Genomic DNA, 72,089 nt, shown 5'->3' on the forward strand with positions numbered 1-72,089 from the left:
CCCAACCCAACCTAACCTAACCTAACCTAACCTAAACTAACCTAACCCAACCTAACCTAACCTAACCTAACCCAACCTAACCCAACCCAACCCAACCTAACCTAACCTAAGCTAACCTAACCTAACCTAACCAAACCTAACCTAACCTAACTTAACCTAACCTAACGTAACCTAACCTATTCTAACGTAACCTAACCTTACCTGACCTAACCTAACCTAACGCAACCTAACCTAACCTAACATAACCTAACCTAACCTAACCTAACCTAACCTAACGTAACCTAACCTAACCTAACCCAACCTAACCCAACCCAACCCAACCTAACAACACCCAACCCAACCTAACCTAACCTAACCTAACCTTACCTAACCTAACCAAATTATCCTTACCTAACCTAACCTAACCTAACGTAACCTAACCTAACGTAACCTAACCTAACCTAACGTAACCTAACCTAACCTAACCTAACCCAACCTAACCTAACCTAACCTAACCTAACCCAACTCAACCACACCTAACCTAATCTAACCTAAGCTAACCTAACCTAACCAAACCTAACCTAACCTAACCTAACCTAACCTAACCTAACCTAACGACGGTTGCAAGCGCTTTCACATTAGATATCGCAGTTCCCCACTTTTAATGGTGAAAAACACTGCATCTCACTAATTGACCATGTTTAATGCGGTTTTACGACGGTTCATATCTTAACCTAACCTAACATTCGCACTTGTATCTAAAAACGCTCTATTACACTGTTTTGTTCACAATTACGATATTTGCATAACCTCCCAGTTTTTCACCAACTTATTGCAGTACAGAACGCTGTATCTCGCTAAATGACATTGTTCTTTAAGGTTTCACGATGCTTGCATGCGCTTTAACGAGAATATCACAATATAGCAGTTTCGCACTTGTAACGGTAGAACACGCAGTATTTGGCTTGTTCATTCAGTTTTGTGTGCTTTCACATACATCTCACTAAGTGAGATTGTTTAATGCGGTTTTACGACGGTTGATATGTCAACCTAACCTAACATTCGCACTTGTATCTAAAGACGCTCAATTACACTGTTTCGTTCACAATTACGATATTTGTTTCACCTCACAGTTTCTCACCAACTTATTACAGTACAGAACGCTGTATCTCGCTAAAGGACATCGTTCTTTAAGGTTTCATGATACTTGCATGCGCTTTACCGAGAATGTCACAACATAGCAGTTTCGCACTTGTAACGGTACAACACGCAGTATTTGGCTTGTTCATGCCGTTTTGTGTGCTTTCACAACATTTTACCTATCGCAGTTTCGTACTCGCAATAAAACAACACTATCTCGTTAAATGACGTCGTTTTTGGTGGTTTCACGACGCTACCTAGCTTAAACTAACATAACTCAACCTAACATAACCTTCGCACTTCTATCGTTAGAAAACGTTTTACTCGCTACTTTACAATGCTTTCTATAACATTACGACGGTTTCAAGCGCTTTCACATTAGATATCGCAGTTCTCATCTTGTAAAGGTGAAAAACACTGCATCTCACTAAGTGACATTGTTTAATGCGGTTTTAGCGCGGTTCATATCTTAACCTAACCTAACCTAACCTAACCTAACCCAACCTAACCTAACATAACCTAACCTAACCTAACCTAACCTAACCAAACCAAACCTAACCTAACGTAACCTAACCTAACCTAACCTAACCTAACCTAACGACGTTTGCAAGCGCTTTCACATTAGATATCGCAGTTCCCGACTTGTAATGGTGAAAAACACTGCATCTCACTAAGTGACATTGTTTAATGCGGTTTTACGACGGTTCATATCTTAACCTAACCTAACATTCGTACTTGTATTGAAAAACGCTCTATTACACTGTTTCGTTCACAATTACGATATTTGCATAACCTCACAGTTTTTCACCAACTTATTGCAGTACAGAACGCTGTATCTCGCTAAATGACATTGTTCTTTAAGGTTTCACGATGCTTGCATGCGCTTTAACGAGAAGATCACAATATAGCAGTTTCGCACTTGTAACGGTAGAACACGCAGTATTTGGCTTGTTCATGCCGTTTTGTGTGCTTTCACAACTTTTCACCTATCGCAGTTTAATACTCGCAATAAAAAACACTATCTCGTTAGATGACGTCGTTTTTGGTAGTTTCACGACGTTACCTAGCTTAAACTAACCTAACCTAACCTAACCTTCGCACTTCTATCGTTACAAAACGTTTTACTCGCCACTTTACAATGTTTTCTACAAGATTACGACGGTTTCATGCGCTTTCACATTAGATATCGTAGTTCCCGACTTGTAATGTTGAAAAAACACTACATCTCACTAAGTGACATTGTTTAATGCGGTTTTACGACGGTTGATTTGTCAACCTAACCTAACATTCGCACTTGTATCTAAATACGCTCAATTACACTGTTTCGTTCACAATTACGATATTTGCTTGACCTCACAGTTTCTCACCAACTTATTACAGTACAGAACGCTGTATCTCGCTAAATGACATCGTTCTTTAAGGTTTCACGATGCTTGCATGCGCTTTAACGAGAATATCACAACATAGCAGTTTCGCACTTGTAACGGTACAACACGCTGTATTTGGCTTGTTCATGCTGTTTTGTGTGCTTTCACAACATTTACCTATCGCAGTTTCGAAATCGCAATAAAACAACACTATCTCGTTAGATGACGTTGTTTTTGGTAGTTTCACGACGCTACCTAGCTTAAACTAACATAACTCAACCTAACATAACTTTCGCACTTCTATCGTTAGAAAACGTTTTACTCGCTACTTTACATTGCTTTCTACAACATTACGACGGTTTCAAGCGCTTTCACATTAGATATCACAGTTCCCAACTTGTAAAGGTGAAAAACACTGCATCTCACTAAGTGACATTGTTTAATGCGGTTTTACGACGGTTCATACCTTAACCTAACGTAACCTAACCTAACCTAACCTAACCTTACCACCCTAACCTAACCTAAGCCTACCCAACCCAACCTAACCTAACCTAACTTAACCTAAACTAACCTAACCCAACCTAACCTAACCTAACCTAACCTAACCCAACCTAACCTAACCCAACCCAACCCAACCCAACCTAACCTAACCTAAGCTAACCTAACCTAACCTAACCAAACCTAACCTAACCTAACTTAACCTAACCTAACGTAACCTAACCTAACCTAAGCTATTCTAACGTAACCTAACCTTACCTGACCTAACCTAACCTAACGCAACCTAACCTAACCTAACATAACCTAACGTAACCTAACCTAACCTAACCTAACCTAACGTAACCTAACCTAACCTAACCCAACCCAACCCAACCCAACAACACCCAACCCAACCTAACCTAACCTAACCTTACCTAACCTAACCAAATTATCCTTACCTAACCTAACCTAACGTAACCTAACCTAACGTAACCTAACCTAACCTAACCCAACCTAACCCAACCCAACCCAACCTAACAACACCCAACCCAACCTAACCTAACCTAACCTATTCTTACCTAACCTAACCAAATTATCCTTACCTAACCTAACCTAACCTAACGTAACCTAACCTAACGTAACCTAACCTAACCTAACGTAACCTAACCTAACCTAACCTAACCCAACCTAACCTAACCTAACCTAACCTAACCCAACTCAACCACACCTAACCTAATCTAACCTAAGCTAACCTAACCTAACCAAACCTAACCTAACCTAACCTAACCTAACCTAACCTAACCTAACGACGGTTGCAAGCGCTTTCACATTAGATATCGCAGTTCCCCACTTTTAATGGTGAAAAACACTGCATCTCACTAATTGACCATGTTTAATGCGGTTTTACGACGGTTCATATCTTAACCTAACCTAACATTCGCACTTGTATCTAAAAACGCTCTATTACACTGTTTTGTTCACAATTACGATATTTGCATAACCTCCCAGTTTTTCACCAACTTATTGCAGTACAGAACGCTGTATCTCGCTAAATGACATTGTTCTTTAAGGTTTCACGATGCTTGCATGCGCTTTAACGAGAATATCACAATATAGCAGTTTCGCACTTGTAACGGTAGAACACGCAGTATTTGGCTTGTTCATTCAGTTTTGTGTGCTTTCACATACATCTCACTAAGTGAGATTGTTTAATGCGGTTTTACGACGGTTGATATGTCAACCTAACCTAACATTCGCACTTGTATCTAAAGACGCTCAATTACACTGTTTCGTTCACAATTACGATATTTGTTTCACCTCACAGTTTCTCACCAACTTATTACAGTACAGAACGCTGTATCTCGCTAAAGGACATCGTTCTTTAAGGTTTCATGATACTTGCATGCGCTTTACCGAGAATGTCACAACATAGCAGTTTCGCACTTGTAACGGTACAACACGCAGTATTTGGCTTGTTCATGCCGTTTTGTGTGCTTTCACAACATTTTACCTATCGCAGTTTCGTACTCGCAATAAAACAACACTATCTCGTTAAATGACGTCGTTTTTGGTGGTTTCACGACGCTACCTAGCTTAAACTAACATAACTCAACCTAACATAACCTTCGCACTTCTATCGTTAGAAAACGTTTTACTCGCTACTTTACAATGCTTTCTATAACATTACGACGGTTTCAAGCGCTTTCACATTAGATATCGCAGTTCTCATCTTGTAAAGGTGAAAAACACTGCATCTCACTAAGTGACATTGTTTAATGCGGTTTTAGCGCGGTTCATATCTTAACCTAACCTAACCTAACCTAACCTAACCCAACCTAACCTAACATAACCTAACCTAACCTAACCTAACCTAACCAAACCAAACCTAACCTAACGTAACCTAACCTAACCTAACCTAACCTAACCTAACGACGTTTGCAAGCGCTTTCACATTAGATATCGCAGTTCCCGACTTGTAATGGTGAAAAACACTGCATCTCACTAAGTGACATTGTTTAATGCGGTTTTACGACGGTTCATATCTTAACCTAACCTAACATTCGTACTTGTATTGAAAAACGCTCTATTACACTGTTTCGTTCACAATTACGATATTTGCATAACCTCACAGTTTTTCACCAACTTATTGCAGTACAGAACGCTGTATCTCGCTAAATGACATTGTTCTTTAAGGTTTCACGATGCTTGCATGCGCTTTAACGAGAAGATCACAATATAGCAGTTTCGCACTTGTAACGGTAGAACACGCAGTATTTGGCTTGTTCATGCCGTTTTGTGTGCTTTCACAACTTTTCACCTATCGCAGTTTAATACTCGCAATAAAAAACACTATCTCGTTAGATGACGTCGTTTTTGGTAGTTTCACGACGTTACCTAGCTTAAACTAACCTAACCTAACCTAACCTTCGCACTTCTATCGTTACAAAACGTTTTACTCGCCACTTTACAATGTTTTCTACAAGATTACGACGGTTTCATGCGCTTTCACATTAGATATCGTAGTTCCCGACTTGTAATGTTGAAAAAACACTACATCTCACTAAGTGACATTGTTTAATGCGGTTTTACGACGGTTGATTTGTCAACCTAACCTAACATTCGCACTTGTATCTAAATACGCTCAATTACACTGTTTCGTTCACAATTACGATATTTGCTTGACCTCACAGTTTCTCACCAACTTATTACAGTACAGAACGCTGTATCTCGCTAAATGACATCGTTCTTTAAGGTTTCACGATGCTTGCATGCGCTTTAACGAGAATATCACAACATAGCAGTTTCGCACTTGTAACGGTACAACACGCTGTATTTGGCTTGTTCATGCTGTTTTGTGTGCTTTCACAACATTTACCTATCGCAGTTTCGAAATCGCAATAAAACAACACTATCTCGTTAGATGACGTTGTTTTTGGTAGTTTCACGACGCTACCTAGCTTAAACTAACATAACTCAACCTAACATAACTTTCGCACTTCTATCGTTAGAAAACGTTTTACTCGCTACTTTACATTGCTTTCTACAACATTACGACGGTTTCAAGCGCTTTCACATTAGATATCACAGTTCCCAACTTGTAAAGGTGAAAAACACTGCATCTCACTAAGTGACATTGTTTAATGCGGTTTTACGACGGTTCATACCTTAACCTAACGTAACCTAACCTAACCTAACCTAACCTTACCACCCTAATCTAACCTAAGCCTACCCAACCCAACCTAACCTAACCTAACTTAACCTAAACTAACCTAACCCAACCTAACCTAACCTAACCTAACCTAACCCAACCTAACCTAACCCAACCCAACCCAACCCAACCTAACCTAACCTAAGCTAACCTAACCTAACCTAACCAAACCTAACCTAACCTAACTTAACCTAACCTAACGTAACCTAACCTAACCTAAGCTATTCTAACGTAACCTAACCTTACCTGACCTAACCTAACCTAACGCAACCTAACCTAACCTAACATAACCTAACGTAACCTAACCTAACCTAACCTAACCTAACGTAACCTAACCTAACCTAACCCAACCCAACCCAACCCAACAACACCCAACCCAACCTAACCTAACCTAACCTTACCTAACCTAACCAAATTATCCTTACCTAACCTAACCTAACGTAACCTAACCTAACCTAACCTAACGTAACCTAACCTAACCTAACATAACCTAACCTAACCTAACCTAACCCAACCTAACCTAACCTAACCTAACCTAACCTAACCCAACTCAACCCAACCTAACCTAATCTAACCTAACCTAACCTAACCTAACCTAACCAAACCTAACCTAACCTAACCTAACCTAACCTAACCTAACGACGGTTGCAAGCGCTTTCACATTAGATATCGCAGTTCCCCACTTTTAATGGTGAAAAACACTGCATCTCACTAATTGACCATGTTTAATGCGGTTTTACGACGGTTCATATCTTAACCTAACCTAACATTCGCACTTGTATCTAAAAACGCTCTATTACACTGTTTTGTTCACAATTACGATATTTGCATAACCTCCCAGTTTTTCACCAACTTATTGCAGTACAGAACGCTGTATCTCGCTAAATGACATTGTTCTTTAAGGTTTCACGATGCTTGCATGCGCTTTAACGAGAATATCACAATATAGCAGTTTCGCACTTGTAACGGTAGAACACGCAGTATTTGGCTTGTTCATTCAGTTTTGTGTGCTTTCACATACATCTCACTAAGTGAGATTGTTTAATGCGGTTTTACGACGGTTGATATGTCAACCTAACCTAACATTCGCACTTGTATCTAAAGACGCTCAATTACACTGTTTCGTTCACAATTACGATATTTGCTTGACCTCACAGTTTCTCACCAACTTATTACAGTACAGAACGCTGTATCTCGCTAAAGGACATCGTTCTTTAACGTTTCATGATACTTGCATGCGCTTTACCGAGAATGTCACAACATACAGTTTCGCACTTGTAACGGTACAACACGCAGTATTTGGCTTGTTCATGCCGTTTTGTGTGCTTTCACAACATTTTACCTATCGCAGTTTCGTACTCACAATAAAACAACACTATCTCGTTAGATGACGTCGTTTTTGGTAGTTTCACGACGCTACATAACTTAAACTAACATAACTCAAGCTAACCTTCGCACTTCTATCGTTAGAAAACGTTTTACTCGCAACTTTACAATGTTTTCTACAAGATTACGACGGTTTCATGCGCTTTCACATTAGATATCGCAGTTCCCGACTTGTAATGGTGAAAAACACTGCATCTCACTAAGTGACATTGTTTAATGCGGTTTTACGACGGTTCATATCTTAACCTAACCTAACATTCGTACTTGTATTGAAAAACGCTCTATTACACTGTTTCGTTCACAATTACGATATTTGCATAACCTCACAGTTTTTCACCAACTTATTGCAGTACAGAACGCTGTATCTCGCTAAATGACATCGTTCTTTAAGGTTTCACGATGCTTGCATGCGCTTTAACAAGAATATCACATTATAGCAGTTTCGCACTTGTAACGGTACAACACGCAGTATCTGGCTTGTTCAAGCCGTTTTGTGTACTTTCACAACATTTCACCTATTGCAGTTTCGTACATGCAAGAAAACAACACTATCTCGTTAGATGACGTCCTTTTTGGTGGTCTCACGACGCTACATAGCTTAAACTAACATAACTCAAGCTAACCTTCGCACTTCTATCGTTAGAAAACGTTTTACTCGCAACTTTACAATGTTTTCTACAAGATTACGACGGTTTCATGCGCTTTCACATTAGATATCGTAGTTCCCGATTGGTAATGTTGAAAAACACTACATCTCACTAAGTGACTTTGTTTAATGCGGTTTTACGACGGTTGATATCTCAACCTAACCTAACATTCGCACTTGTATCTAAATACGCTCAATTACACTGTTTCGTTCACACTTACGATATTTGCTTGACCTCACAGTTTCTCACCAACTTATTACAGTACAGAACGCTGTATCTCGCTAAATGACATCGTTCTTTAAGGTTTCACGATACTTGCATGCGCTTTACCGAGAATGTCACAACATTTCGCACTTGTAACGGTACAACACGCAGTATTTGGCTTGTTCATGCCATTTTGTGTGCTTTCACAACATTTTACCTATCGCAGTTTCGTACTCGCAATAAAACAACACTATCTCGTTAGATGACGTCGTTTTTGGTGGTTTCACGACGCTACCTAGCTTAAACTAACATAACTCAACCTAACATAACCTTCGCACTTCTATCGTTAGAAAACGTTTTACTCGCTACTTTACATTGCTTTCTACAACATTATGACGGTTTCAAGCGCTTTCACATTAGATATCGCAGTTCCCTACTTGTAATGGTGAGAAACACTGCATCTCACTAAGTGACATTGTTTAATGCGGTTTTACGACGGTTCATATCTTAACCTAACCTAACATTCGCACTTGTAATAAAAAACGCTCTATTACACTGTTTCGTTCACAATTACGATATTTGCTTGACCTCACAGTTTCTCACCAACTTATTACAGTACAGAACGCTGTATCTCGCTAAATGACATCGTTCTTTAAGGTTTCACGATGCTTGCATGCGCTTTAACGAGAATATCACAACATAGCAGTTTCGCACTTGTAACGGTACAACACGCTGTATTTGGCTTGTTCATGCTGTTTTGTGTGCTTTCACAACATTTACCTATCGCAGTTTCGAAATCGCAATAAAACAACACTATCTCGTTAGATGACGTTGTTTTTGGTAGTTTCACGACGCTACCTAGCTTAAACTAACATAACTCAACCTAACATAACTTTCGCACTTCTATCGTTAGAAAACGTTTTACTCGCTACTTTACATTGCTTTCTACAACATTACGACGGTTTCAAGCGCTTTCACATTAGATATCACAGTTCCCAACTTGTAAAGGTGAAAAACACTGCATCTCACTAAGTGACATTGTTTAATGCGGTTTTACGACGGTTCATACCTTAACCTAACGTAACCTAACCTAACCTAACCTAACCTTACCACCCTAATCTAACCTAAGCCTACCCAACCCAACCTAACCTAACCTAACTTAACCTAAACTAACCTAACCCAACCTAACCTAACCTAACCTAACCTAACCCAACCTAACCTAACCCAACCCAACCCAACCCAACCTAACCTAACCTAAGCTAACCTAACCTAACCTAACCAAACCTAACCTAACCTAACTTAACCTAACCTAACGTAACCTAACCTAACCTAAGCTATTCTAACGTAACCTAACCTTACCTGACCTAACCTAACCTAACGCAACCTAACCTAACCTAACATAACCTAACGTAACCTAACCTAACCTAACCTAACCTAACGTAACCTAACCTAACCTAACCCAACCCAACCCAACCCAACAACACCCAACCCAACCTAACCTAACCTAACCTTACCTAACCTAACCAAATTATCCTTACCTAACCTAACCTAACGTAACCTAACCTAACCTAACCTAACGTAACCTAACCTAACCTAACATAACCTAACCTAACCTAACCTAACCCAACCTAACCTAACCTAACCTAACCTAACCTAACCCAACTCAACCCAACCTAACCTAATCTAACCTAACCTAACCTAACCTAACCTAACCAAACCTAACCTAACCTAACCTAACCTAACCTAACCTAACGACGGTTGCAAGCGCTTTCACATTAGATATCGCAGTTCCCCACTTTTAATGGTGAAAAACACTGCATCTCACTAATTGACCATGTTTAATGCGGTTTTACGACGGTTCATATCTTAACCTAACCTAACATTCGCACTTGTATCTAAAAACGCTCTATTACACTGTTTTGTTCACAATTACGATATTTGCATAACCTCCCAGTTTTTCACCAACTTATTGCAGTACAGAACGCTGTATCTCGCTAAATGACATTGTTCTTTAAGGTTTCACGATGCTTGCATGCGCTTTAACGAGAATATCACAATATAGCAGTTTCGCACTTGTAACGGTAGAACACGCAGTATTTGGCTTGTTCATTCAGTTTTGTGTGCTTTCACATACATCTCACTAAGTGAGATTGTTTAATGCGGTTTTACGACGGTTGATATGTCAACCTAACCTAACATTCGCACTTGTATCTAAAGACGCTCAATTACACTGTTTCGTTCACAATTACGATATTTGCTTGACCTCACAGTTTCTCACCAACTTATTACAGTACAGAACGCTGTATCTCGCTAAAGGACATCGTTCTTTAACGTTTCATGATACTTGCATGCGCTTTACCGAGAATGTCACAACATACAGTTTCGCACTTGTAACGGTACAACACGCAGTATTTGGCTTGTTCATGCCGTTTTGTGTGCTTTCACAACATTTTACCTATCGCAGTTTCGTACTCACAATAAAACAACACTATCTCGTTAGATGACGTCGTTTTTGGTAGTTTCACGACGCTACATAACTTAAACTAACATAACTCAAGCTAACCTTCGCACTTCTATCGTTAGAAAACGTTTTACTCGCAACTTTACAATGTTTTCTACAAGATTACGACGGTTTCATGCGCTTTCACATTAGATATCGCAGTTCCCGACTTGTAATGGTGAAAAACACTGCATCTCACTAAGTGACATTGTTTAATGCGGTTTTACGACGGTTCATATCTTAACCTAACCTAACATTCGTACTTGTATTGAAAAACGCTCTATTACACTGTTTCGTTCACAATTACGATATTTGCATAACCTCACAGTTTTTCACCAACTTATTGCAGTACAGAACGCTGTATCTCGCTAAATGACATCGTTCTTTAAGGTTTCACGATGCTTGCATGCGCTTTAACAAGAATATCACATTATAGCAGTTTCGCACTTGTAACGGTACAACACGCAGTATCTGGCTTGTTCAAGCCGTTTTGTGTACTTTCACAACATTTCACCTATTGCAGTTTCGTACATGCAAGAAAACAACACTATCTCGTTAGATGACGTCCTTTTTGGTGGTCTCACGACGCTACATAGCTTAAACTAACATAACTCAAGCTAACCTTCGCACTTCTATCGTTAGAAAACGTTTTACTCGCAACTTTACAATGTTTTCTACAAGATTACGACGGTTTCATGCGCTTTCACATTAGATATCGTAGTTCCCGATTGGTAATGTTGAAAAACACTACATCTCACTAAGTGACTTTGTTTAATGCGGTTTTACGACGGTTGATATCTCAACCTAACCTAACATTCGCACTTGTATCTAAATACGCTCAATTACACTGTTTCGTTCACACTTACGATATTTGCTTGACCTCACAGTTTCTCACCAACTTATTACAGTACAGAACGCTGTATCTCGCTAAATGACATCGTTCTTTAAGGTTTCACGATACTTGCATGCGCTTTACCGAGAATGTCACAACATTTCGCACTTGTAACGGTACAACACGCAGTATTTGGCTTGTTCATGCCATTTTGTGTGCTTTCACAACATTTTACCTATCGCAGTTTCGTACTCGCAATAAAACAACACTATCTCGTTAGATGACGTCGTTTTTGGTGGTTTCACGACGCTACCTAGCTTAAACTAACATAACTCAACCTAACATAACCTTCGCACTTCTATCGTTAGAAAACGTTTTACTCGCTACTTTACATTGCTTTCTACAACATTATGACGGTTTCAAGCGCTTTCACATTAGATATCGCAGTTCCCTACTTGTAATGGTGAGAAACACTGCATCTCACTAAGTGACATTGTTTAATGCGGTTTTACGACGGTTCATATCTTAACCTAACCTAACATTCGCACTTGTAATAAAAAACGCTCTATTACACTGTTTCGTTCACAATTAGGATATTTGCATAACCTCACAGTTTTTCACCAACTTATTGCAGTACAGAACGCTGTATCTCGCTAAATGACATCGTTCTTTAAGGTTTCACGATGCTTGCATGCGCTTTAACGAGAATATCACAACATAGCAGTTTCGCACTTGTAACGGTAGAACACGCAGTATTTGGCTTGTTCATGCCGTTTTGTGTGCTTTCACAACTTTTCACCTATCGCAGTTTAATACTCGCAATAAAAAACACTATCTCGTTAGATGACGTCGTTTTTGGTAGTTTCACGACGTTACCTAGCTTAAACTAACCTAACCTAACCTAACCTTCGCACTTCTATCGTTACAAAACGTTTTACTCGCCACTTTACAATGTTTTCTACAAGATTACGACGGTTTCATGCGCTTTCACATTAGATATCGTAGTTCCCGACTTGTAATGTTGAAAAAACACTACATCTCACTAAGTGACATTGTTTAATGCGGTTTTACGACGGTTGATTTGTCAACCTAACCTAACATTCGCACTTGTATCTAAATACGCTCAATTACACTGTTTCGTTCACAATTACGATATTTGCTTGACCTCACAGTTTCTCACCAACTTATTACAGTACAGAACGCTGTATCTCGCTAAATGACATCGTTCTTTAAGGTTTCACGATGCTTGCATGCGCTTTAACGAGAATATCACAACATAGCAGTTTCGCACTTGTAACGGTACAACACGCTGTATTTGGCTTGTTCATGCTGTTTTGTGTGCTTTCACAACATTTACCTATCGCAGTTTCGAAATCGCAATAAAACAACACTATCTCGTTAGATGACGTTGTTTTTGGTAGTTTCACGACGCTACCTAGCTTAAACTAACATAACTCAACCTAACATAACTTTCGCACTTCTATCGTTAGAAAACGTTTTACTCGCTACTTTACATTGCTTTCTACAACATTACGACGGTTTCAAGCGCTTTCACATTAGATATCACAGTTCCCAACTTGTAAAGGTGAAAAACACTGCATCTCACTAAGTGACATTGTTTAATGCGGTTTTACGACGGTTCATACCTTAACCTAACGTAACCTAACCTAACCTAACCTAACCTTACCACCCTAACCTAACCTAAGCCTACCCAACCCAACCTAACCTAACCTAACTTAACCTAAACTAACCTAACCCAACCTAACCTAACCTAACCTAACCTAACCCAACCTAACCTAACCCAACCCAACCCAACCCAACCTAACCTAACCTAAGCTAACCTAACCTAACCTAACCAAACCTAACCTAACCTAACTTAACCTAACCTAACGTAACCTAACCTAACCTAAGCTATTCTAACGTAACCTAACCTTACCTGACCTAACCTAACCTAACGCAACCTAACCTAACCTAACATAACCTAACGTAACCTAACCTAACCTAACCTAACCTAACGTAACCTAACCTAACCTAACCCAACCCAACCCAACCCAACAACACCCAACCCAACCTAACCTAACCTAACCTTACCTAACCTAACCAAATTATCCTTACCTAACCTAACCTAACGTAACCTAACCTAACGTAACCTAACCTAACCTAACCCAACCTAACCCAACCCAACCCAACCTAACAACACCCAACCCAACCTAACCTAACCTAACCTATTCTTACCTAACCTAACCAAATTATCCTTACCTAACCTAACCTAACCTAACGTAACCTAACCTAACGTAACCTAACCTAACCTAACGTAACCTAACCTAACCTAACCTAACCCAACCTAACCTAACCTAACCTAACCTAACCCAACTCAACCACACCTAACCTAATCTAACCTAAGCTAACCTAACCTAACCAAACCTAACCTAACCTAACCTAACCTAACCTAACCTAACCTAACGACGGTTGCAAGCGCTTTCACATTAGATATCGCAGTTCCCCACTTTTAATGGTGAAAAACACTGCATCTCACTAATTGACCATGTTTAATGCGGTTTTACGACGGTTCATATCTTAACCTAACCTAACATTCGCACTTGTATCTAAAAACGCTCTATTACACTGTTTTGTTCACAATTACGATATTTGCATAACCTCCCAGTTTTTCACCAACTTATTGCAGTACAGAACGCTGTATCTCGCTAAATGACATTGTTCTTTAAGGTTTCACGATGCTTGCATGCGCTTTAACGAGAATATCACAATATAGCAGTTTCGCACTTGTAACGGTAGAACACGCAGTATTTGGCTTGTTCATTCAGTTTTGTGTGCTTTCACATACATCTCACTAAGTGAGATTGTTTAATGCGGTTTTACGACGGTTGATATGTCAACCTAACCTAACATTCGCACTTGTATCTAAAGACGCTCAATTACACTGTTTCGTTCACAATTACGATATTTGTTTCACCTCACAGTTTCTCACCAACTTATTACAGTACAGAACGCTGTATCTCGCTAAAGGACATCGTTCTTTAAGGTTTCATGATACTTGCATGCGCTTTACCGAGAATGTCACAACATAGCAGTTTCGCACTTGTAACGGTACAACACGCAGTATTTGGCTTGTTCATGCCGTTTTGTGTGCTTTCACAACATTTTACCTATCGCAGTTTCGTACTCGCAATAAAACAACACTATCTCGTTAAATGACGTCGTTTTTGGTGGTTTCACGACGCTACCTAGCTTAAACTAACATAACTCAACCTAACATAACCTTCGCACTTCTATCGTTAGAAAACGTTTTACTCGCTACTTTACAATGCTTTCTATAACATTACGACGGTTTCAAGCGCTTTCACATTAGATATCGCAGTTCTCATCTTGTAAAGGTGAAAAACACTGCATCTCACTAAGTGACATTGTTTAATGCGGTTTTAGCGCGGTTCATATCTTAACCTAACCTAACCTAACCTAACCTAACCCAACCTAACCTAACATAACCTAACCTAACCTAACCTAACCTAACCAAACCAAACCTAACCTAACGTAACCTAACCTAACCTAACCTAACCTAACCTAACGACGTTTGCAAGCGCTTTCACATTAGATATCGCAGTTCCCGACTTGTAATGGTGAAAAACACTGCATCTCACTAAGTGACATTGTTTAATGCGGTTTTACGACGGTTCATATCTTAACCTAACCTAACATTCGTACTTGTATTGAAAAACGCTCTATTACACTGTTTCGTTCACAATTACGATATTTGCATAACCTCACAGTTTTTCACCAACTTATTGCAGTACAGAACGCTGTATCTCGCTAAATGACATTGTTCTTTAAGGTTTCACGATGCTTGCATGCGCTTTAACGAGAAGATCACAATATAGCAGTTTCGCACTTGTAACGGTAGAACACGCAGTATTTGGCTTGTTCATGCCGTTTTGTGTGCTTTCACAACTTTTCACCTATCGCAGTTTAATACTCGCAATAAAAAACACTATCTCGTTAGATGACGTCGTTTTTGGTAGTTTCACGACGTTACCTAGCTTAAACTAACCTAACCTAACCTAACCTTCGCACTTCTATCGTTACAAAACGTTTTACTCGCCACTTTACAATGTTTTCTACAAGATTACGACGGTTTCATGCGCTTTCACATCAGATATCGTAGTTCCCGACTTGTAATGTTGAAAAAACACTACATCTCACTAAGTGACATTGTTTAATGCGGTTTTACGACGGTTGATTTGTCAACCTAACCTAACATTCGCACTTGTATCTAAATACGCTCAATTACACTGTTTCGTTCACAATTACGATATTTGCTTGACCTCACAGTTTCTCACCAACTTATTACAGTACAGAACGCTGTATCTCGCTAAATGACATCGTTCTTTAAGGTTTCACGATGCTTGCATGCGCTTTAACGAGAATATCACAACATAGCAGTTTCGCACTTGTAACGGTACAACACGCTGTATTTGGCTTGTTCATGCTGTTTTGTGTGCTTTCACAACATTTACCTATCGCAGTTTCGAAATCGCAATAAAACAACACTATCTCGTTAGATGACGTTGTTTTTGGTAGTTTCACGACGCTACCTAGCTTAAACTAACATAACTCAACCTAACATAACTTTCGCACTTCTATCGTTAGAAAACGTTTTACTCGCTACTTTACATTGCTTTCTACAACATTACGACGGTTTCAAGCGCTTTCACATTAGATATCACAGTTCCCAACTTGTAAAGGTGAAAAACACTGCATCTCACTAAGTGACATTGTTTAATGCGGTTTTACGACGGTTCATACCTTAACCTAACGTAACCTAACCTAACCTAACCTAACCTTACCACCCTAATCTAACCTAAGCCTACCCAACCCAACCTAACCTAACCTAACTTAACCTAAACTAACCTAACCCAACCTAACCTAACCTAACCTAACCTAACCCAACCTAACCTAACCCAACCCAACCCAACCCAACCTAACCTAACCTAAGCTAACCTAACCTAACCTAACCTAACCAAACCTAACCTAACCTAACTTAACCTAACCTAACGTAACCTAACCTAACCTAAGCTATTCTAACGTAACCTAACCTTACCTGACCTAACCTAACCTAACGCAACCTAACCTAACCTAACATAACATAACGTAACCTAACCTAACCTAACCTAACCTAACGTAACCTAACCTAACCTAACCCAACCCAACCCAACCCAACAACACCCAACCCAACCTAACCTAACCTAACCTTACCTAACCTAACCAAATTATCCTTACCTAACCTAACCTAACGTAACCTAACCTAACCTAACCTAACGTAACCTAACCTAACCTAACATAACCTAACCTAACCTAACCTAACCCAACCTAACCTAACCTAACCTAACCTAACCTAACCCAACTCAACCCAACCTAACCTAATCTAACCTAACCTAACCTAACCTAACCTAACCAAACCTAACCTAACCTAACCTAACCTAACCTAACCTAACGACGGTTGCAAGCGCTTTCACATTAGATATCGCAGTTCCCCACTTTTAATGGTGAAAAACACTGCATCTCACTAATTGACCATGTTTAATGCGGTTTTACGACGGTTCATATCTTAACCTAACCTAACATTCGCACTTGTATCTAAAAACGCTCTATTACACTGTTTTGTTCACAATTACGATATTTGCATAACCTCCCAGTTTTTCACCAACTTATTGCAGTACAGAACGCTGTATCTCGCTAAATGACATTGTTCTTTAAGGTTTCACGATGCTTGCATGCGCTTTAACGAGAATATCACAATATAGCAGTTTCGCACTTGTAACGGTAGAACACGCAGTATTTGGCTTGTTCATTCAGTTTTGTGTGCTTTCACATACATCTCACTAAGTGAGATTGTTTAATGCGGTTTTACGACGGTTGATATGTCAACCTAACCTAACATTCGCACTTGTATCTAAAGACGCTCAATTACACTGTTTCGTTCACAATTACGATATTTGCTTGACCTCACAGTTTCTCACCAACTTATTACAGTACAGAACGCTGTATCTCGCTAAAGGACATCGTTCTTTAACGTTTCATGATACTTGCATGCGCTTTACCGAGAATGTCACAACATACAGTTTCGCACTTGTAACGGTACAACACGCAGTATTTGGCTTGTTCATGCCGTTTTGTGTGCTTTCACAACATTTTACCTATCGCAGTTTCGTACTCACAATAAAACAACACTATCTCGTTAGATGACGTCGTTTTTGGTAGTTTCACGACGCTACATAACTTAAACTAACATAACTCAAGCTAACCTTCGCACTTCTATCGTTAGAAAACGTTTTACTCGCAACTTTACAATGTTTTCTACAAGATTACGACGGTTTCATGCGCTTTCACATTAGATATCGCAGTTCCCGACTTGTAATGGTGAAAAACACTGCATCTCACTAAGTGACATTGTTTAATGCGGTTTTACGACGGTTCATATCTTAACCTAACCTAACATTCGTACTTGTATTGAAAAACGCTCTATTACACTGTTTCGTTCACAATTACGATATTTGCATAACCTCACAGTTTTTCACCAACTTATTGCAGTACAGAACGCTGTATCTCGCTAAATGACATCGTTCTTTAAGGTTTCACGATGCTTGCATGCGCTTTAACAAGAATATCACATTATAGCAGTTTCGCACTTGTAACGGTACAACACGCAGTATCTGGCTTGTTCAAGCCGTTTTGTGTACTTTCACAACATTTCACCTATTGCAGTTTCGTACATGCAAGAAAACAACACTATCTCGTTAGATGACGTCCTTTTTGGTGGTCTCACGACGCTACATAGCTTAAACTAACATAACTCAAGCTAACCTTCGCACTTCTATCGTTAGAAAACGTTTTACTCGCAACTTTACAATGTTTTCTACAAGATTACGACGGTTTCATGCGCTTTCACATTAGATATCGTAGTTCCCGATTTGTAATGTTGAAAAACACTACATCTCACTAAGTGACTTTGTTTAATGCGGTTTTACGACGGTTGATATCTCAACCTAACCTAACATTCGCACTTGTATCTAAATACGCTCAATTACACTGTTTCGTTCACACTTACGATATTTGCTTGACCTCACAGTTTCTCACCAACTTATTACAGTACAGAACGCTGTATCTCGCTAAATGACATCGTTCTTTAAGGTTTCACGATACTTGCATGCGCTTTACCGAGAATGTCACAACATTTCGCACTTGTAACGGTACAACACGCAGTATTTGGCTTGTTCATGCCATTTTGTGTGCTTTCACAACATTTTACCTATCGCAGTTTCGTACTCGCAATAAAACAACACTATCTCGTTAGATGACGTCGTTTTTGGTGGTTTCACGACGCTACCTAGCTTAAACTAACATAACTCAACCTAACATAACCTTCGCACTTCTATCGTTAGAAAACGTTTTACTCGCTACTTTACATTGCTTTCTACAACATTATGACGGTTTCAAGCGCTTTCACATTAGATATCGCAGTTCCCTACTTGTAATGGTGAGAAACACTGCATCTCACTAAGTGACATTGTTTAATGCGGTTTTACGACGGTTCATATCTTAACCTAACCTAACATTCGCACTTGTAATAAAAAACGCTCTATTACACTGTTTCGTTCACAATTAGGATATTTGCATAACCTCACAGTTTTTCACCAACTTATTGCAGTACAGAACGCTGTATCTCGCTAAATGACATCGTTCTTTAAGGTTTCACGATGCTTGCATGCGCTTTAACGAGAATATCACAACATAGCAGTTTCGCACTTGTAACGGTACAACACGCAGTATTTGGCTTGTTCATGCCGTTTTGTGTGCTTTCACAACATTTCGCCTATCGCAGTTTCGTACTCGCAATAAAACAACACTATCTCGTTAGATGACGTTGTTTTTGGTAGTTGCACGACGCTACCTAGCTTAAAATAACATAACTCAACCTAACATAACCTTCGCACTTCTATCGTTAGAAAACGTTTTACTCGCTACTTTACATTGCTTTCTACAACATTATGACGGTTTCAAGTGCTTTCACATTAGATACCACAGTTCCCAACTTGTAAAGGTGAAAAACACTGCATCTCACTAAGTGACATTGTTTAATGCGGTTTTACGACGGTTCATACCTTAACCTAACGTAACCTAACCTAACCTAACCTTACCAACCCTAACCTAACCTAACCTAACCTAACCCAACCCAAACCAACCTAACCTAACCTAACCTAAACTAACCTAACCCAACCTAACCTAACCTAACCTAACCCAACCTAACCCAACCCAACCCAACCTAACCTAACCAAAGCTAACCTAACCTAAGGTAACCAAACCTAACCTAACCTAACTTAACCTAACCTAACGTAACCTAACTTAACCTAACCTATTCTAACGTAACCTAACCTTACCTGACCTAACCTAACCTAACGTAACCTAACCTAACCTAACATAGCCTAACGTAACCTAACCTAACCTAACCTAACCTAACGTAACCTAACCTAACCTAACCCAACCTAACCCAACCCAACCCAACCCAACACCCAACCCAACCTAACCTAACCTAACCTAACCTTACCTTACCAAACCAAATTATCCTTACCTAACCTAACCTAACCTAACGTTACCTAACCTAACCTAACCTAACCTAACCTAACGTAACCTAACCTAACCTAACCTAACCTAACCCAACCTAACCTAACCTAACCCAACTCAACCCAACCTAACCTAATCTACCCTAACCTAACCAAACCTAACCTAACCTAACCTAACCTAACCTAACCTAACGACGGTTGCAAGCGCTTTCACATTAAATATCGCAGTTCCCCACTTTTAATGGTGAAAAACACTGCATCTCAGTAATTGACATTGTTTAATGCGGTTTTACGACGGTTCATATCTTAACCTAACCTAACATTCGCACTTGTATCTAAGAACGCTCTATTACACTGTTTTGTTCACAATTACGATATTTGCATAACCTCACAGTTTTTCACCAACTTATTGCAGTACAGAACGCTGTATCTCGCTAAATGACATTGTTCTTTAAGGTTTCACGATGCTTGCATGCGCTTTAACGAGAATATCACAATATAGCAGTTTCGCACTTTTAACGGTAGAACACGCAGTATTTGGCTTGTTCATGCCGTTTTGTGTGCTTTCACAACATTTCACCTATCGCAGTTTAATACTCGCAATAAAACAACACTATCTCGTTAGATGACGTCGTTTTTGGTAGTTTCACGACGCTACCTAGCTTAAACTAACCTAACCTAACCTAACCTTCGCACTTCTATCGTTAGAAAACGTTTTACTCGCAACTTTACAATGTTTTCTACAAGATTACGACGGTTTCATGCGCTTTCACATTACATATCGTAGTTCCCGACTTGTAATGTTGAAAAACACTACATCTCATTAAGTGACATTGTTTAATGCGGTTTTACGACGGTTGATATCTCAACCTAACCTAACATTCGCACTTGTAACTAAATACGCTCAATTAATTTGTTTCGTTCACAATTACGATATTTGCTTGACCTCACAGTTTCTCACCAACTTATTACAGTACAGAACGCTGTATCTCGCTAAATGACATCGTTCTTTAAGGTTTCACGATACTTGCATGCGCTTTAACGAGAATATCACAATAAAGCAGTTTCGCACTTGTAACGGCACAAGACGCAGTATCTGGCTAGTTCATGCCATTTTGTGTGCTTTCCCAATATTTCACCTATCGCAGTTTCGTACTCGCAATAAAACAACACTATCTCGTTAGATGACATCGTTTTTGGTGGTTTCACGACGCTACCTAGCTCAAACTAACCGAACCTTCGCACTTCTATCGTTAGAAAACGTTTTACTCGCAACTTTACAATGTTTTCTACAAGATTACGACGGTTTCATGCGCTTTCACATTAGATATCGTAGTTCCCGACTTGTAATGTTGAAAAACACTACATCTCACTAAGTGACATTGTTTAATGCGGTTTTACGACGGTTGATAAGTCAACCTAACCTAACATTCGCACTTGTATCTAAAGACGCTCAATTACACTGTTTCGTTCACAATTACGATATTTGCTTGACCTCACAGTTTCTCACCAACTTATTACAGTACAGAACGCTGTATCTCGCTAAATGACATCGTTCTTTAGGGTTTCACGATACTTGCATGCGCTTTAACGAGAATATCACAATATAGCAGTTTCGCACTTGTGATGGTAGAACACGCAGTATTTGGCTTGTTCATGCCGTTTTGTGTGCTTTCACAACATTTCACCTATCGCAGTTTAATACTCGCAATAAAACAACAGTATCTCGTTAGATGACGTCGTTTTTGGTAGTTTCACGACGCTACCTAGCTTAAACTAACCTAACCTAACCTAACCTTCGCACTTCTATCGTTAGAAAACGTTTTACTCGCAACTTTAGAATGTTTTCTACAAGATTACAACGGTTTCATGCGCTTTCACATTACATATCGTAGTTCCCGACTTGTAATGTTGAAAAACACTACATCTCATTAAGTGACATTGTTTAATGCGGTTTTACGACGGTTGATATCTCAACCTAACCTAACATTCGCACTTGTAACTAAATACGCTCAATTAATTTGTTTCGTTCACAATTACGATATTTGCTTGACCTCACAGTTTCTCACCAACTTATTACAGTACAGAACGCTGTAGCTCGCTAAATGACATCGTTCTTTAAGGTTTCACGATACTTGCATGCGCTTTAACGAGAATATCACAATAAAGCAGTTTCGCACTTGTAACGGCACAAGACGCAGTATCTGGCTAGTTCATGCCATTTTGTGTGCTTTCCCAATATTTCACCTATCGCAGTTTCGTACTCGCAATAAAACAACACTATCTCGTTAGATGACATCGTTTTTGGTGGTTTCACGACGCTACCTAGCTCAAACTAACCGAACCTTCGCACTTCTATTGTTAGAAAACGTTTTATTCGCTACTTTACAATGTTTTCTACAATAATACGACGGTTTCATGCGCTTTCACATTAGATATCGCAGTTCCCGACTTGTAATGGTGAAAAACACAGCATCTCACTAAGTGACATATTTTAATGTGGTTTTAGCGCGGTTCATATCTTAACCTAACCTAACCCAACCTAACCTAACCTAACCTAACCAAACCTTACCTAACATACCCTAACCTAACCTAACCTAACCTAACCAAACCTAACCTAACCTAACCTAACGTAACCTAACCTAACCTAACCTAACCAAACCTAACCTAACCTAACGACGTGTGCAAGCGCTTTCACATTAGATATCGCAGTTCTCGACTTGTAATGGTGAAAAACACTGCATCTCACTAAGTGACATTGTTTAATGCGGTTGTACGACGGTTCATATCTTAACCTAACCTAACATTCGCACTTGTATTAAAAAACGCTCTATTACACTGTTTCGTTCACAATTAGGATATTTGCATAACCTCACAGTTTTTCACCAACTTATTGCAGTACAGAACGCTGTATCTCGCTAAATGACATCGTTCTTTAAGGTTTCACGATGCTTGCATGCGCTTTAACGAGAATATCACAACATAGCAGTTTCGCACTTGTAACGGTACAACACGCAGTATTTGGCTTGTTCATGCCGTTTTGTGTGCTTTCACAACATTTCACCTATCGCAGTTTCGTACTCGCAATAAAACAACATTATCTCGTTAGATGACGTTGTTTTTGGTAGTTTCACGACGCTACCTAGCTTAAACTAACATAACTCAACCTAACATAACTTTCGCACTTCTATCGTTAGAAAACGTTTCACTCGCTACTTTACATTGCTTTCTACAACATTACGACGGTTTCAAGCGCTTTCACATTAGATATCACAGTTCCCAACTTGTAAAGGTGAAAAACACTGCATCTCACTAAGTGACATTGTTTAATGCGGTTTTACGACAGTTCATACCTTAACCTAACGTAACCTAACCTAACCTAACCTAACCTTACCACCCTAACCTAACCTAAGCCAACCCAACCCAACCTAACCAAACCTAACCTAACCTAACTTAACCTAACCTAACGTAACCTAACCTAACCTAACCTAACCCAACCTAACCCAACCCAACCCAACCTAACCTAACCTAAGCTAACCTAACCTAACCTAACCAAACCTAACCTAACCTAACTTAACCTAACCTAACGTAACCTAACCTAACCTAACCTATTCTAACGTAACCTAACCTTACCTGACCTAACCTAACCTAACGCAACCTAACCTAACCTAACATAACCTAATGTAACTTAACCTAACCTAACCTAACCTAACGTAACCTAACCTAACCTAACCCAACCTAACCCAACCCAACCCAACAACACCCAACCCAACCTAACCTAACCTAACCTAACCTTACCTAACCTAACCAAATTATCCTTACCTAACCTAACCTAACCTAACGTAACCTAACGTAACCTAACCTAACCTAACATAACCTAACCTAACCTAACCTAACCCAACCTAACCTAACCTAACCTAACCTAACCTAACCCAACTCAACCCAACCTAACCTAATCTAACCTAACCTAACCTAACCTAACCTAACCAAACCTAACCTAACCTAACCTAACCTAACCTAACGACGGTTGCAAGCGCTTTCACATTAGATATCGCAGTTCCCCACTTTTAATGGTGAAAAACACTGCATCTCACTAATTGACCATGTTTAATGCGGTTTTACGACGGTTCATATCTTAACCTAACCTAACATTCGCACTTGTATCTAAAAACGCTCTATTACACTGTTTTGTTCACAATTACGATATTTGCATAAGCTCCCAGTTTTTCACCAACTTATTGCAGTACAGAACGCTGTATCTCGCTAAATGACATTGTTCTTTAAGGTTTCACGATGCTTGCATGCGCTTTAACGAGAATATCACAATATAGCAGTTTCGCACTTGTAACGGTAGAACACGCAGTATTTGGCTTGTTCATTCAGTTTTGTGTGCTTTCACATACATCTCACTAAGTGAGATTGTTTAATGCGGTTTTACGACGGTTGATATGTCAACCTAACCTAACATTCGCACTTGTATCTAAAGACGCTCAATTACACTGTTTCGTTCACAATTACGATATTTGCTTGACCTCACAGTTTCTCAACAACTTATTACAGCACAGAACGCTGTATCTCGCTAAAGGACATCGTTCTTTAAGGTTTCACGATGCTTGCATGCGCTTTAACAAGAATATCACATTATAGCAGTTTCGCACTTGTAACGGTACAACACGCAGTATCTGGCTTGTTCAAGCCGTTTTGTGTACTTTCACAACATTTCACCTATTGCAGTTTCGTACATGCAAGAAAACAACACTATCTCGTTAGATGACGTCCTTTTTGGTGGTCTCACGACGCTACATAGCTTAAACTAACATAACTCAAGCTAACCTTCGCACTTCTATCGTTAGAAAACGTTTTACTCGCAACTTTACAATGTTTTCTACAAGATTACGACGGTTTCATGCGCTTTCACATTAGATATCGTAGTTCCCGATTTGTAATGTTGAAAAACACTACATCTCACTAAGTGACTTTGTTTAATGCGGTTTTACGACGGTTGATATCTCAACCTAACCTAACATTCGCACTTGTATCTAAATACGCTCAATTACACTGTTTCGTTCACACTTACGATATTTGCTTGACCTCACAGTTTCTCACCAACTTATTACAGTACAGAACGCTGTATCTCGCTAAATGACATCGTTCTTTAAGGTTTCACGATACTTGCATGCGCTTTACCGAGAATGTCACAACATTTCGCACTTGTAACGGTACAACACGCAGTATTTGGCTTGTTCATGCCATTTTGTGTGCTTTCACAACATTTTACCTATCGCAGTTTCGTACTCGCAATAAAACAACACTATCTCGTTAGATGACGTCGTTTTTGGTGGTTTCACGACGCTACCTAGCTTAAACTAACATAACTCAACCTAACATAACCTTCGCACTTCTATCGTTAGAAAACGTTTTACTCGCTACTTTACATTGCTTTCTACAACATTATGACGGTTTCAAGCGCTTTCACATTAGATATCGCAGTTCCCGACTTGTAATGGTGAGAAACACTGCATCTCACTAAGTGACATTGTTTAATGCGGTTTTACGACGGTTCATATCTTAACCTAACCTAACATTCGCACTTGTAATAAAAAACGCTCTATTACACTGTTTCGTTCACAATTAGGATATTTGCATAACCTCACAGTTTTTCACCAACTTATTGCAGTACAGAACGCTGTATCTCGCTAAATGACATCGTTCTTTAAGGTTTCACGATGCTTGCATGCGCTTTAACGAGAATATCACAACATAGCAGTTTCGCACTTGTAACGGTACAACACGCAGTATTTGGCTTGTTCATGCCGTTTTGTGTGCTTTCACAACATTTCGCCTATCGCAGTTTCGTACTCGCAATAAAACAACACTATCTCGTTAGATGACGTTGTTTTTGGTAGTTGCACGACGCTACCTAGCTTAAACTAACATAACTCAACCTAACATAACCTTCGCACTTCTATCGTTAGAAAACGTTTTACTCGCTACTTTACATTGCTTTCTACAACATTATGACGGTTTCAAGTGCTTTCACATTAGATATCACAGTTCCCAACTTGTAAAGGTGAAAAACACTGCATCTCACTAAGTGACATTGTTTAATGCGGTTTTACGACGGTTCATACCTTAACCTAACGTAACCTAACCTAACCTAACCTAACCTTACCAACCCTAACCTAACCTAACCTAACCTAACCCAACCCAACCCAACCTAACCTAACCTAACCTAAACTAACCTAACCCAACCTAACCTAACCTAACCTAACCTAACCCAACCTAACCCAACCCAACCCAACCTAACCTAACCAAAGCTAACCTAACCTAAGGTAACCAAACCTAACCTAACCTAACTTAACCTAACCTAACGTAACCTAACCTAACCTAACCTATTCTAACGTAACCTAACCTTACCTGACCTAACCTAACCTAACGTAACCTAACCTAACCTAACATAGCCTAACGTAACCTAACCTAACCTAACCTAACCTAACCTAACCTAACCTAACCCAACCTAACCCAACCCAACCCAACCCAACACCCAACCCAACCTAACCTAACCTAACCTAACCTTACCTTACCAAATCAAATTATCCTTACCTAACCTAACCTAACCTAACGTTACCTAACCTAACCTAACCTAACGTAACCTAACCTAACCTAACCTAACCCAACCTAACCTAACCTAACCTAACCTAACCCAACTCAACCCAACCTAACCTAATCTACCCTAACCTAACCAAACCTAACCTAACCTAACCTAACCTAACCTAACCTAACGACGGTTGCAAGCGCTTTCACATTAAATATCGCAGTTCCCCACTTTTAATGGTGAAAAACACTGCATCTCAGTAATTGACATTGTTTAATGCGGTTTTACGACGGTTCATATCTTAACCTAACCTAACATTCGCACTTGTATCTAAGAACGCTCTATTACACTGTTTTGTTCACAATTACGATATTTGCATAACCTCACAGTTTTTCACCAACTTATTGCAGTACAGAACGCTGTATCTCGCTAAATGACATTGTTCTTTAAGGTTTCACGATGCTTGCATGCGCTTTAACGAGAATATCACAATATAGCAGTTTCGCACTTTTAACGGTAGAACACGCAGTATTTGGCTTGTTCATGCCGTTTTGTGTGCTTTCACAACATTTCACCTATCGCAGTTTAATACTCGCAATAAAACAACACTATCTCGTTAGATGACGTCGTTTTTGGTAGTTTCACGACGCTACCTAGCTTAAACTAACCTAACCTAACCTAACCTTCGCACTTCTATCGTTAGAAAACGTTTTACTCGCAACTTTACAATGTTTTCTACAAGATTACGACGGTTTCATGCGCTTTCACATTACATATCGTAGTTCCCGACTTGTAATGTTGAAAAACACTACATCTCATTAAGTGACATTGTTTAATGCGGTTTTACGACGGTTCATATCTTAATCTAACCTAACATTCGCACTTGTAATAAAAAACGCTCTATTACACTGTTTCGTTCACAATTAGGATATTTGCATAACCTCACAGTTTTTCACCAACTTATTGCAGTACAGAACGCTGTATCTCGCTAAATGACATCGTTCTTTAAGGTTTCACGATGCTTGCATGCGCTTTAACGAGAATATCACAACATAGCAGTTTCGCACTTGTAACGGTACAACACGCAGTATTTGGCTTGTTCATGCCGTTTTGTGTGCTTTCACAACATTTCGCCTATCGCAGTTTCGTACTCGCAATAAAACAACACTATCTCGTTAGATGACGTTGTTTTTGGTAGTTGCACGACGCTACCTAGCTTAAACTAACATAACTCAACCTAACATAACCTTCGCACTTCTATCGTTAGAAAACGTTTTACTCGCTACTTTACATTGCTTTCTACAACATTATGACGGTTTCAAGTGCTTTCACGTTAGATATCACAGTTCCCAACTTGTAAAGGTGAAAAACACTGCATCTCACTAAGTGACATTGTTTAATGCGGTTTTACGACGGTTCATACCTTAACCTAACGTAACCTAACCTAACCTAACCTAACCTTACCAACCCTAACCTAACCTAACCTAACCTAACCCAACCCAACCCAACCTAACCTAACCTAACCTAAACTAACCTAACCCAACCTAACCTAACCTAACCTAACCTAACCCAACCTAACCCAACCCAACCCAACCTAACCTAACCAAAGCTAACCTAACCTAAGGTAACCAAACCTAACCTAACCTAACTTAACCTAACCTAACGTAACCTAACCTAACCTAACCTATTCTAACGTACCCTAACCTTACCTGACCTAACCTAACCTAACGTAACCTAACCTAACCTAACATAGCCTAACGTAACCTAACCTAACCTAACCTAACCTAACGTAAGCTAACCTAACCTAACCCAACCTAACCCAACCCAACCCAACCCAACACCCAACCCAACCTAACCTAACCTAACCTTACCTTACCTTACCAAACCAAATTATCCTTACCTAACCTAACCTAACCTAACGTTACCTAACCTAACCTAACCTAACCTAATGTAACCTAACCTAACCTAACCTAACCTAACCCAACCTAACCTAACCTAACCTAACCTAACCCAACTCAACCCAACCTAACCTAATCTACCCTAACCTAACCAAACCTAACCTAACCTAACCTAACCTAACCTAACCTAACGACGGTTGCAAGCGCTTTCACATTAAATATCGCAGTTCCCCACTTTTAATGGTGAAAAACACTGCATCTCAGTAATTGACATTGTTTAATGCGGTTTTACGACGGTTCATATCTTAACCTAACCTAACATTCGCACTTGTATCTAAGAACGCTCTATTACACTGTTTTGTTCACAATTACGATATTTGCATAACCTCACAGTTTTTCACCAACTTATTGCAGTACAGAACGCTGTATCTCGCTAAATGACATTGTTCTTTAAGGTTTCACGATGCTTGCATGCGCTTTAACGAGAATATCACAATATAGCAGTTTCGCACTTTTAACGGTAGAACACGCAGTATTTGGCTTGTTCATGCCGTTTTGTGTGCTTTCACAACATTTCACCTATCGCAGTTTAATACTCGCAATAAAACAACACTATCTCGTTAGATGACGTCGTTTTTGGTAGTTTCACGACGCTACCTAGCTTAAACTAACCTAACCTAACCTAACCTTCGCACTTCTATCGTTAGAAAACGTTTTACTCGCAACTTTACAATGTTTTCTACAAGATTACGACGGTTTCATGCGCTTTCACATTACATATCGTAGTTCCCGACTTGTAATGTTGAAAAACACTACATCTCATTAAGTGACATTGTTTAATGCGGTTTTACGACGGTTGATATCTCAACCTAACCTAACATTCGCACTTGTAACTAAATACGCTCAATTAATTTGTTTCGTTCACAATTACGATATTTGCTTGACCTCACAGTTTCTCACCAACTTATTACAGTACAGAACGCTGTATCTCGCTAAATGACATCGTTCTTTAAGGTTTCACGATACTTGCATGCGCTTTAACGAGAATATCACAATAAAGCAGTTTCGCACTTGTAACGGCACAAGACGCAGTATCTGGCTAGTTCATGCCATTTTGTGTGCTTTCCCAATATTTCACCTATCGCAGTTTCGTACTCGCAATAAAACAACACTATCTCGTTAGATGACATCGTTTTTAGTGGTTTCACGACGCTACCTAGCTCAAACTAACCGAACCTTCGCACTTCTATCGTTAGAAAACGTTTTACTCGCAACTTTACAATGTTTTCTACAAGATTACGACGGTTTCATGCGCTTTCACATTAGATATCGTAGTTCCCGACTTGTAATGTTGAAAAACACTACATCTCACTAAGTGACATTGTTTAATGCGGTTTTACGACGGTTGATAAGTCAACCTAACCTAACATTCGCACTTGTATCTAAAGACGCTCAATTACACTGTTTCGTTCACAATTACGATATTTGCTTGACCTCACAGTTTCTCACCAACTTATTACAGTACAGAACGCTGTATCTCGCTAAATGACATCGTTCTTTAGGGTTTCACGATACTTGCATGCGCTTTAACGAGAATATCACAATATAGCAGTTTCGCACTTGTGATGGTAGAACACGCAGTATTTGGCTTGTTCATGCCGTTTTGTGTGCTTTCACAACATTTCACCTATCGCAGTTTAATACTCGCAATAAAACAACACTATCTCGTTAGATGACGTCGTTTTTGGTAGTTTCACGACGCTACCTAGCTTAAACTAACCTAACCTAACCTAACCTTCGCACTTCTATCGTTAGAAAACGTTTTACTCGCAACTTTACAATGTTTTCTACAAGATTACGACGGTTTCATGCGCTTTCACATTACATATCGTAGTTCCCGACTTGTAATGTTGAAAAACACTACATCTCATTAAGTGACATTGTTTAATGCGGTTTTACGACGGTTCATATCTTAATCTAACCTAACATTCGCACTTGTAATAAAAAACGCTCTATTACACTGTTTCGTTCACAATTAGGATATTTGCATAACCTCACAGTTTTTCACCAACTTATTGCAGTACAGAACGCTGTATCTCGCTAAATGACATCGTTCTTTAAGGTTTCACGATGCTTGCATGCGCTTTAACGAGAATATCACAACATAGCAGTTTCGCACTTGTAACGGTACAACACGCAGTATTTGGCTTGTTCATGCCGTTTTGTGTGCTTTCACAACATTTCGCCTATCGCAGTTTCGTACTCGCAATAAAACAACACTATCTCGTTAGATGACGTTGTTTTTGGTAGTTGCACGACGCTACCTAGCTTAAACTAACATAACTCAACCTAACATAACCTTCGCACTTCTATCGTTAGAAAACGTTTTACTCGCTACTTTACATTGCTTTCTACAACATTATGACGGTTTCAAGTGCTTTCACGTTAGATATCACAGTTCCCAACTTGTAAAGGTGAAAAACACTGCATCTCACTAAGTGACATTGTTTAATGCGGTTTTACGACGGTTCATACCTTAACCTAACGTAACCTAACCTAACCTAACCTAACCTTACCAACCCTAACCTAACCTAACCTAACCTAACCCAACCCAACCCAACCTAACCTAACCTAACCTAAACTAACCTAACCCAACCTAACCTAACCTAACCTAACCTAACCCAACCTAACCCAACCCAACCCAACCTAACCTAACCAAAGCTAACCTAACCTAAGGTAACCAAACCTAACCTAACCTAACTTAACCTAACCTAACGTAACCTAACCTAACCTAACCTATTCTAACGTACCCTAACCTTACCTGACCTAACCTAACCTAACGTAACCTAACCTAACCTAACATAGCCTAACGTAACCTAACCTAACCTAACCTAACCTAACGTAAGCTAACCTAACCTAACCCAACCTAACCCAACCCAACCCAACCCAACACCCAACCCAACCTAACCTAACCTAACCTTACCTTACCTTACCAAACCAAATTATCCTTACCTAACCTAACCTAACCTAACGTTACCTAACCTAACCTAACCTAACCTAACCTAATGTAACCTAACCTAACCTAACCTAACCTAACCCAACCTAACCTAACCTAACCTAACCTAACCCAACTCAACCCAACCTAACCTAATCTACCCTAACCTAACCAAACCTAACCTAACCTAACCTAACCTAACCTAACCTAACGACGGTTGCAAGCGCTTTCACATTAAATATCGCAGTTCCCCACTTTTAATGGTGAAAAACACTGCATCTCAGTAATTGACATTGTTTAATGCGGTTTTACGACGGTTCATATCTTAACCTAACCTAACATTCGCACTTGTATCTAAGAACGCTCTATTACACTGTTTTGTTCACAATTACGATATTTGCATAACCTCACAGTTTTTCACCAACTTATTGCAGTACAGAACGCTGTATCTCGCTAAATGACATTGTTCTTTAAGGTTTCACGATGCTTGCATGCGCTTTAACGAGAATATCACAATATAGCAGTTTCGCACTTTTAACGGTAGAACACGCAGTATTTGGCTTGTTCATGCCGTTTTGTGTGCTTTCACAACATTTCACCTATCGCAGTTTAATACTCGCAATAAAACAACACTATCTCGTTAGATGACGTCGTTTTTGGTAGTTTCACGACGCTACCTAGCTTAAACTAACCTAACCTAACCTAACCTTCGCACTTCTATCGTTAGAAAACGTTTTACTCGCAACTTTACAATGTTTTCTACAAGATTACGACGGTTTCATGCGCTTTCACATTACATATCGTAGTTCCCGACTTGTAATGTTGAAAAACACTACATCTCATTAAGTGACATTGTTTAATGCGGTTTTACGACGGTTGATATCTCAACCTAACCTAACATTCGCACTTGTAACTAAATACGCTCAATTAATTTGTTTCGTTCACAATTACGATATTTGCTTGACCTCACAGTTTCTCACCAACTTATTACAGTACAGAACGCTGTATCTCGCTAAATGACATCGTTCTTTAAGGTTTCACGATACTTGCATGCGCTTTAACGAGAATATCACAATAAAGCAGTTTCGCACTTGTAACGGCACAAGACGCAGTACCTGGCTAGTTCATGCCATTTTGTGTGCTTTCCCAATATTTCACCTATCGCAGTTTCGTACTCGCAATAAAACAACACTATCTCGTTAGATGACATCGTTTTTGGTGGTTTCACGACGCTACCTAGCTCAAACTAACCGAACCTTCGCACTTCTATCGTTAGAAAACGTTTTACTCGCAACTTTACAATGTTTTCTACAAGATTACGACGGTTTCATGCGCTTTCACATTAGATATCGTAGTTCCCGACTTGTAATGTTGAAAAACACTACATCTCACTAAGCGACATTGTTTAATGCGGTTTTACGACGGTTGATAAGTCAACCTAACCTAACATTCGCACTTGTATCTAAAGACGCTCAATTACACTGTTTCGTTCACAATTACGATATTTGCTTGACCTCACAGTTTCTCACCAACTTATTACAGTACAGAACGCTGTATCTCGCTAAATGACATCGTTCTTTAGGGTTTCACGATACTTGCATGCGCTTTAACGAGAATATCACAATATAGCAGTTTCGCACTTGTGATGGTAGAACACGCAGTATTTGGCTTGTTCATGCCGTTTTGTGTGCTTTCACAACATTTCACCTATCGCAGTTTAATACTCGCAATAAAACAACACTATCTCGTTAGATGACGTCGTTTTTGGTAGTTTCACGACGCTACCTAGCTTAAACTAACCTAACCTAACCTAACCTTCGCACTTCTATCGTTAGAAAACGTTTTACTCGCAACTTTAGAATGTTTTCTACAAGATTACAACGGTTTCATGCGCTTTCACATTACATATCGTAGTTCCCGACTTGTAATGTTGAAAAACACTACATCTCATTAAGTGACATTGTTTAATGCGGTTTTACGACGGTTGATATCTCAACCTAACCTAACATTCGCACTTGTAACTAAATACGCTCAATTAATTTGTTTCGTTCACAATTACGATATTTGCTTGACCTCACAGTTTCTCACCAACTTATTACAGTACAGAACGCTGTAGCTCGCTAAATGACATCGTTCTTTAAGGTTTCACGATACTTGCATGCGCTTTAACGAGAATATCACAATAAAGCAGTTTCGCACTTGTAACGGCACAAGACGCAGTATCTGGCTAGTTCATGCCATTTTGTGTGCTTTCCCAATATTTCACCTATCGCAGTTTCGTACTCGCAATAAAACAACACTATCTCGTTAGATGACATCGTTTTTGGTGGTTTCACGACGCTACCTAGCTCAAACTAACCGAACCTTCGCACTTCTATTGTTAGAAAACGTTTTATTCGCTACTTTACAATGTTTTCTACAATAATACGACGGTTTCATGCGCTTTCACATTAGATATCGCAGTTCCCGACTTGTAATGGTGAAAAACACAGCATCTCACTAAGTGACATATTTTAATGTGGTTTTAGCGCGGTTCATATCTTAACCTAACCTAACCCAACCTAACCTAACCTAACCTAACCAAACCTTACCTAACATACCCTAACCTAACCTAACCTAACCAAACCTAACCTAACCTAACCTAACGTAACCTAACCTAACCTAACCTAACCTAACCAAACCTAACCTAACCTAACGACGTGTGCAAGCGCTTTCACATTAGATATCGCAGTTCCCGACTTGTAATGGTGAAAAACACTGCATCTCACTAAGTGACATTGTTTAATGCGGTTGTACGACGGTTCATATCTTAACCTAACCTAACATTCGCACTTGTATTAAAAAACGCTCTATTACACTGTTTCGTTCACAATTAGGATATTTGCATAACCTCACAGTTTTTCACCAACTTATTGCAGTACAGAACGCTGTATCTCGCTAAATGACATCGTTCTTTAAGGTTTCACGATGCTTGCATGCGCTTTAACGAGAATATCACAACATAGCAGTTTCGCACTTGTAACGGTACAACACGCAGTATTTGGCTTGTTCATGCCGTTTTGTGTGCTTTCACAACATTTCACCTATCGCAGTTTCGTACTCGCAATAAAACAACATTATCTCGTTAGATGACGTTGTTTTTGGTAGTTTCACGACGCTACCTAGCTTAAACTAACATAACTCAACCTAACATAACTTTCGCACTTCTATCGTTAGAAAACGTTTCACTCGCTACTTTACATTGCTTTCTACAACATTACGACGGTTTCAAGCGCTTTCACATTAGATATCACAGTTCCCAACTTGTAAAGGTGAAAAACACTGCATCTCACTAAGTGACATTGTTTAATGCGGTTTTACGACAGTTCATACCTTAACCTAACGTAACCTAACCTAACCTAACCTAACCTTACCACCCTAACCTAACCTAAGCCAACCCAACCCAACCTAACCAAACCTAACCTAACCTAACTTAACCTAACCTAACGTAACCTAACCTAACCTAACCCAACCTAACCCAACCCAACCCAACCTAACCTAACCTAAGCTAACCTAACCTAACCTAACCAAACCTAACCTAACCTAACTTAACCTAACCTAACGTAACCTAACCTAACCTAACCTATTCTAACGTAACCTAACCTTACCTGACCTAACCTAACCTAACGCAACCTAACCTAACCTAACATAACCTAATGTAACTTAACCTAACCTAACCTAACCTAACGTAACCTAACCTAACCTAACCCAACCTAACCCAACCCAACCCAACCCAACAACACCCAACCCAACCTAACCTAACCTAACCTAACCTTACCTAACCTAACCAAATTATCCTTACCTAACCTAACCTAACCTAACGTAACCTAACCTAACCTAACCTAACGTAACCTAACCTAACCTAACATAACCTAACCTAACCTAACCTAACCCAACCTAACCTAACCTAACCTAACCTAACCTAACCCAACTCAACCCAACCTAACCTAATCTAACCTAACCTAACCTAACCTAACCTAACCAAACCTAACCTAACCTAACCTAACCTAACCTAACGACGGTTGCAAGCGCTTTCACATTAGATATCGCAGTTCCCCACTTTTAATGGTGAAAAACACTGCATCTCACTAATTGACCATGTTTAATGCGGTTTTACGACGGTTCATATCTTAACCTAACCTAACATTCGCACTTGTATCTAAAAACGCTCTATTACACTGTTTTGTTCACAATTACGATATTTGCATAAGCTCCCAGTTTTTCACCAACTTATTGCAGTACAGAACGCTGTATCTCGCTAAATGACATTGTTCTTTAAGGTTTCACGATGCTTGCATGCGCTTTAACGAGAATATCACAATATAGCAGTTTCGCACTTGTAACGGTAGAACACGCAGTATTTGGCTTGTTCATTCAGTTTTGTGTGCTTTCACATACATCTCACTAAGTGAGATTGTTTAATGCGGTTTTACGACGGTTGATATGTCAACCTAACCTAACATTCGCACTTGTATCTAAAGACGCTCAATTACACTGTTTCGTTCACAATTACGATATTTGCTTGACCTCACAGTTTCTCAACAACTTATTACAGCACAGAACGCTGTATCTCGCTAAAGGACATCGTTCTTTAAGGTTTCACGATGCTTGCATGCGCTTTAACAAGAATATCACATTATAGCAGTTTCGCACTTGTAACGGTACAACACGCAGTATCTGGCTTGTTCAAGCCGTTTTGTGTACTTTCACAACATTTCACCTATTGCAGTTTCGTACATGCAAGAAAACAACACTATCTCGTTAGATGACGTCCTTTTTGGTGGTCTCACGACGCTACATAGCTTAAACTAACATAACTCAAGCTAACCTTCGCACTTCTATCGTTAGAAAACGTTTTACTCGCAACTTTACAATGTTTTCTACAAGATTACGACGGTTTCATGCGCTTTCACATTAGATATCGTAGTTCCCGATTTGTAATGTTGAAAAACACTACATCTCACTAAGTGACTTTGTTTAATGCGGTTTTACGACGGTTGATATCTCAACCTAACCTAACATTCGCACTTGTATCTAAATACGCTCAATTACACTGTTTCGTTCACACTTACGATATTTGCTTGACCTCACAGTTTCTCACCAACTTATTACAGTACAGAACGCTGTATCTCGCTAAATGACATCGTTCTTTAAGGTTTCACGATACTTGCATGCGCTTTACCGAGAATGTCACAACATTTCGCACTTGTAACGGTACAACACGCAGTATTTGGCTTGTTCATGCCATTTTGTGTGCTTTCACAACATTTTACCTATCGCAGTTTCGTACTCGCAATAAAACAACACTATCTCGTTAGATGACGTCGTTTTTGGTGGTTTCACGACGCTACCTAGCTTAAACTAACATAACTCAACCTAACATAACCTTCGCACTTCTATCGTTAGAAAACGTTTTACTCGCTACTTTACATTGCTTTCTACAACATTATGACGGTTTCAAGCGCTTTCACATTAGATATCGCAGTTCCCGACTTGTAATGGTGAGAAACACTGCATCTCACTAAGTGACATTGTTTAATGCGGTTTTACGACGGTTCATATCTTAACCTAACCTAACATTCGCACTTGTAATAAAAAACGCTCTATTACACTGTTTCGTTCACAATTAGGATATTTGCATAACCTCACAGTTTTTCACCAACTTATTGCAGTACAGAACGCTGTATCTCGCTAAATGACATCGTTCTTTAAGGTTTCACGATGCTTGCATGCGCTTTAACGAGAATATCACAACATAGCAGTTTCGCACTTGTAACGGTACAACACGCAGTATTTGGCTTGTTCATGCCGTTTTGTGTGCTTTCACAACATTTCGCCTATCGCAGTTTCGTACTCGCAATAAAACAACACTATCTCGTTAGATGACGTTGTTTTTGGTAGTTGCACGACGCTACCTAGCTTAAACTAACATAACTCAACCTAACATAACCTTCGCACTTCTATCGTTAGAAAACGTTTTACTCGCTACTTTACATTGCTTTCTACAACATTATGACGGTTTCAAGTGCTTTCACATTAGATATCACAGTTCCCAACTTGTAAAGGTGAAAAACACTGCATCTCACTAAGTGACATTGTTTAATGCGGTTTTACGACGGTTCATACCTTAACCTAACGTAACCTAACCTAACCTAACCTAACCTTACCAACCCTAACCTAACCTAACCTAACCTAACCCAACCCAACCCAACCTAACCTAACCTAACCTAAACTAACCTAACCCAACCTAACCTAACCTAACCTAACCTAACCCAACCTAACCCAACCCAACCCAACCTAACCTAACCAAAGCTAACCTAACCTAAGGTAACCAAACCTAACCTAACCTAACTTAACCTAACCTAACGTAACCTAACCTAACCTAACCTATTCTAACGTAACCTAACCTTACCTGACCTAACCTAACCTAACGTAACCTAACCTAACCTAACATAGCCTAACGTAACCTAACCTAACCTAACCTAACCTAACCTAACCTAACCTAACCCAACCTAACCCAACCCAACCCAACCCAACACCCAACCCAACCTAACCTAACCTAACCTAACCTTACCTTACCAAATCAAATTATCCTTACCTAGCCTAACCTAACCTAACGTTACCTAACCTAACCTAACCTAACGTAACCTAACCTAACCTAACCTAACCTAACCCAACCTAACCTAACCTAACCTAACCTAACCCAACTCAACCCAACCTAACCTAATCTACCCTAACCTAACCAAACCTAACCTAACCTAACCTAACCTAACCTAACCTAACGACGGTTGCAAGCGCTTTCACATTAAATATCGCAGTTCCCCACTTTTAATGGTGAAAAACACTGCATCTCAGTAATTGACATTGTTTAATGCGGTTTTACGACGGTTCATATCTTAACCTAACCTAACATTCGCACTTGTATCTAAGAACGCTCTATTACACTGTTTTGTTCACAATTACGATATTTGCATAACCTCACAGTTTTTCACCAACTTATTGCAGTACAGAACGCTGTATCTCGCTAAATGACATTGTTCTTTAAGGTTTCACGATGCTTGCATGCGCTTTAACGAGAATATCACAATATAGCAGTTTCGCACTTTTAACGGTAGAACACGCAGTATTTGGCTTGTTCATGCCGTTTTGTGTGCTTTCACAACATTTCACCTATCGCAGTTTAATACTCGCAATAAAACAACACTATCTCGTTAGATGACGTCGTTTTTGGTAGTTTCACGACGCTACCTAGCTTAAACTAACCTAACCTAACCTAACCTTCGCACTTCTATCGTTAGAAAACGTTTTACTCGCAACTTTACAATGTTTTCTACAAGATTACGACGGTTTCATGCGCTTTCACATTACATATCGTAGTTCCCGACTTGTAATGTTGAAAAACACTACATCTCATTAAGTGACATTGTTTAATGCGGTTTTACGACGGTTCATATCTTAACCTAACCTAACATTCGCACTTGTAATAAAAAACGCTCTATTACACTGTTTCGTTCACAATTAGGATATTTGCATAACCTCACAGTTTTTCACCAACTTATTGCAGTACAGAACGCTGTATCTCGCTAAATGACATCGTTCTTTAAGGTTTCACGATGCTTGCATGCGCTTTAACGAGAATATCACAACATAGCAGTTTCGCACTTGTAACGGTACAACACGCAGTATTTGGCTTGTTCATTCCGTTTTGTGTGCTTTCACAACATTTCGCCTATCGCAGTTTCGTACTCGCAATAAAACAACACTATCTCGTTAGATGACGTTGTTTTTGGTAGTTGCACGACGCTACCTAGCTTAAACTAACATAACTCAACCTAACATAACCTTCGCACTTCTATCGTTAGAAAACGTTTTACTCGCTACTATACATTGCTTTCTACAACATTATGACGGTTTCAAGTGCTTTCACGTTAGATATCACAGTTCCCAACTTGTAAAGGTGAAAAACACTGCATCTCACTAAGTGACATTGTTTAATGCGGTTTTACGACGGTTCATACCTTAACCTAACGTAACCTAACCTAACCTAACCTAACCTTACCAACCCTAACCTAACCTAACCTAACCTAACCCAACCCAACCCAACCTAACCTAACCTAACCTAAACTAACCTAACCCAACCTAACCTAACCTAACCTAACCTAACCCAACCTAACCCAACCCAACCCAACCTAACCTAACCAAAGCTAACCTAACCTAAGGTAACCAAACCTAACCTAACCTAACTTAACCTAACCTAACGTAACCTAACCTAACCTAACCTATTCTAACGTACCCTAACCTTACCTGACCTAACCTAACCTAACGTAACCTAACCTAACCTAACATAGCCTAACGTAACCTAACCTAACCTAACCTAACCTAACGTAAGCTAACCTAACCTAACCCAACCTAACCCAACCCAACCCAACCCAACACCCAACCCAACCTAACCTAACCTAACCTTACCTTACCTTACCAAACCAAATTATCCTTACCTAACCTAACCTAACCTAACGTTACCTAACCTAACCTAACCTAACCTAACCTAATGTAACCTAACCTAACCTAACCTAACCCAACCTAACCTAACCTAACCTAACCTAACCCAACTCAACCCAACCTAACCTAATCTACCCTAACCTAACCAAACCTAACCTAACCTAACCTAACCTAACCTAACCTAACGACGGTTGCAAGCGCTTTCACATTAAATATCGCAGTTCCCCACTTTTAATGGTGAAAAACACTGCATCTCAGTAATTGACATTGTTTAATGCGGTTTTACGACGGTTCATATCTTAACCTAACCTAACATTCGCACTTGTATCTAAGAACGCTCTATTACACTGTTTTGTTCACAATTACGATATTTGCATAACCTCACAGTTTTTCACCAACTTATTGCAGTACAGAACGCTGTATCTCGCTAAATGACATTGTTCTTTAAGGTTTCACGATGCTTGCATGCGCTTTAACGAGAATATCACAATATAGCAGTTTCGCACTTTTAACGGTAGAACACGCAGTATTTGGCTTGTTCATGCCGTTTTGTGTGCTTTCACAACATTTCACCTATCGCAGTTTAATACTCGCAATAAAACAACACTATCTCGTTAGATGACGTCGTTTTTGGTAGTTTCACGACGCTACCTAGCTTAAACTAACCTAACCTAACCTAACCTTCGCACTTCTACCGTTAGAAAACGTTTTACTCGCAACTTTACAATGTTTTCTACAAGATTACGACGGTTTCATGCGCTTTCACATTACATATCGTAGTTCCCGACTTGTAATGTTGAAAAACACTACATCTCATTAAGTGACATTGTTTAATGCGGTTTTACGACGGTTGATATCTCAACCTAACCTAACATTCGCACTTGTAACTAAATACGCTCAATTAATTTGTTTCGTTCACAATTACGACATTTGCTTGACCTCACAGTTTCTCACCAACTTATTACAGTACAGAACGCTGTATCTCGCTAAATGACATCGTTCTTTAAGGTTTCACGATACTTGCATGCGCTTTAACGAGAATATCACAATAAAGCAGTTTCGCACTTGTAACGGCACAAGACGCAGTATCTGGCTAGTTCATGCCATTTTGTGTGCTTTCCATATATTTCACCTATCGCAGTTTCGTACTCGCAATAAAACAACACTATCTCGTTAGATGACATCGTTTTTGGTGGTTTCACGACGCTACCTAGCTCAAACTAACCGAACCTTCGCACTTCTATCGTTAGAAAACGTTTTACTCGCAACTTTACAATGTTTTCTACAAGATTACGACGGTTTCATGCGCTTTCACATTAGATATCGTAGTTCCCGACTTGTAATGTTGAAAAACACTACATCTCACTAAGTGACATTGTTTAATGCGGTTTTACGACGGTTGATATCTCAACCTAACCTAACATTCGCACTTGTATCTAAATACGCTCAATTACACTGTTTCGTTCACACTTACGATATTTGCTTGACCTCACAGTTTCTCACCAACTTATTACAGTACAGAACGCTGTATCTCGCTAAATGACATCGTTCTTTAAGGTTTCACGATACTTGCATGCGCTTTACCGAGAATGTCACAACATTTCGCACTTGTAACGGTACAACACGCAGTATTTGGCTTGTTCATGCCATTTTGTGTGCTTTCACAACATTTTACCTATCGCAGTTTCGTACTCGCAATAAAACAACACTATCTCGTTAGATGACGTCGTTTTTGGTGGTTTCACGACGCTACCTAGCTTAAACTAACATAACTCAACCTAACATAACCTTCGCACTTCTATCGTTAGAAAACGTTTTACTCGCTACTTTACATTGCTTTCTACAACATTATGACGGTTTCAAGCGCTTTCACATTAGATATCGCAGTTCCCGACTTGTAATGGTGAGAAACACTGCATCTCACTAAGTGACATTGTTTAATGCGGTTTTACGACGGTTCATATCTTAACCTAACCTAACATTCGCACTTGTAATAAAAAACGCTCTATTACACTGTTTCGTTCACAATTAGGATATTTGCATAACCTCACAGTTTTTCACCAACTTATTGCAGTACAGAACGCTGTATCTCGCTAAATGACATCGTTCTTTAAGGTTTCACGATGCTTGCATGCGCTTTAACGAGAATATCACAACATAGCAGTTTCGCACTTGTAACGGTACAACACGCAGTATTTGGCTTGTTCATGCCGTTTTGTGTGCTTTCACAACATTTCGCCTATCGCAGTTTCGTACTCGCAATAAAACAACACTATCTCGTTAGATGACGTTGTTTTTGGTAGTTGCACGACGCTACCTAGCTTAAAATAACATAACTCAACCTAACATAACCTTCGCACTTCTATCGTTAGAAAACGTTTTACTCGCTACTTTACATTGCTTTCTACAACATTATGACGGTTTCAAGTGCTTTCACATTAGATATCACAGTTCCCAACTTGTAAAGGTGAAAAACACTGCATCTCACTAAGTGACATTGTTTAATGCGGTTTTACGACGGTTCATACCTTAACCTAACGTAACCTAACCTAACCTAACCTTACCAACCCTAACCTAACCTAACCTAACCTAACCCAACCCAACCCAACCTAACCTAACCTAACCTAAACTAACCTAACCCAACCTAACCTAACCTAACCTAACCCAACCTAACCCAACCCAACCCAACCTAACCTAACCAAAGCTAACCTAACCTAAGGTAACCAAACCTAACCTAACCTAACTTAACCTAACCTAACGTAACCTAACCTAACCTAACCTATTCTAACGTAACCTAACCTTACCTGACCTAACCTAACCTAACGTAACCTAACCTAACCTAACATAGCCTAACGTAACCTAACCTAACCTAACCTAACGTAACCTAACCTAACCTAACCCAACCTAACCCAACCCAACCCAACCCAACACCCAACCCAACCTAACCTAACCTAACCTAACCTAACCTTACCTTACCAAACCAAATTATCCTTACCTAACCTAACCTAACCTAACGTTACCTAACCTAACCTAACCTAACCTAACCTAACGTAACCTAACCTAACCTAACCTAACCTAACCCAACCTAACCTAACCTAACCTAACCTAACCCAACTCAACCCAACCTAACCTAATCTACCCTAACCTAACCAAACCTAACCTAACCTAACCTAACCTAACCTAACGACGGTTGCAAGCGCTTTCACATTAAATATCGCAGTTCCCCACTTTTAATGGTGAAAAACACTGCATCTCAGTAATTGACATTGTTTAATGCGGTTTTACGACGGTTCATATCTTAACCTAACCTAACATTCGCACTTGTATCTAAGAACGCTCTATTACACTGTTTTGTTCACAATTACGATATTTGCATAACCTCACAGTTTTTCACCAACTTATTGCAGTACAGAACGCTGTATCTCGCTAAATGACATTGTTCTTTAAGGTTTCACGATGCTTGCATGCGCTTTAACGAGAATATCACAATATAGCAGTTTCGCACTTTTAACGGTAGAACACGCAGTATTTGGCTTGTTCATGCCGTTTTGTGTGCTTTCACAACATTTCACCTATCGCAGTTTAATACTCGCAATAAAACAACACTATCTCGTTAGATGACGTCGTTTTTGGTAGTTTCACGACGCTACCTAGCTTAAACTAACCTAACCTAACCTAACCTTCGCACTTCTATCGTTAGAAAACGTTTTACTCGCAACTTTACAATGTTTTCTACAAGATTACGATGGTTTCATGCGCTTTCACATTACATATCGTAGTTCCCGACTTGTAATGTTGAAAAACACTACATCTCATTAAGTGACATTGTTTAATGCGGTTTTACGACGGTTGATATCTCAACCTAACCTAACATTCGCACTTGTAACTAAATACGCTCAATTAATTTGTTTCGTTCACAATTACGATATTTGCTTGACCTCACAGTTTCTCACCAACTTATTACAGTACAGAACGCTGTATCTCGCTAAATGACATCGTTCTTTAAGGTTTCACGATACTTGCATGCGCTTTAACGAGAATATCACAATAAAGCAGTTTCGCACTTGTAACGGCACAAGACGCAGTATCTGGCTAGTTCATGCCATTTTGTGTGCTTTCCCAATATTTCACCTATCGCAGTTTCGTACTCGCAATAAAACAACACTATCTCGTTAGATGACATCGTTTTTGGTGGTTTCACGACGCTACCTAGCTCAAACTAACCGAACCTTCGCACTTCTATCGTTAGAAAACGTTTTACTCGCAACTTTACAATGTTTTCTACAAGATTACGACGGTTTCATGCGCTTTCACATTAGATATCGTAGTTCCCGACTTGTAATGTTGAAAAACACTACATCTCACTAAGTGACATTGTTTAATGCGGTTTTACGACGGTTGATAAGTCAACCTAACCTAACATTCGCACTTGTATCTAAAGACGCTCAATTACACTGTTTCGTTCACAATTACGATATTTGCTTGACCTCACAGTTTCTCACCAACTTATTACAGTACAGAACGCTGTATCTCGCTAAATGACATCGTTCTTTAGGGTTTCACGATACTTGCATGCGCTTTAACGAGAATATCACAATATAGCAGTTTCGCACTTGTGATGGTAGAACACGCAGTATTTGGCTTGTTCATGCCGTTTTGTGTGCTTTCACAACATTTCACCTATCGCAGTTTAATACTCGCAATAAAACAGCACTATCTCGTTAGATGACGTCGTTTTTGGTAGTTTCACGACGCTACCTAGCTTAAACTAACCTAACCTAACCTAACCTTCGCACTTCTATCGTTAGAAAACGTTTTACTCGCAACTTTACAATGTTTTCTACAAGATTACAACGGTTTCATGCGCTTTCACATTACATATCGTAGTTCCCGACTTGTAATGTTGAAAAACACTACATCTCATTAAGTGACATTGTTTAATGCGGTTTTACGACGGTTGATATCTCAACCTAACCTAACATTCGCACTTGTAACTAAATACGCTCAATTAATTTGTTTCGTTCACAATTACGATATTTGCTTGACCTCACAGTTTCTCACCAACTTATTACAGTACAGAACGCTGTATCTCGCTAAATGACATCGTTCTTTAAGGTTTCACGATACTTGCATGCGCTTTAACGAGAATATCACAATAAAGCAGTTTCGCACTTGTAACGGCACAAGACGCAGTATCTGGCTAGTTCATGCCATTTTGTGTGCTTTCCCAATATTTCACCTATCGCAGTTTCGTACTCGCAATAAAACAACACTATCTCGTTAGATGACATCGTTTTTGGTGGTTTCACGACGCTACCTAGCTCAAACTAACCGAACCTTCGCACTTCTATCGTTAGAAAACGTTTTACTCGCAACTTTACAATGTTTTCTACAAGATTACGACGGTTTCATGCGCTTTCACATTAGATATCGTAGTTCCCGACTTGTAATGTTGAAAAACACTACATCTCACTAAGTGACATTGTTTAATGCGGTTTTACGACGGTTGATAAGTCAACCTAACCTAACATTCGCACTTGTATCTAAAGACGCTCAATTACACTGTTTCGTTCACAATTACGATATTTGCTTGACCTCACAGTTTCTCACCAACTTATTACAGTACAGAACGCTGTATCTCGCTAAATGACATCGTTCTTTAGGGTTTCACGATACTTGCATGCGCTTTAACGAGAATATCACAATATAGCAGTTTCGCACTTGTGATGGTAGAACACGCAGTATTTGGCTTGTTCATGCCGTTTTGTGTGCTTTCACAACATTTCACCTATCGCAGTTTAATACTCGCAATAAAACAGCACTATCTCGTTAGATGACGTCGTTTTTGGTAGTTTCACGACGCTACCTAGCTTAAACTAACCTAACCTAACCTAACCTTCGCACTTCTATCGTTAGAAAACGTTTTACTCGCAACTTTACAATGTTTTCTACAAGATTACAACGGTTTCATGCGCTTTCACATTACATATCGTAGTTCCCGACTTGTAATGTTGAAAAACACTACATCTCATTAAGTGACATTGTTTAATGCGGTTTTACGACGGTTGATATCTCAACCTAACCTAACATTCGCACTTGTAACTAAATACGCTCAATTAATTTGTTTCGTTCACAATTACGATATTTGCTTGACCTCACAGTTTCTCACCAACTTATTACAGTACAGAACGCTGTATCTCGCTAAATGACATCGTTCTTTAAGGTTTCACGATACTTGCATGCGCTTTAACGAGAATATCACAATAAAGCAGTTTCGCACTTGTAACGGCACAAGACGCAGTATCTGGCTAGTTCATGCCATTTTGTGTGCTTTCCCAATATTTCACCTATCGCAGTTTCGTACTCGCAATAAAACAACACTATCTCGTTAGATGACATCGTTTTTGGTGGTTTCACGACGCTACCTAGCTCAAACTAACCGAACCTTCGCACTTCTATTGTTAGAAAACGTTTTATTCGCTACTTTACAATGTTTTCTACAATATTACGACGGTTTCATGCGCTTTCACATTAGATATCGCAGTTCCCGACTTGTAATGGTGAAAAACACAGCATCTCACTAAGTGACATTGTTTAATGCGGTTTTAGCGCGGTTCATATCTTAACCTAACCTAACCCAACCTAACCTAACCTAACCTAACCAAACCTTACCTAACATACCCTAACCTAACCTAACCTAACCTAACCAAACCTAACCTAACCTAACCTAACCTAACGTAACCTAACCTAACCTAACCTAACCAAACCTAACCTAACCTAACGACGTGTGCAAGCGCTTTCACATTAGATATCGCAGTTCCCGACTTGTAATGGTGAAAAACACTGCATCTCGCTAAGTGACATTGCTTAATGCGGTTGTACGACGGTTCATATCTTAACCTAACCTAACATTCGCACTTGTATTAAAAAACGCTCTATTACACTGTTTCGTTCACAATTAGGATATTTGCATAACCTCACAGTTTTTCACCAACTTATTGCAGTACAGAACGCTGTATCTCGCTAGATGACATCGTTCTTTAAGGTTTCACGATACTTGCATGCGCTTTAACGAGAATATCACAATAAAGCAGTTTCGCACTTGTAACGGCACAAGACGCAGTATCTGGCTAGTTCATGCCATTTTGTGTGCTTTCCCAATATTTTACCTATCGCAGTTTCGTACTCGCAATAAAACAACACTATCTCGTTAGATGACATCGTTTTTGGTGGTTTCACGACGCTACCTAGCTCAAACTAACCGAACCTTCGCACTTCTATCGTTAGAAAACGATTTATTCGCTACTTTACAATGTTTTTTTACAAGATTACGACGGTTTCATGCGCTTTCACATTAGATATCGCAGTTCCCGATTTGTAATGGTGGAAAACACAGCATCTCACTAAGTGACATTGTTTAATGCGGTTATAGCGCGGTTCATATCTTAACCTAACCTAACCTAACCTAACCAAACCTAACCTAACCTAACCTAACGTAACCTAACCTAACCTAACCAAACCTAACCTAACCTAACGACGTTTGCAAGCGCTTTCACATTAGATATCGCAGTTCCCGACTTGTAATGGTGAAAAACACTGCATCTCACTATGTGACATTGTTTAATGTGGTTTTACGACGGTTCATATCTTAACCTAACCTAACATTCGCACTTGTATTAAAAAACGCTCTATTACACTGTTTCATTCACAATTAGGATATTTGCATAACCTCACAGTTTTTCACCAACTTATTGCAGTACAGAACGCTGTATCTCGCTAAATGACATCGTTCTTTAAGGTTTCACGATGCTTGCATGCGCTTTAACGAGAATATCACAACATAGCAGTTTCGCACTTGTAACGGTACAACACGCAGTATTTGGCTTGTTCATGCCGTTTTGTGTGCTTTCACAACATTTCACCTATCGCAGTTTCGTACTCGCAATAAAACAACATTATCTCGTTAGATGACGTTGTTTTTGGTAGTTTCACGACGCTACCTAGCTTAAACTAACATAACTCAACCTAACATAACTTTCGCACTTCTATCGTTAGAAAACGTTTCACTCGCTACTTTACATTGCTTTCTACAACATTACGACGGTTTCAAGCGCTTTCACATTAGATATCACAGTTCCCAACTTGTAAAGGTGAAAAACACTGCATCTCACTAAGTGACATTGTTTAATGCGGTTTTACGACAGTTCATACCTTAACCTAACGTAACCTAACCTAACCTAACCTAACCTTACCACCCTAACCTAACCTAAGCCAACCCAACCCAACCTAACCAAACCTAACCTAACCTAACTTAACCTAACCTAACGTAACCTAACCTAACCTAACCTAACCCAACCTAACCCAACCCAACCCAACCTAACCTAACCTAAGCTAACCTAACCTAACCTAACCAAACCTAACCTAACCTAACCTAACCTAACCTAACGTAACCTAACCTAACCTAACCTATTCTAACGTAACCTAACCTTACCTGACCTAACCTAACCTAACGCAACCTAACCTAACCTAACATAACCTAATGTAACTTAACCTAACCTAACCTAACCTAACGTAACCTAACCTAACCTAACCCAACCTAACCCAACCCAACCCAACCCAACAACACCCAAGCCAACCTAACCTAACCTAACCTAACCTTACCTAACCTAACCAAATTATCCTTACCTAACCTAACCTAACCTAACGTAACCTAACCTAACCTAACCTAACGTAACCTAACCTAACCTAACATAACCTAACCTAACCTAACCTAACCCAACCTAACCTAACCTAACCTAACCTAACCTAACCCAACTCAACCCAACCTAACCTAATCTAACCTAACCTAACCTAACCTAACCTAACCAAACCTAACCTAACCTAACCTAACCTAACCTAACGACGGTTGCAAGCGCTTTCACATTAGATATCGCAGTTCCCCACTTTTAATGGTGAAAAACACTGCATCTCACTAATTGACCATGTTTAATGCGGTTTTACGACGGTTCATATCTTAACCTAACCTAACATTCGCACTTGTATCTAAAAACGCTCTATTACACTGTTTTGTTCACAATTACGATATTTGCATAACCTCCCAGTTTTTCACCAACTTATTGCAGTACAGAACGCTGTATCTCGCTAAATGACATTGTTCTTTAAGGTTTCACGATGCTTGCATGCGCTTTAACGAGAATATCACAATATAGCAGTTTCGCACTTGTAACGGTAGAACACGCAGTATTTGGCTTGTTCATTCAGTTTTGTGTGCTTTCACATACATCTCACTAAGTGAGATTGTTTAATGCGGTTTTACGACGGTTGATATGTCAACCTAACCTAACATTCGCACTTGTATATAAAGACGCTCAATTACACTGTTTCGTTCACAATTACGATATTTGCTTGACCTCACAGTTTCTCACCAACTTATTACAGTACAGAACGCTGTATCTCGCTAAAGGACATCGTTCTTTAAGGTTTCACGATGCTTGCATGCGCTTTACCGAGAATGTCACAACATTTCGCACTTGTAACGGTACAACACGCAGTATTTGGCTTGTTCATGCCATTTTGTGTGCTTTCACAACATTTTACCTATCGCAGTTTCGTACTCGCAATAAAACAACACTATCTCGTTAGATGACGTCGTTTTTGGTGGTTTCACGACGCTACCTAGCTTAAACTAACATAACTCAACCTAACATAACCTTCGCACTTCTATCGTTAGAAAACGTTTTACTCGCTACTTTACATTGCTTTCTACAACATTATGACGGTTTCAAGCGCTTTCACATTAGATATCGCAGTTCCCGACTTGTAATGGTGAGAAACACTGCATCTCACTAAGTGACATTGTTTAATGCGGTTTTACGACGGTTCATATCTTAACCTAACCTAACATTCGCACTTGTAATAAAAAACGCTCTATTACACTGTTTCGTTCACAATTAGGATATTTGCATAACCTCACAGTTTTTCACCAACTTATTGCAGTACAGAACGCTGTATCTCGCTAAATGACATCGTTCTTTAAGGTTTCACGATGCTTGCATGCGCTTTAACGAGGATATCACAACATAGCAGTTTCGCACTTGTAACGGTACAACACGCAGTATTTGGCTTGTTCATGCCGTTTTGTGTGCTTTCACAACATTTCGCCTATCGCAGTTTCGTACTCGCAATAAAACAACACTATCTCGTTAGATGACGTTGTTTTTGGTAGTTGCACGACGCTACCTAGCTTAAACTAACATAACTCAACCTAACATAACCTTCGCACTTCTATCGTTAGAAAACGTTTTACTCGCTACTTTACATTGCTTTCTACAACATTATGACGGTTTAAAGTGCTTTCACATTAGATATCACAGTTCCCAACTTGTAAAGGTGAAAAACACTGCATCTCACTAAGTGACATTGTTTAATGCGGTTTTACGACGGTTCATACCTTAACCTAACGTAACCTAACCTAACCTAACCTAACCTTACCAACCCTAACCTAACCTAACCTAACCTAACCCAACCCAACCCAACCTAACCTAACCTAACCTAAACTAACCTAACCCAACCTAACCTAACCTAACCTAACCTAACCCAACCTAACCCAACCCAACCCAACCTAACCTAACCAAAGCTAACCTAACCTAAGGTAACCAAACCTAACCTAACCTAACTTAACCTAACCTAACGTAACCTAACCTAACCTAACCTATTCTAACGTAACCTAACATTACCTGACCTAACCTAACCTAACGTAACCTAACCTAACCTAACATAGCCTAACGTAACCTAACCTAACCTAACCTAACCTAACCTAACCTAACCCAACCTAACCCAACCCAACCCAACCCAACACCCAACCCAACCTAACCTAACCTAACCTAACCTTACCTTACCAAACCAAATTATCCTTACCTAACCTAACCTAACCTAACGTTACCTAACCTAACCTAACCTAACGTAACCTAACCTAACCTAACCTAACCTAACCCAACCTAACCTAACCTAACCTAACCTAACCCAACTCAACCCAACCTAACCTAATCTACCCTAACCTAACCAAACCTAACCTAACCTAACCTAACCTAACGACGGTTGCAAGCGCTTTCACATTAAATATCGCAGTTCCCCACTTTTAATGGTGAAAAACACTGCATCTCAGTAATTGACATTGTTTAATGCGGTTTTACGACGGTTCATATCTTAACCTAACCTAACATTCGCACTTGTATCTAAGAACGCTCTATTACACTGTTTTGTTCACAATTACGATATTTGCATAACCTCACAGTTTTTCACCAACTTATTGCAGTACAGAACGCTGTATCTCGCTAAATGACATTGTTCTTTAAGGTTTCACGATGCTTGCATGCGCTTTAACGAGAATATCACAATATAGCAGTTTCGCACTTTTAACGGTAGAACACGCAGTATTTGGCTTGTTCATGCCGTTTTGTGTGCTTTCACAACATTTCACCTATCGCAGTTTAATACTCGCAATAAAACAACACTATCTCGTTAGATGACGTCGTTTTTGGTAGTTTCACGACGCTACCTAGCTTAAACTAACCTAACCTAACCTAACCTTCGCACTTCTATCGTTAGAAAACGTTTTACTCGCAACTTTACAATGTTTTCTACAAGATTACGACGGTTTCATGCGCTTTCACATTACATATCGTAGTTCCCGACTTGTAATGTTGAAAAACACTACATCTCATTAAGTGACATTGTTTAATGCGGTTTTACGACGGTTCATATCTTAACCTAACCTAACATTCGCACTTGTAATAAAAAACGCTCTATTACACTGTTTCGTTCACAATTAGGATATTTGCATAACCTCACAGTTTTTCACCAACTTATTGCAGTACAGAACGCTGTATCTCGCTAAATGACATCGTTCTTTAAGGTTTCAAGATGCTTGCATGCGCTTTAACGAGAATATCACAACATAGCAGTTTCGCACTTGTAACGGTACAACACGCAGTATTTGGCTTGTTCATGCCGTTTTGTGTGCTTTCACAACATTTCGCCTATCGCAGTTTCGTACTCGCAATAAAACAACACTATCTCGTTAGATGACGTTGTTTTTGGTAGTTGCACGACGCTACCTAGCTTAAACTAACATAACTCAACCTAACATAACCTTCGCACTTCTATCGTTAGAAAACGTTTTACTCGCTACTTTACATTGCTTTCTACAACATTATGACGGTTTCAAGTGCTTTCACGTTAGATATCACAGTTCCCAACTTGTAAAGGTGAAAAACACTGCATCTCACTAAGTGACATTGTTTAATGCGGTTTTACGACGGTTCATACCTTAACCTAACGTAACCTAACCTAACCTAACCTAACCTTACCAACCCTAACCTAACCTAACCTAACCTAACCCAACCCAACCCAACCTAACCTAACCTAACCTAAACTAACCTAACCCAACCTAACCTAACCTAACCTAACCTAACCCAACCTAACCCAACCTAACCCAACCCAACCCAACCTAACCTAACCAAAGCTAACCTAACCTAAGGTAACCAAACCTAACCTAACCTAACTTAACCTAACCTAACGTAACCTAACCTAACCTAACCTATTCTAACGTAACCTAACCTTACCTGACCTAACCTAACCTAACGTAACCTAACCTAACCTAACATAGCCTAACGTAACCTAACCTAACCTAACCTAACCTAACGTAACCTAACCTAACCTAACCCAACCTAACCCAACCCAACCCAACCCAACACCCAACCCAACCTAACCTAACCTAACCTAACCTTACCTTACCAAACCAAATTATCCTTACCTAACCTAACCTAACCTAACGTTACCTAACCTAACCTAACCTAACCTAATGTAACCTAACCTAACCTAACCTAACCTAACCCAACCTAACCTAACCTAACCTAACCTAACCCAACTCAACCCAACCTAACCTAATCTACCCTAACCTAACCAAACCTAACCTAACCTAACCTAACCTAACCTAACCTAACGACGGTTGCAAGCGCTTTCACATTAAATATCGCAGTTCCCCACTTTTAATGGTGAAAAACACTGCATCTCAGTAATTGACATTGTTTAATGCGGTTTTACGACGGTTCATATCTTAACCTAACCTAACATTCGCACTTGTATCTAAGAACGCTCTATTACACTGTTTTGTTCACAATTACGATATTTGCATAACCTCACAGTTTTTCACCAACTTATTGCAGTACAGAACGCTGTATCTCGCTAAATGACATTGTTCTTTAAGGTTTCACGATGCTTGCATGCGCTTTAACGAGAATATCACAATATAGCAGTTTCGCACTTTTAACGGTAGAACACGCAGTATTTGGCTTGTTCATGCCGTTTTGTGTGCTTTCACAACATTTCACCTATCGCAGTTTAATACTCGCAATAAAACAACACTATCTCGTTAGATGACGTCGTTTTTGGTAGTTTCACGACGCTACCTAGCTTAAACTAACCTAACCTAACCTAACCTTCGCACTTCTACCGTTAGAAAACGTTTTACTCGCAACTTTACAATGTTTTCTACAAGATTACGACGGTTTCATGCGCTTTCACATTACATATCGTAGTTCCCGACTTGTAATGTTGAAAAACACTACATCTCATTAAGTGACATTGTTTAATGCGGTTTTACGACGGTTGATATCTCAACCTAACCTAACATTCGCACTTGTAACTAAATACGCTCAATTAATTTGTTTCGTTCACAATTACGATATTTGCTTGACCTCACAGTTTCTCACCAACTTATTACAGTACAGAACGCTGTATCTCGCTAAATGACATCGTTTTTTAAGGTTTCACGATACTTGCATGCGCTTTAACGAGAATATCACAATAAAGCAGTTTCGCACTTGTAACGGCACAAGACGCAGTATCTGGCTAGTTCATGCCATTTTGTGTGCTTTCCCAATATTTCACCTATCGCAGTTTCGTACTCGCAATAAAACAACACTATCTCGTTAGATGACATCGTTTTTGGTGGTTTCACGACGCTACCTAGCTCAAACTAACCGAACCTTCGCACTTCTATCGTTAGAAAACGTTTTACTCGCAACTTTACAATGTTTTCTACAAGATTACGACGGTTTCATGCGCTTTCACATTAGATATCGTAGTTCCCGACTTGTAATGTTGAAAAACACTACATCTCACTAAGTGACATTGTTTAATGCGGTTTTACGACGGTTGATAAGTCAACCTAACCTAACATTCGCACTTGTATCTAAAGACGCTCAATTACACTGTTTCGTTCACAATTACGATATTTGCTTGACCTCACAGTTTCTCACCAACTTATTACAGTACAGAACGCTGTATCTCGCTAAATGACATCGTTCTTTAGGGTTTCACGATACTTGCATGCGCTTTAACGAGAATATCACAATATAGCAGTTTCGCACTTGTGATGGTAGAACACGCAGTATTTGGCTTGTTCATGCCGTTTTGTGTGCTTTCACATTTCACCTATCGCAGTTTAATACTCGCAATAAAACAACACTATCTCGTTAGATGACGTCGTTTTTGGTAGTTTCACGACGCTACCTAGCTTAAACTAACCTAACCTAACCTAACCTTCGCACTTCTATCGTTAGAAAACGTTTTACTCGCAACTTTACAATGTTTTCTACAAGATTACAACGGTTTCATGCGCTTTCACATTACATATCGTAGTTCCCGACTTGTAATGTTGAAAAACACTACATCTCATTAAGTGACATTGTTTAATGCGGTTTTACGACGGTTGATATCTCAACCTAACCTAACATTCGCACTTGTAACTAAATACGCTCAATTAATTTGTTTCGTTCACAATTACGATATTTGCTTGACCTCACAGTTTCTCACCAACTTATTACAGTACAGAACGCTGTATCTCGCTAAATGACATCGTTCTTTAAGGTTTCACGATACTTGCATGCGCTTTAACGAGAATATCACAATAAAGCAGTTTCGCACTTGTAACGGCACAAGACGCAGTATCTGGCTAGTTCATGCCATTTTGTGTGCTTTCCCAATATTTCACCTATCGCAGTTTCGTACTCGCAATAAAACAACACTATCTCGTTAGATGACATCGTTTTTGGTGGTTTCACGACGCTACCTAGCTCAAACTAACCGAACCTTCGCACTTCTATTGTTAGAAAACGTTTTATTCGCTACTTTACAATGTTTTCTACAATATTACGACGGTTTCATGCGCTTTCACATTAGATATCGCAGTTCCCGACTTGTAATGGTGAAAAACACAGCATCTCACTAAGTGACATTGTTTAATGCGGTTTTAGCGCGGTTCATATCTTAACCTAACCTAACCCAACCTAACCTAACCTAACCTAACCAAACCTTACCTAACATACCCTAACCTAACCTAACCTAACCTAACCTAACCTAACCAAACCTAACCTAACCTAACCTAACGTAACCTAACCTAACCTAACCTAACCAAACCTAACCTAACCTAACGACGTGTGCAAGCGCTTTCACATTAGATATCGCAGTTCCCGACTTGTAATGGTGAAAAACACTGCATCTCACTAAGTGACATTGTTTAATGCGGTTGTACGACGGTTCATATCTTAACCTAACCTAACATTCGCACTTGTATTAAAAAACGCTCTATTACACTGTTTCGTTCACAATTAGGATATTTGCATAACCTCACAGTTTTTCACCAACTTATTGCAGTACAGAACGCTGTATCTCGCTAGATGACATCGTTCTTTAAGGTTTCACGATACTTGCATGCGCTTTAACGAGAATATCACAATAAAGCAGTTTCGCACTTGTAACGGCACAAGACGCAGTATCTGGCTAGTTCATGCCATTTTGTGTGCTTTCCCAATATTTTACCTATCGCAGTTTCGTACTCGCAATAAAACAACACTATCTCGTTAGATGACATCGTTTTTGGTGGTTTCACGACGCTACCTAGCTCAAACTAACCGAACCTTCGCACTTCTATCGTTAGAAAACGATTTATTCGCTACTTTACAATGTTTTTTTACAAGATTACGACGGTTTCATGCGCTTTCACATTAGATATCGCAGTTCCCGATTTGTAATGGTGGAAAACACAGCATCTCACTAAGTGACATTGTTTAATGCGGTTATAGCGCGGTTCATATCTTAACCTAACCTAACCTAACCTAACCAAACCTAACCTAACCTAACCTAACGTAACCTAACCTAACCTAACCAAACCTAACCTAACCTAACGACGTTTGCAAGCGCTTTCACATTAAATATCGCAGTTCCCCACTTTTAATGGTGAAAAACACTGCATCTCAGTAATTGACATTGTTTAATGCGGTTTTACGACGGTTCATATCTTCACCTAACCTAACATTCGCACTTGTATCTAAGAACGCTCTATTACACTGTTTTGTTCACAATTACGATATTTGCATAACCTCACAGTTTTTCACCAACTTATTGCAGTACAGAACGCTGTATCTCGCTAAATGACATTGTTCTTTAAGGTTTCACGATGCTTGCATGCGCTTTAACGAGAATATCACAATATAGCAGTTTCGCACTTTTAACGGTAGAACACGCAGTATTTGGCTTGTTCATGCCGTTTTGTGTGCTTTCACAACATTTCACCTATCGCAGTTTAATACTCGCAATAAAACAACACTATCTCGTTAGATGACGTCGTTTTTGGTAGTTTCACGACGCTACCTAGCTTAAACTAACCTAACCTAACCTAACCTTCGCACTTCTACCGTTAGAAAACGTTTTACTCGCAACTTTACAATGTTTTCTACAAGATTACGACGGTTTCATGCGCTTTCACATTACATATCGTAGTTCCCGACTTGTAATGTTGAAAAACACTACATCTCATTAAGTGACATTGTTTAATGCGGTTTTACGACGGTTGATATCTCAACCTAACCTAACATTCGCACTTGTAACTAAATACGCTCAATTAATTTGTTTCGTTCACAATTACGATATTTGCTTGACCTCACAGTTTCTCACCAACTTATTACAGTACAGAACGCTGTATCTCGCTAAATGACATCGTTTTTTAAGGTTTCACGATACTTGCATGCGCTTTAACGAGAATATCACAATAAAGCAGTTTCGCACTTGTAACGGCACAAGACGCAGTATCTGGCTAGTTCATGCCATTTTGTGTGCTTTCCCAATATTTCACCTATCGCAGTTTCGTACTCGCAATAAAACAACACTATCTCGTTAGATGACATCGTTTTTGGTGGTTTCACGACGCTACCTAGCTCAAACTAACCGAACCTTCGCACTTCTATCGTTAGAAAACGTTTTACTCGCAACTTTACAATGTTTTCTACAAGATTACGACGGTTTCATGCGCTTTCACATTAGATATCGTAGTTCCCGACTTGTAATGTTGAAAAACACTACATCTCACTAAGTGACATTGTTTAATGCGGTTTTACGACGGTTGATAAGTCAACCTAACCTAACATTCGCACTTGTATCTAAAGACGCTCAATTACACTGTTTCGTTCACAATTACGATATTTGCTTGACCTCACAGTTTCTCACCAACTTATTACAGTACAGAACGCTGTATCTCGCTAAATGACATCGTTCTTTAGGGTTTCACGATACTTGCATGCGCTTTAACGAGAATATCACAATATAGCAGTTTCGCACTTGTGATGGTAGAACACGCAGTATTTGGCTTGTTCATGCCGTTTTGTGTGCTTTCACATTTCACCTATCGCAGTTTAATACTCGCAATAAAACAACACTATCTCGTTAGATGACGTCGTTTTTGGTAGTTTCACGACGCTACCTAGCTTAAACTAACCTAACCTAACCTAACCTTCGCACTTCTATCGTTAGAAAACGTTTTACTCGCAACTTTACAATGTTTTCTACAAGATTACAACGGTTTCATGCGCTTTCACATTACATATCGTAGTTCCCGACTTGTAATGTTGAAAAACACTACATCTCATTAAGTGACATTGTTTAATGCGGTTTTACGACGGTTGATATCTCAACCTAACCTAACATTCGCACTTGTAACTAAATACGCTCAATTAATTTGTTTCGTTCACAATTACGATATTTGCTTGACCTCACAGTTTCTCACCAACTTATTACAGTACAGAACGCTGTATCTCGCTAAATGACATCGTTCTTTAAGGTTTCACGATACTTGCATGCGCTTTAACGAGAATATCACAATAAAGCAGTTTCGCACTTGTAACGGCACAAGACGCAGTATCTGGCTAGTTCATGCCATTTTGTGTGCTTTCCCAATATTTCACCTATCGCAGTTTCGTACTCGCAATAAAACAACACTATCTCGTTAGATGACATCGTTTTTGGTGGTTTCACGACGCTACCTAGCTCAAACTAACCGAACCTTCGCACTTCTATTGTTAGAAAACGTTTTATTCGCTACTTTACAATGTTTTCTACAATATTACGACGGTTTCATGCGCTTTCACATTAGATATCGCAGTTCCCGACTTGTAATGGTGAAAAACACAGCATCTCACTAAGTGACATTGTTTAATGCGGTTTTAGCGCGGTTCATATCTTAACCTAACCTAACCCAACCTAACCTAACCTAACCTAACCAAACCTTACCTAACATACCCTAACCTAACCTAACCTAACCTAACCTAACCTAACCAAACCTAACCTAACCTAACCTAACGTAACCTAACCTAACCTAACCTAACCAAACCTAACCTAACCTAACGACGTGTGCAAGCGCTTTCACATTAGATATCGCAGTTCCCGACTTGTAATGGTGAAAAACACTGCATCTCACTAAGTGACATTGTTTAATGCGGTTGTACGACGGTTCATATCTTAACCTAACCTAACATTCGCACTTGTATTAAAAAACGCTCTATTACACTGTTTCGTTCACAATTAGGATATTTGCATAACCTCACAGTTTTTCACCAACTTATTGCAGTACAGAACGCTGTATCTCGCTAGATGACATCGTTCTTTAAGGTTTCACGATACTTGCATGCGCTTTAACGAGAATATCACAATAAAGCAGTTTCGCACTTGTAACGGCACAAGACGCAGTATCTGGCTAGTTCATGCCATTTTGTGTGCTTTCCCAATATTTTACCTATCGCAGTTTCGTACTCGCAATAAAACAACACTATCTCGTTAGATGACATCGTTTTTGGTGGTTTCACGACGCTACCTAGCTCAAACTAACCGAACCTTCGCACTTCTATCGTTAGAAAACGATTTATTCGCTACTTTACAATGTTTTTTTACAAGATTACGACGGTTTCATGCGCTTTCACATTAGATATCGCAGTTCCCGATTTGTAATGGTGGAAAACACAGCATCTCACTAAGTGACATTGTTTAATGCGGTTATAGCGCGGTTCATATCTTAACCTAACCTAACCTAACCTAACCAAACCTAACCTAACCTAACCTAACGTAACCTAACCTAACCTAACCAAACCTAACCTAACCTAACGACGTTTGCAAGCGCTTTCACATTAAATATCGCAGTTCCCCACTTTTAATGGTGAAAAACACTGCATCTCAGTAATTGACATTGTTTAATGCGGTTTTACGACGGTTCATATCTTCACCTAACCTAACATTCGCACTTGTATCTAAGAACGCTCTATTACACTGTTTTGTTCACAATTACGATATTTGCATAACCTCACAGTTTTTCACCAACTTATTGCAGTACAGAACGCTGTATCTCGCTAAATGACATTGTTCTTTAAGGTTTCACGATGCTTGCATGCGCTTTAACGAGAATATCACAATATAGCAGTTTCGCACTTTTAACGGTAGAACACGCAGTATTTGGCTTGTTCATGCCGTTTTGTGTGCTTTCACAACATTTCACCTATCGCAGTTTAATACTCGCAATAAAACAACACTATCTCGTTAGATGACGTCGTTTTTGGTAGTTTCACGACGCTACCTAGCTTAAACTAACCTAACCTAACCTAACCTTCGCACTTCTATCGTTAGAAAACGTTTTACTCGCAACTTTACAATGTTTTCTACAAGATTACGACGGTTTCATGCGCTTTCACATTACATATCGTAGTTCCCGACTTGTAATGTTGAAAAACACTACATCTCATTAAGTGACATTGTTTAATGCGGTTTTACGACGGTTCATATCTTAACCTAACCTAACATTCGCACTTGTAATAAAAAACGCTCTATTACACTGTTTCGTTCACAATTAGGATATTTGCATAACCTCACAGTTTTTCACCAACTTATTGCAGTACAGAACGCTGTATCTCGCTAAATGACATCGTTCTTTAAGGTTTCACGATGCTTGCATGCGCTTTAACGAGAATATCACAACATAGCAGTTTCGCACTTGTAACGGTACAACACGCAGTATTTGGCTTGTTCATGCCGTTTTGTGTACTTTCACAACATTTCACCTATCGCAGTTTCGTACTCGCAATAAAACAACATTATCTCGTTAGATGACGTTGTTTTTGGTAGTTTCACGACGCTACCTAGCTTAAACTAACATAACTCAACCTAACATAACTTTCGCACTTCTATCGTTAGAAAACGTTTCACTCGCTACTTTACATTGCTTTCTACAACATTACGACGGTTTCAAGCGCTTTCACATTAGATATCACAGTTCCCAACTTGTAAAGGTGAAAAACACTGCATCTCACTAAGTGACATTGTTTAATGCGGTTTTACGACGGTTCATACCTTAACCTAACGTAACCTAACCTAACCTAACTTAACCTTACCACCCTAACCTAACCTAAGCCAACCCAACCCAACCTAACCAAACCTAACCTAACCTAACTTAACCTAACCTAACGTAACCTAACCTAACCTAACCTAACCCAACCTAACCCAACCCAACCCAACCTAACCTAACCTAAGCTAACCTAACCTAGTAAGACGGTAAGTCGGGCCAGTTCACGATGGATCCCAACCAACTGGCCAGCGCCGTCTTTTCTTTCTGTTCTACTCCTTCCCTGTCCTGTATTTTTTCTAGTGTTGCGCTGTAAGAAAGTTCACGATGGATCCCAACCAACTGGTCAGCGCCGTCTTTTCTTTCTGTTCTACTCCTTCCCTGTCCTGTATTTTTTCTAGTGTTGCGCTGTAAGAAAGTTCACGATGGATCCCAACCAACTGGCAGCGCCGTCTTTTCTTTCTGTTCTACTCCTTCCCTGTCCTGTATTTTTTCTAGTGTTGCGCTGTAAGAAAGTTCACGATGGGTAACCTAACCTAACCTAACCAAACCTAACCTAACCTAACTTAACCTAACCTAACGTAACCTAACCTAACCTAACCTATTCTAACGTAACCTAACCTTACCTGACCTAACCTAACCTAACGCAACCTAACCTAACCTAACATAACCTAATGTACCTTAACCTAACCTAACCTAACCTAACGTAACCTAACCTAACCTAACCCAACCTAACCCAACCCAACCCAACCCAACCCAACAACACCCAACCCAACCTAACCTAACCTAACCTAACCTTACCTAACCTAACCAAATTATCCTTACCTAACCTAACCTAACCTAACGTAACCTAACCTAACCTAACGTAACCTAACCTAACCTAACATAACCTAACCTAACCTAACCTAACCCAACCTAACCTAACCTAACCTAACCTAACCTAACCCAACTCAACCCAACCTAACCTAATCTAACCTAACCTAACCTAACCTAACCTAACCAAACCTAACCTAACCTAACCTAACCTAACCTAACGACGGTTGCAAGCGCTTTCACATTAGATATCGCAGTTCCCCACTTTTAATGGTGAAAAACACTGCATCTCACTAATTGACCATGTTTAATGCGGTTTTACGACGGTTCATATCTTAACCTAACCTAACATTCGCACTTGTATCTAAAAACGCTCTATTACACTGTTTTGTTCACAATTACGATATTTGCATAACCTCCCAGTTTTTCACCAACTTATTGCAGTACAGAACGCTGTATCTCGCTAAATGACATTGTTCTTTTAGGTTTCACGATGCTTGCATGCGCTTTAACGAGAATATCACAATATAGCAGTTTCGCACTTGTAACGGTAGAACACGCAGTATTTGGCTTGTTCATTCAGTTTTGTGTGCTTTCACATACATCTCACTAAGTGAGATTGTTTAATGCGGTTTTACGACGGTTGATATATCAACCTAACCTAACATTCGCACTTGTATCTAAAGACGCTCAATTACACTGTTTCGTTCACAATTACGATATTTGCTTGACCTCACAGTTTCTCACCAACTTATTACAGTACAGAACGCTGTATCTCGCTAAAGGACATCGTTCTTTAAGGTTTCACGATGCTTGCATGCGCTTTAACAAGAATATCACATTATAGCAGTTTCGCACTTGTAACGGTACAACACGCAGTATCTGGCTTGTTCAAGCCGTTTTGTGTACTTTCACAACATTTCACCTATTGCAGTTTCGTACATGCAAGAAAACAACACTATCTCGTTAGATGACGTCCTTTTTGGTGGTCTCACGACGCTACATAGCTTAAACTAACATAACTCAAGCTAACCTTCGCACTTCTATCGTTAGAAAACGTTTTACTCGCAACTTTACAATGTTTTCTACAAGATTACGACGGTTTCATGCGCTTTCACATTAGATATCGTAGTTCCCGATTTGTAATGTTGAAAAACACTACATCTCACTAAGTGACTTTGTTTAATGCGGTTTTACGACGGTTGATATCTCAACCTAACCTAACATTCGCACTTGTATCTAAATACGCTCAATTACACTGTTTCGTTCACACTTACGATATTTGCTTGACCTCACAGTTTCTCACCAACTTATTACAGTACAGAACGCTGTATCTCGCTAAATGACATCGTTCTTTAAGGTTTCACGATACTTCCATGCGCTTTACCGAGAATGTCACAAGATTTCGCACTTGTAACGGTACAACACGCAGTATTTGGCTTGTTCATGCCATTTTGTGTGCTTTCCCAATATTTCACCTATCGCAGTTTCGTACTCGCAATAAAACAACACTATCTCGTTAGATGACATCGTTTTTGGTGGTTTCACGACGCTACCTAGCTCAAACTAACCGAACCTTCGCACTTCTATCGTTAGAAAACGTTTTACTCGCAACTTTACAATGTTTTCTACAAGATTACGACGGTTTCATGCGCTTTCACATTAGATATCGTAGTTCCCGACTTGTAATGTTGAAAAACACTACATCTCACTAAGTGACATTGTTTAATGCGGTTTTACGACGGTTGATAAGTCAACCTAACCTAACATTCGCACTTGTATCTAAAGACGCTCAATTACACTGTTTAGTTCACAATTACGATATTTGCTTGACCTCACAGTTTCTCACCAACTTATTATAGTACAGAACGCTGTATCTCGCTAAATGACATCGTTCTTTAGGGTTTCACGATACTTGCATGCGCTTTAACGAGAATATCACAATATAGCAGTTTCGCACTTGTGATGGTAGAACACGCAGTATTTGGCTTGTTCATGCCGTTTTGTGTGCTTTCACAACATTTCACCTATCGCAGTTTCGTACTCGCAATAAAACAACACTATCTCGTTAGATGACATCGTTTTTGGTGGTTTCACGACGCTACCTAGCTCAAACTAACCGAACCTTCGCACTTCTATCGTTAGAAAACGTTTTACTCGCAACTTTACAATGTTTTCTACAAGATTACAACGGTTTCATGCGCTTTCACATTACATATCGTAGTTCCCGACTTGTAATGTTGAAAAACACTACATCTCATTAAGTGACATTGTTTAATGCGGTTTTACGACGGTTGATATCTCAACCTAACCTAACATTCGCACTTGTAACTAAATACGCTCTATTACACTGTTTCGTTCACAATTACGATATTTGCATAACCTCACAGTTTTTCACCAACTTATTGCAGTACAGAACGCTGTATCTCGCTAGATGACATCGTTCTTTAAGGTTTCACGATACTTGCATGCGCTTTAACGAGAATATCACAATAAAGCAGTTTCGCACTTGTAACGGCACAAGACGCAGTATCTGGCTAGTTCATGCCATTTTGTGTGCTTTCCCAATATTTCACCTATCGCAGTTTCGTACTCGCAATAAAACAACACTATCTCGTTAGATGACATCGTTTTTGGTGGTTTCACGACGCTACCTAGCTCAAACTAACCGAACCTTCGCACTTCTATCGTTAGAAAACGTTTTATTCGCTACTTTACAATGTTTTCTACAAGATTACGACGGTTTCATGCGCTTTCACATTAGATATCGCAGTTCCCGACTTGTAATGGTGAAAAACACAGCATCTCACTAAGTGACATTGTTTAATGCGGTTTTAGCGCAGTTCATATCTTAACCTAACCTAACCTTACCTAACCCAACCTAACCTAACCTAACCTAACCAAACCTTACCTAACATACCCTAACCTAACCTAACCTAACCTAACCAAACCTAACCTAACCTAACCTAATGTAACCTAACCTAACCTAACCTAACCAAACCTAACCTAACCTAACGACGTTTGCAAGCGCTTTCACATTAGATATCGCAGTTCCCGACTTGTAATGGTGAAAAACACTGCATCTCACTAAGTGACATTGTTTAATGCGGTTTTACGACGGTTCATATCTTAACCTAACCTAACATTCGCACTTGTATTAAAAAACGCTCTATTACACTGTTTCGTTCACAATTAGGATATTTGCATAACCTCACAGTTTTTCACCAACTTATTGCAGTACAGAACGCTGTATCTCGCTAAATGACATCGTTCTTTAAGGTTTCACGATGCTTTCATGCGCTTTAACGAGAATATCACAACATAGCAGTTTCGCACTTGTAACGGTACAACACGCAGTATTTGGCTTGTTCATGCCGTTTTGTGTGCTTTCACAACATTTCACCTATCGCAGTTTCGTACTCGCAATAAAACAACACTATCTCGTTAGATGACGTTGTTTTTAGTAGTTGCACGACGCTACCTAGCTTAAACTAACATAACTCAACCTAACATAACCTTCGCACTTATATCGTTAGAAAACGTTTTACTCGCTACTTTACATTGCTTTCTACAACATTATGACGGTTTCAAGCGCTTTCACATTAGATATCACAGTTCCCAACTTGTAAAGGTGAAAAACACTGCATCTCACTAAGTGACATTGTTTAATGCGGTTTTACGACGGTTCATACCTTAACCTAACGTAACCTAACCTAACCTAACCTAACCTTACCTAACCTAACGTAACCTAACCTAACCCAACCCAACCCAACCTAACCTAACCTAACCTAACCTAAACTAACCTAACCCAACCTAACCTAACCTAACCTAACCCAACCTAACCCAACCCAACCCAACCTAACCTAACCAAAGCTAACCTAACCTAAGGTAACCAAACCTAACCTAACCTAACTTAACCTAACCTAACGTAACCTAACCTAACCTATTCTAACGTAACCTAACCTTACCTGACCTAACCTAACCTAACGTAACCTAACCTAACCTAACATAACCTAACGTAACCTAACCTAACCTAACCTAACGTAACCTAACCTAACCTAACCCAACCTAACCCAACCCAACCCAACCCAACAACACCCAACCCAACCTAACCTAACCTAACCTAACCTTACCTTACCTAACCAAATTATCCTTACCTAACCTAACCTAACCTAACGTAACCTAACCTAACGTAACCTAACCTAACCTAACGTAACCTAACCTAACCTAACCTAACCCAACCTAACCTAACCTAACCTAACCTAACCCAACTCAACCCAACCTAACCTAATCTAACCTAACCTAACCTAACCTAACCTAACCAAACCTAACCTAACCTAACCTAACCTAACCTAACGACGGTTGCAAGCGCTTTCACATTAAATATCGCAGTTCCCCACTTTTAATGGTGAAAAACACTGCATCTCAGTAATTGACATTGTTTAATGCGGTTTTACGACGGTTCATATATTAACCTAACCTAACATTCGCACTTGTATCTAAGAACGCTCTATTACACTGTTTTGTTCACAATTACGATATTTGCATAACCTCACAGTTTTTCACCAACTTATTGCAGTACAGAACGCTGTATCTCGCTAAATGACATTGTTCTTTAAGGTTTCACGATGCTTGCATGCGCTTTAACGAGAATATCACAATATAGCAGTTTCGCACTTTTAACGGTAGAACACGCAGTATTTGGCTTGTTCATGCCGTTTTGTGTGCTTTCACAAAATTTCACCTATCGCAGTTTAATACTCGCAATAAAACAACACTATCTCGTTAGATGACGTCGTTTTTGGTAGTTTCACGACGCTACCTACCTTAAACTAACCTAACCTAACCTAACCTTCGCACTTCTATCGTAAGAAAACGTTTTACTCGCAACTTTACAATGTTTTCTACAAGATTACGACGGTTCATGCGCTTTCACATTACATATCGTAGTTCCCGACATGTAATGTTGAAAAACACTACATCTCATTAAGTGACATTGTTTAATGCGGTTTTACGACGGTTGATATCTCAACCTAACCTAACATTCGCACTTGTATCTAAATACGCTCAATTACTTTGTTTCGTTCACAATTACAATATTTGCTTGACCTCACAGTTTCTCACCAACTTATTACAGTACAGAACGCTGTATCTCGCTAAATGACATCGTTCTTTAAGGTTTCACGATACTTGCATGCGCTTTAACGAGAATATCACAATAAAGCAGTTTCGCACTTGTAACGGCACAAGACGCAGTATCTGGCTAGTTCATGCCATTTTGTGTGCTTTCCCAATATTTCACCTATCGCAGTTTCGTACTCGCAATAAAACAACACTATCTCGTTAGATGACGTCGTTTTTGGTGGTTTCACTACGCTACCTAGCTCAAACTAACCGAACCTTCGCACTTCTATCGTTAGAAAACGTTTTATTCGCTACTTTACAATGTTTTCTACAATATTACGACGGTTTCATGCGCTTTCACATTAGATATCGCAGTTCCCGACTTGTAATGGTGAAAAACACAGCATCTAACTAAGTGACATTGTTTAATGCGGTTTTAGCGCGGTTCATACCTTAACCTAACGTAACCTAACCTAACCTAACCTAACCTTACCTAACCTAATCTAACCTAACCTAACCCAACCCAACCCAACCTAACCTAACCTAACCTAACCTAAACTAACCTAACCCAACCTAACCTAACCTAACCTAACCCAACCTAACCCAACCCAACCCAACCTAACCTAACCAAAGCTAACCTAACCTAAGGTAACCAAACCTAACCTAACCTAACTTAACCTAACCTAACGTAACCTAACCTAACCTAACCTATTCTAACGTAACCTAACCTTACCTGACCTAACCTAACCTAACGTAACCTAACCTAACCTAACATAACCTAACGTAACCTAACCTAACCTAACCTAACGTAACCTAACCTAACCTAACCCAACCTAACCCAACCCAACCCAACAACACCCAACCCAACCTAACCTAACCTAACCTAACCTTACCTTACCTAACAAAATTATCCTTACCTAACCTAACCTAACCTAACGTAACCTAACCTAACGTAACCTAACCTAACCTAACCTAACCTAACCCAACCTAACCTAACCTAACCTAACCTAACCCAACTCAACCCAACCTAACCTAATCTAACCTAACCTAACCTAACCTAACCAAACCTAACCTAACCTAACCAAACCTAACCTAACGACGGTTGCAAGCGCTTTCACATTAAATATCGCAGTTCCCCACTTTTAATGGTGAAAAACACTGCATCTCAGTAATTGACATTGTTTAATGCGGTTTTACGACGGTTCATATCTTAACCTAACCTAACATTCGCACTTGTATCTAAGAACGCTCTATTACACTGTTTTGTTCACAATTACGATATTTGCATAACCTCACAGTTTTTCACCAACTTATTGCAGTACAGAACGCCGTATCTCGCTAAATGACATTGTTCTTTAAGGTTTCACGATGCTTGCATGCGCTTTAACGAGAATATCACAATATAGCAGTTTCGCACTTTTAACGGTAGAACACGCAGTATTTGGCTTGTTCATGCCGTTTTGTGTGCTTTCACAACATTTCACCTATCGCAGTTTAATACTCGCAATAAAACAACACTATCTCGTTAGATGACGTCGTTTTTGGTGGTTTCACGACGCTACCTAGCTTAAACTCAACCTAACATAACCTTCGCGCTTCTATCGTTAGAAAACGTTTTTCTCGCTACTTTACAATGCTCTCTACAACATTACGACGGTTTCATGCGCTTTCACATTATATATCGCAGTTTCTGACTTGTAATGATCAAAAACACTGCATCTCACTAAGTGAGATTGTTTATTGCGGTTTTACGACGGTTCATATCTTACCCTAACCTAACATTTGCACTTGTATCTCAAAACGCTCTATTACACTGTTTCGTTCACAATTATGATATTTGCATGACCTCACAGTTTTTCACCAACTTATTACAGTACAGAACGCTGTCTCTCGCTAGATGACATCATTCTTTAAGGTTTCCCGATGCTTGCATGCGCTTTAACGAGAATATCACAATATAGCAGTTTCGCACTTTTAACGGTAGAACACGCAGTATTTGGCTTGTTCATGCCGTTTTGTGTGCTTTCACAACATTTCACCTATCGCAGTTTAATACTCGCAATAAAACAACACTATCTCGTTAGATGACGTCGTTTTTGGTAGTTTCACGACGCTACCTAGCCTAAACTAACCTAACCTAACCTAACCTTCGCGCTTCTATCGTTAGAAAACGTTTTTCTCGCTACTTTACAATGCTCTCTACAACATTACGACGGTTTCATGCGCTTTCACATTATATATCGCAGTTTCTGACTTGTAATGATCAAAAACACTGCATCTCACTAAGTGAGATTGTTTATTGCGGTTTTACGACGGTTCATATCTTACCCTAACCTAACATTTGCACTTGTATCTCAAAACGCTCTATTACACTGTTTTGTTCACAATTACGATATTTGCATAACCTCACAGTTTTTCACCAACTTATTGCAGTACAGAACGCCGTATCTCGCTAAATGACATTGTTCTTTAAGGTTTCACGATGCTTGCATGCGCTTTAACGAGAATATCACAATATAGCAGTTTCGCACTTTTAACGGTAGAACACGCAGTATTTGGCTTGTTCATGCCGTTTTGTGTGCTTTCACAACATTTCACCTATCGCAGTTTAATACTCGCAATAAAACAACACTATCTCGTTAGATGACGTCGTTTTTGGTGGTTTCACGACGCTACCTAGCTTAAACTCAACCTAACATAACCTTCGCGCTTCTATCGTTAGAAAACGTTTTTCTCGCTACTTTACAATGCTCTCTACAACATTACGACGGTTTCATGCGCTTTCACATTATATATCGCAGTTTCTGACTTGTAATGATCAAAAACACTGCATCTCACTAAGTGAGATTGTTTATTGCGGTTTTACGACGGTTCATATCTTACCCTAACCTAACATTTGCACTTGTATCTCAAAACGCTCTATTACACTGTTTCGTTCACAATTATGATATTTGCATGACCTCACAGTTTTTCACCAACTTATTACAGTACAGAACGCTGTCTCTCGCTAGATGACATCATTCTTTAAGGTTTCCCGATGCTTGCATGCGCTTTAACGAGAATATCACAATATAGCAGTTTCGCACTTTTAACGGTAGAACACGCAGTATTTGGCTTGTTCATGCCGTTTTGTGTGCTTTCACAACATTTCACCTATCGCAGTTTAATACTCGCAATAAAACAACACTATCTCGTTAGATGACGTCGTTTTTGGTAGTTTCACGACGCTACCTAGCCTAAACTAACCTAACCTAACCTAACCTTCGCACTTCTATCGTTAGAAAACGTTTTACTCGCAACTTTACAATGTTTTCTACAAGATTACGACGGTTTCATGCGCTTTCACATTACATATCGTAGTTCCCGACTTGTAATGTTGAAAAACACTACATCTCATTAAGTGACATTGTTTAATGCGGTTTTACGACGGTTGATATCTCAACCTAACCTAACATTCGCACTTGTATCTAAATACGCTCAATTACTTTGTTTCGTTCACAATTACGATATTTGCTTGACCTCACAGTTTCTCACCAACTTATTACAGTACAGAACGCTGTATCTCGCTAAATGACATCGTTCTTTAAGGTTTCACGATACTTGCATGCGCTTTAACGAGAATATAACAATAAAGCAGTTTCGCACTTGTAACGGCACAAGACGCAGTATCTGGCTAGTTCATGCCATTTTGTGTGCTTTCCCAATATTTCACCTATCGCAGTTTCGTACTCGCAATAAAACAACACTATCTCGTTAGATGACATCGTTTTTGGTGGTTTCACGACGCTACCTAGCTCAAACTAACCGAACCTTCGCACTTCTATCGTTAGAAAACGTTTTATTCGCTACTTTACAATGTTTTCTACAATATTACGACGGTTTCATGCGCTTTCACATTAGATATCGCAGTTCCCGACTTGTAATGGTGAAAAACACAGCATCTAACTAAGTGACATTGTTTAATGCGGTTTTAGCGCGGTTCTTACCTTAACCTAACGTAGCCTAACCTAACCTAACCTAACCTTACCTAACCTAACCTAACCTAACCTAACCTAACCTAACCCAACCCAACCCAACCTAACCTAACCTAACCTAATCTAAACTAACCTAACCCAACCTAACCTAACCTAACCTAACCCAACCTAACCCAACCCAACCCAACCTAACCTAACCAAAGCTAACCTAACCTAAGGTAACCAAACCTAACCTAACCTAACTTAACCTAACCTAACGTAACCTAACCTAACCTATTCTAACGTAACCTAACCTTACCTGACCTAACCTAACCTAACCTAACCTAACCTAACATAACCTAACGTAATTTAACCTAACCTAACCTAACCTAACGTAACCTAACCTAACCTAACCCAACCTAACCCAACCCAACCCAACCCAACAACACCCAACCCAACCTAACCTAACCTAACCTAACCTTACCTTACCTAACCAAATTATCCTTACCTAACCTAACCTAACCTAACGTAACCTAACCTAACGTAACCTAACCTAACCTAACGTAACCTAACCTAACCTAACCTAACCTAACCCAACCTAACCTAACCTAACCTAACCTAACCCAACTCAACCCAACCTAACCTAATCTAACCTAACCTAACCTACCCTAACCTAACCAAACCTAACCTAACCTAACCTAACCTAACCTAACCTAACCTAACGACGGTTGCAAGCGCTTTCACATTAAATATCGCAGTTCCCCACTTTTAATGGTCAAAAACACTGCATCTCAGTAATTGACATTGTTTAATGCGGTTTTACGACGGTTCATATCTTAACCTAACCTAACATTCGCACTTGTATCTAAGAACGCTCTATTACACTGTTTTGTTCACAATTACGATATTTGCATAACCTCACAGTTTTTCACCAACTTATTGCAGTACAGAACGCTGTATCTCGCTAAATGACATTGTTCTTTAAGGTTTCACGATGCTTGCATGCGCTTTAACGAGAATATCACAATATAGCAGTTTCGCACTTTTAACGGTAGAACACGCAGTATTTGGCTTGTTC

Source organism: Rhipicephalus microplus, unplaced genomic scaffold, assembly GCF_043290135.1.
Source record: "Rhipicephalus microplus isolate Deutch F79 unplaced genomic scaffold, USDA_Rmic scaffold_12, whole genome shotgun sequence".
NCBI lineage: Eukaryota > Metazoa > Arthropoda > Arachnida > Ixodida > Ixodidae > Rhipicephalus > Rhipicephalus microplus.